Source organism: Pinus tabuliformis, chromosome J (assembly GCF_031772625.1).
Source record: "Pinus tabuliformis cultivar Carrire ecotype Pingquan chromosome J, CPIR1, whole genome shotgun sequence".
Classification (NCBI taxonomy): domain Eukaryota; kingdom Viridiplantae; phylum Streptophyta; class Pinopsida; order Pinales; family Pinaceae; genus Pinus; species Pinus tabuliformis.
The window spans coordinates 1,067,441,310-1,067,513,398 of record NC_142295.1 but is presented as its reverse complement, the minus strand read 5'-3'; the positions used below and the strand labels follow the sequence as shown (position 1 = coordinate 1,067,513,398).

The following is a 72,089-nucleotide window of genomic DNA, read 5'->3' as shown; positions in this document are numbered from 1 at the left end:
CTTGAGGGCGTATCATCAAGAAAATAAATTTCCCAGTTTTGGAAATGAGCTTACTACATTGTTTTGCAGTAACCAAAGAGATTGTGGTAGGCAGTGCTACCTCTGGTATCCTATACAACTTATTTCCCAAAGTAACAATAACAGCACGGGGCCTTATTTCATACATAGCATGTCACTTCCACAAGTATGGTTGTCCTAATAATACATCACAAACATCAAGGGGAGAAACATCACACAATACCTCATCCGTGAAGGGCTTGATGTTGTATGGAAGGTGACACTTCTGGCTCACACGAAGATCCCGTCCTTGGTGAAGCCACCCGATGGTGTACGGTTGTGGATGTGTTGTGGTCGGTAAGCCTAGCCGCTTCACAACCTCTGCCAAAATGAGGTTTTTTTGGCTCCCGTTGTTGACAATGAACTATAGCAGGGATCCCTTTACCCACATCTGAGAGTGGAAGAGACACCCCTCCTCCTTTGGATCTTTGGGTTCCTCCTTCTGGATCTTCGTGGTGGCAATGGTGGCGTTGGGCTCCGCATCGATAATCTGCTTCCCTTTTTCATTCCCCTTGTTGGGTTCTGACTCAGAGTCGGAACATGCATCTGATTCTGAAATATTTAGCTCATCCACCGGTGACTGCTTGGCCCGACACTCACTTGTGTTGTGAGTGGAGCTCTTATGGAACTCACACCACTTTCTTGTGTCCTTTTTCGGCTTCACGGCATTGTTCTTTGCTTCCAGCTTTGGTGGGTTTTCTTGGACCACCCTGCCTTGGCTTTGTCCTTTGTTCTACAGTTTGTGGGCACCTTTTCCTTGCTTCGGATTCACAGATCCAAAGTCTCGCTTCTTCTATTTAAACTTTTGTTCGATCTTGATGGCATATCAGTGTGTTGTGCTGAGCGAGGAGATGTTCAGGAATTCTATTTCTTCTTGGATGTACTTGTGCAGGCAGCTACGATAATTGAGTACCAAATGCTGCTCTGAATCCTTGATACCCAACTTTGTGCGAAGGGTATGGAAAATATTGGTAAATTCCAGCATGTCTTGGTCCCTTCCCTGTCGTAGTGTGGTCCACTTTATGTATTGATCCTCATAGCTTTCGACAGGGTAGTACTACTCCTTGATGGCAGTCCGGAATGAATTCCAAGTGGGTGCAACTGAAAACAGTGAGGCTGTACTTTCATCCTTCTGCTTGCAGTAGGTTTCCCACCAGTCCTTGACGTGGGGGGCGGCTTTGAGAAGAGTGAAAGTAATCTTTTCCCGGCCGGAAAAATCATGAACAAAAAAATACCCTTCTAGCAGATTTAACCATTTATCTACAGTGTCTACATCTATCTGACCCTCAAATATGGGAATGTCAAAGTTAACTTGTACCTTAAAGGGTGTGGCGCTTCCAGAGTAGCTGCTAGAAGTAGATGTGTCACCCCTGGGTAGCCGCTGAAGGATCTGGGCAAAGTTGTCCATCATCGCGTTCCTTTGTCACTCGAGGGCCTCTTCGAGCAAGATTTTGATAGGATCTCATGCCCCCTCATCTTTCTTTTCATCTGCCATGGGAGGTCGTCGAGATTTGCGAGGCTAGTCTTGCAAAGGTTCGACCAGTTCAAACCCTAACTCCTTATATCTCGACCTCGTTGGGGACATGCAAAGAAAGACAGAGAAAGAGCAGACTGCTCTGATACCACTAATCTAGATTTAAATAGGAACACACAAATTACATATATAACCATACATATAGAGATGCAATAGAAATAATACTTCATTTCATTACTGTAAAACATTGAAATATGCTTACAAACATAAATGGAAATAAACTAGCTAGGGCTATGGTAGCTTATGTCTAAGAAGAGATGTGGCGGCTAAATGCCTCTAAACCATGTTACAATGAGGCTTGATGGCCTATTTATTGTTGAAAAACAATGGAAAACCCTAAACATCCAAAAACCTAACCCTAGAAGATGAAACACCAAACTATGGGCCCTGTATGGGTAAATTGGTACATCAACTTCTTGGGGTCGTAACTTTGGCATACGATCTTCGTTTGACGCGCACAATATCTTGTTAGAAAGATCTATCCAAGAACTACAACTTTGGGAAGAACAACATTGGGCCATGGATCCATGTTGCTCCCAGTTTTCCCAAAAAACATCGTTTAGGGCCTCCAAACAGCTCCGGAAGTTCACAACCTGAAAAATTGCTAAAAATAATAAATTGTGCTACAATTAAGGAAACTAAAAATCTAAAAGAAACAATGGTGGGGGTCCAAGTGGACTTGGTGGGTGGCCACCAATATCCACCTAGATCAATGGTGGCTTTGGTGAGAAGTTGCAGTGAGCATACTTATTTGTTTATGACATAAGTGGCCTATTGGTTCTATTATGAAAATGGATGAAAGATGGATCAACAAGGCTGACAAGTGGTAACTTGCAGATCAACAGTAGTAGCTCCTTCTAGTGGGTGCAAGTAAATGTTTAGGGGCAAGAGTCCCTTCCAGTGAGTGCTTGTAAATGATAAGGCACAACAATCCCTCTCAGTATTTACTGATAAACGAGCAGGAGCAAGAGTTCCTTTCAACATAGAATGATAAACGAGCAATGATAACAGTCCCTTTCAGTGAATACTGATAAATCAGTAGGGATATAAGTTCGTTTCAGTAGCAGCTAATAAACCTACAAGTAGTAGCCTGTGGGGAAATGATGTAATCAAGTTGAAGCTTCTAATAAATTGAAGATTGATGTCTTGTGTATATATTGTTCATGTGCTTGATGATGGTTATGTTATGATTGAGTTGTGTTGTTGATCCGTGAACAATTGCTAAAGTGATTAAAAATTATAATTTGTGAAAATTTGTATAATTTGGCCACACAATTGATTCACCCCCCCTCTTAGTAGTGTATTGGTTTCCATTGTTCCTAACATATACAATATAAAGATATTGCTTAAAAGACACAACATAGTTTAATATATTGAGCTTTATATATACAACCTGTTTCATCTTTTTACAATAGGATATATATATGTAGTGGCTCACCCAACCACTCGTAACCTTTATCCATTTTCCAATAACCCCTTTTAACAGTCTTCTCATACTTGAATTTTGTTCCATTTTAATGCAGAGTTTTCTGTCTCCACTGTCCAACGTTTCTATCCTTGCACTCTTGGTCCCTTCAACGAACAATTCTCGGCTCATTGTTTTTGAACACATCCCCAATGTGCTTTTGGTTCCAACCATCTATGCTAATGACCAATTTTTATTTTTACTGTTTGGACTTCCCTTCTCTACTTCCTAGTCCCTTGGGCAATCTGGTCACCCCCTTATATGCTTCCTCGCATAAGAGGGGTATCACAACCAAGGCATGTCGCTACCTCAATACCATCAAACTGGTCATCACATGCTTATAGAAATCAGTTAGCACCCTTGGTGCTAATGTCCTACAATTGCCCTGTTCCTAAAACCTTTGGCTTTTGCACATTGTTTTCATTCCATGAGCAGTCACATGTCTAATTTTGCATCATAGGCATACCAGTTCCATGAGATTCACATAAAGAAAAATGTAATGAATGTAATTTATACCTTATCAGCAGTTTATCTTTGCAATGAGCTTGAAATTTTCCATAATTCCTATAGAAAATCCAAGCTAGTTTAAAAGTCAAACCATCATAAGCTGAAACATATCATCTGGTTAGCTCAAAAATCCATATATCATACTGTTGAATCACGTTCATAATTTAAAGATTTAGAGGATCAATAAAGCATTAGTACTTATCTTGATTTAATGACTTCTTCTTTTCTTGCACACACATGATGTTGATTTCCTATCCTGGAAAGCACCCAGATGGTAGCATGTCCTCCATGGCCAAATTGTTGATACAAAGTGGTTGCTCCAAGGCTTTAGGTACCCTACAGACTATCTACTGAGGTTCCAACTTAGCATTTATGCTGCTCCACGGCTCCAGGTAGCCTCTAGTCTAAATTCCCAAGTACCCACCCCACAGTCATGTTACTCCAAGGTTCCAGGTAACCACCCCACAATCATGCTTAATAATCCCATTCATGACTATGGGAACTAACAAACTAAGTAGTGTTATGTCGACAAAATTATTGGGAATCTAGAGGCTATCCCACCTCCACCAAGAAAAAATACATAGCATGCAAGCCCCAAACAAGTAACATACACATATACATATACACATGAAACCATGTCGTATACACATAACATGATGCCACGTACACATAGCACAATACATCTACATATGGAATAATACAACATATACTTATACACATGCACAATACATACATATAGACATGACCCAACACATTACACCTTGTAACATAGAATCCAAAGATCACGCCATCTCTATTTAGGTGAACCAAGCCATACTTCCTTTCTTGTTTTTCCATGTTCACAGTGCAAAATTCCTATACATATTCTTCTTTTCATGCCATCCGTAAACAATCATATTTCCTTTCAAATAATCCCTGAAAATCTTGTCATACATACTGACATTTTCATGCATATATCTATACATATATCATCATGTTGCAATAAATAAGTACATGTGCAATAAATTCATGGTTAAGAGGACTCCTTTTACCATTTTGTTGTCCATCCTTTTCATGGACTCCACTATCCTATTTGATTGTCACATTGTTGTCATGTGGTAATTTTTCTAATCACTTATGTTTTCATTGTACTTATTATCATGTTCATACTAAGTATGTGATTTATGCATTGCCCCTTTCTCGAGGGCCAGTGGCTTCCCTTCCACCTCAACCAATTTGCTTCAAAGTCCCAAAGTATGTTATTTAATGGTCAATTATGAAATCAATAAACAATGCAAGAGGCAACAATAAAAGTGACATCATATTTTTTTTATCCATAATCACAATCATAAAAGAAATTGCAGTCAAAATAGCATGGCCATGCATATTCAACAATCATTAAACCACCAGTCACAAGGTCAAAGTTTAAAGGCATAACATAACAATATAAAAAATTAGTCCAAAAATTTACTCCATATCCTAAGTCCAACACTCATGGTATTGTCAACCATCAACCATGCATATACATATATAACAAAATCAATTTCCCTTCCTTTTTAGCCTGTGGGGATAGTCTCGTTTTATGTGCTCTTCCCCACAAGACCAACATTGAATAAGTTTTCTTTCCTTCTTAGCCTCATGAGGTCTTTTTCTTCCATCATCACTTCCCTTATCTAAGGGTTGAACCTGGCATGTCAATTCCTGCAAGTGTTCCTGCAATTCCTGATTCCAATCTGCCAGTTCTTGTTGTTACCGATCGAGTTTCTTTATCTCTGCCTTGCAAACCCTAAGCTCAGGTTCCAATTCCCTGAGCTAAAGCTTCAAGCATTCTATTCATCCCATTTGCTACCACACACACTCTACTATTAGTTCGTAAATTGTAAAAAAAATACATATATCAGTGGTCCTCTTATCCAATGAATTCACACATGTTGTCATGTAGCCATTCACATGTTATTAGGATTTTTATCAGTTATATGTCACAATCAAATCAACATCTACATGATATTACTTTCAATTTCAGCAACACATATGAACATTAGCCATATTTATCATCCTGCAGTTACAATTTTTAGTATTCAATAAAAAACCCTTATTTACAGAGTTTATGAAAGTCAACTTTTTTCCCAAGGCTATTATCATCATTAAAATTAGCAACTTAGAAGGATTTGGCCTATATATTAGGGCAATCAGACATGGTACCTACAACCTCCTACCACATTAGTATTCATCAATTCTTACATCTTTCCATGAAATATCAATTTAGCACATAAGCTTGCATGCTTGAAGGTTTGTCCAGTTAATCTTGATAACAAAGAAAAATCATCTTAAACATAACTTAATAGACTAAAATGAGAAACCCCTTTCCTTTTATTCTTATCTCAATTTCATCTTAATAAAAAAAATGTTTATAAATAACTCTTCGAGGGCCATTAATTCTCACAAACATTCATTATAAGAACCATTTCCAAGAGAATGAAGAATTGGTGTACTAAAATTGAGCTATTTATGTTGATATTTGGGGACATTGATCAACTTTTTACCATTGCCAATTATTAATGGGTTGTTTTCCTATCTCTTAGGGATTCAGTTGAAATGAGAAACATAATTTTGAATGCTTGAAATTACCTTATCTTGGTTAGATTCTAGGGCTTATATTATAGGTTAATCAAGAAGAGGTCGCTCCATGTGAGTATTCCTCTTCCCACTTTTCTAGATTATTTTTTTAGTCCTTTTTTAATGTATTTAGGCACAGGTGATAACATTAAGATTTTGCAAGAATATGAGCTCCAATGCATGTAATTATTGTGGTATGATGTTGACGTCAGGGAAGGATTTCATTCTAGTAATCCTCATCGTTATCATTTTGGCTTTTTAAGGGCAACGCATTCCTCCCCCCCTCCCGCCTTTTTTTGTAATACATCCACAAGTTGTTGTTGATTTGCACTAGTATTGTAACATAGGGGTGGAAAGTGGCATCTTTATTGTCTAAATTGGACAAACTATCATGTATGGTGATCCCAGAAATTTTCATGAATGCTTTCAAACAAAAAACCCCATTATATAGGAGCTTTTACTGACGCATATTTGCATGTGAAATCATGAGCAATGCAAAATTATTAAAAAATACATAAACAAAGCATCAACATGAAACAAGAAGCAATAATCACGAAGCACACATAACTCAATGATATGTTAACGAAGTTCGTCCAATGTAGACTACGTATTCGGGCCCAATGTCAAGAGTGGGGAGGTCGCTTCATTAATTGCTGCAAGATGATGATGAATACATGATGTGTTCTTTGTCAATACAAGGAAGAACTCCCTTAACTAGAGTGGCATGTATCTCCACAAGACATTCTCTTATAATAACCCTCACTCATAAAATCTCTCCTCTAGCATGACAAAGGAACAATCTTTCACATAAAGTGGCCTACAATGATCCTCTCACAAAGTGACATACATGGATCTCAAATTCAAATCATCATCTTAGAAAAAATCAAATGAAGACATGGAAATAATGCATCTTATACCTCCAAGTTTGGGGACAACCTAAAAATCAACTACTCGGATGAAGAAACTTCCTACGCCATCACATTCCTTGGGAAAAACCGTGAAGTATGACTGTAAACTTGACCCCTTTCTGACTCTATCAAATATGGTCTCCCCAGGAATCTCAAAGATTCCTCAAAGATTCTCTTTTGTGGGCTGACTCAAATTCAACTGCTCAGATGAAGAAACTGATCACACCATTGCGTTCCTTATGAAAAAATAGTTCAAATGAGTATAAACTCGACATATTTCTAACACCTTCAAAAATTTTCCGTAGAGAATCTTAAAGATTCCTCATAGAGAATATTCTTTGAAATATTCCCTAACATATTCTCTAACAATATTCTTATAATCTTCTTGAGATTCATGTCTTCATTGTCATGCATGTGCCCTCATCTCTCATATATTCTCCATGGTCCCCTTTGAACCATTTGAATGACATTTTATAACAAAGTGTGAGGGTGAATAAAACAAAATGTGTAGTTGGCATAATGGTTGGCATAGTCATATTAAGTTACTTGTTGTTGGAGAGGTTTTGGGTTCAAAACCCATGGACTCCCAATTTTCCTTTAATATGGTTTTAAATCCCAATTTTTGTTTTAATATATTTTTCAAACCATATAATATATGGTATATGTATGACCATATTGTAACGACTCCCAAAACCATGACAATAAGACAAAAATGTAGGTTGCACCATGCCAAGGCCACTTAGACCTAATTTGAGGTGCCATGTGCCACCATGTGATTGGGCCATGTGGCAGGCTCTCATTGGTCCACACCATATGCCACTTCTATCACCTACATGCCATGTGTCAACTTGTGGTGCTGCCACATCATCTACTTGTGGATCCACCTGGTTTGATGATTAGGCTACCACATTAGCTCTGTGGATCCCACTAGGCTTGTTGAATTTGGTTCCACGTGTCATAATGTTGACTTTGACTTTTTCCAAGTTTCACTGAAACTTTGATTGAGCATAAATTTCGCATACGAACTTGGATCGAGGTGTCATTTGTGCAATTGGAATCAAGAAGAATATCTCTATGCTCTAGTATTGTTTTCAAATAAATCCAAAGACTTTGATTTTTTATCCTTTCTGGAGCCACTTGGATCATTCCTCCCCACTAAGGAGATTTTGGTCCTCCAAAAGCATAAACACAATCTGCAATCTGATGTACTCCCTCATCTGCAAAACAAGTGCCCTAAGAGGCCACACTTTTACAATCATTTCACAACATGTGATTTAAAAAATGCAACCATGAAAAGATACTATCTTTAATAAAACCATCTCTCACTCAATAAAGTGAATGGATCTTCATTTTGGAGTTGCTTCGCTTATCGAGAAACTTCACTAGCTAGTTCCTTTGTAGGTTCTTTGTCCTTCTTGAGATACTATTTTGGATGGAACCTCCAACATTTGGCTCTCTAATTTCCACCTATGTTGCAATGACTTCAAAAAAAATTCTTCCTCCTGACCTGCTCACATCTTGTCCTCTTTCTTGCTGCCATTCTTTTCTAACACTCGACAACAACATGGTTATAAAATCCAAAAAACCAGATGGTTTTCTATGTCATAATTGTTGCTCATCATTAAAAATCCACTTGTAATCAAAAGGAACATTGGAAAATCAAGAATTTTTATACCTTGCTTCGTTGTCCCTAGTACATGCCTGGTAATGAGAGCTTGCCTTAGCTCTTTCTCTGCAATGTGCACTATCATGGGAATATTGTGATTTGTTCCCATCATTCTCTTTCCTTAACGATTTTGGCAATGGCTTGGATTCATTTCCTAAGGAACCCCTTGCTTCTGCTACCTTTGATCATTCTCCTTCAATCTACCCCAATCTTAAAATGGGTACCTCAAGGCTTCCAACAAAAATAACATCATGTGAAAATGAAACTGAAAAAATACCAAAACTGTTTACCTCAGCCATCGATTCTGAAGCAAGTGATGATGGCTTTGCAAAGCCTTCGTTGCACTTCAACTTTTCCAAGGCCTCTTTCATGGATCGTAATTGAAGCTGCAATGTTTTCTTCTCCTCTTCAACTTCTTGTAGAAGTCTCCTCAATTCAACATTCTCTTCTTGAAGGCTCTCATTTATCTCTTCATTTGAATGATGAGAAGAAGATGAAGAAGTATATTCACTCAAAGATGGAGATGGAGCATCGTCCTCTGCTCTCTCTTTCTCTAGTTCCTCTTTTTCCATTTTTTCCTCATAATATGCATACATTATATCTACCATACGTGCCATCTTGTAGAAACCCTCGTAGAGATATATGTGATTCTCCATTTCCCTTCTTGTTGCATGCTCAATTCACAATCTCTAGGATAAAGGTCAGATCGCTCTGATACCACTTGATTCGGGAAATTTTCATGAATTCTTTCAAGCAAAAATCCCTATTATACAAGACCTTTTACTGACGCATATTTTCATGTGAAATCATGAGAAATGCAAAATTCTTAAACAATACTTTAGCAAACCATCAACATGAAACAAGAAGCAATAATCATGAAGCACACATAACTCATTGATATGATACATAGTACATCGAGTGTGTACTACGTCTACGGGCCAAGTGTTAAGAGTGGTGAGGCCACTTCATTAATTGTTGCAAGATGATGATGAATACATGATGTGCTATTTGTTAGTACAAGGAATAACTCCCTTAATAGAGTGACATGTCTCTCCATGAGATGTTCTCCTATAAGAATTCTCACTCATAAAATCTCTCCTCTAGCATGACAAAGGAACAATATCTCACATAAAGTGGCATATAAAAATCCTCTCACAAAGTGGCATACATGGATTTCAAATGAAAATCATCATCTCAACAAAAATCAAATGAAGACATGGCAACAATGCATCTTATAAGACCTCAAAACCGTTCCATCGCATTCCTTGCTAAAAACCATGAAATATGATTGTAAACTCAACCCCTTTCTAACTCGGTCAAATCTGCTCTCCCCAGGAATCTCAAAGATTCCTCAAAGATTCTATTTTGCAGGTGACTAAAATTCGGTTGCTCTTGCAAAAACTAGTTCAAATGAGTATACACTCGACATATTTCTGACACCTTCAAAATTCTACTCAGAGGGAATCTTAAAGATTCCTCATAGAGAATATTCTTTGAAATATTCTCTAACGTATGCTCTAAAAATATTCATAGAATCTTCTTGAGATTCGTGTCTTCATTCAAGCCTGCCTGTGCCCTCATCTCTCATGTATTCTCCATGGTCACTTTCAACCATTTGAATGACATTTTATAACAAAGTGTGAGGGTGAATAAGACAAAGTGTGTGGTTGGCATAATGGTCAGCATAGTCATATTAAGTTGTTGTTGGAGAGGTTTTGAGTTCAAAACCAGTGGACTCCAATTTTTTCTTTAATATGGTTTTAAAGCCCAATTTTTGTTTTAATATAGTTTTCAAACCATATAATATATGGTATAAGTATGACCACATTGTAACTACTCCCCAAACCATGAGAATAAGACAAAAATAAAGGTTGCACCATGACAAGGCCACTTGGGCCTAATTTGAGGTACCATGTGGCACCATGTGATTGGGCCATGTGGCAGGATCTCATTGGTCCACATGATATGCCACTTTTATCACCTACATGCCATGTCTTGACTTGTGGTGCTGCCACATCATCTGCTTGTGGGTCCACTTGGTTTGATGATTGCGATGCCACATTAGCTCTGTGGATCCCACTAGGTCTGCTGATTTGATGACACATGTAATCTCTACGACCTGCCACATGGCAAAATGTTGACTTTGACTTTGACTTTTTCTGAGTTTCACTAAAACTTTGACTGAGCATAACTTTCGCATACGAACTCAAATTGAGGCGATGTTTACACCGTTGGAATTAGGAAGACAAGCTCTATGCTCTGGTATTATTTTCAAAGAAATCCAAAGGATTTTATTTTTGAGCCTTTCTGGAGCCACCTGGATCATATGGGATGTTCAGATGGGAGCTCTACTCTGCAACAAAGGGTTATGGATGTAGTTGAAGAAACTACTTTTAGTTGCAACTAATGAAAACTATGATCATGTATGTTTGAAGAAGGATGAAGCTCTTAGATGGATCTCTCCTTTTAACCCTACAATCCTAGGAAGCATTTTTGTGCAACCGATTTTTGTATCATAATGGTCATAAAGAGTATTACAATGAAAACATTATGGAATTATATATTAAAAAAAATGTCTTTATCGACAATGCCCATGTTGATTTGGAATACTTAAACTACAAGTGATAAACACATGAAGTCATGTTAATTTTGCATCATGGGTTGACCTACAAATGAGTATGGTTCAAATGCTTGAGGATGAAGTCATTGTAGGAGCAATACTATATGTGTCCCTCATAAAAGTTGAGCTTCAATAAGTCATCTATTTACTGCATCCCGCCTCTTGGATAAGATGGTTCTAGATATGAAGCATGTTATCTAACAAATATGTATGTCTTCTCCTGGAAAGAATTCTTATTATTTGATCTATTTCCTGTTTGCAGTGTGAAACTCTAGGTTAGGTTATTATTTGGTTGCATTAGCAATGTTGGATGAGCAATTGAAAATATAGTAAGCAATATCCCATTACGTCATGCGGGTCTTATATATATATATATATATATATATACATATCAAAATGATTTTATGTAAAATGATAATGGACCTTTGATTATTGAGGTTAATAACAGGGTGTGTACAACCTACATATGTTTTCGTAATTGTTGCAGCACTAGACATGCCACAACTAACCTTGTAGGCCAATGGTAGCAAAGGAATCCATGAATTGAGAGTTTTGGTAATAGCACGGATACTCAATACTATTAAATAACATAACAAATAAAAGAATTATTTGATGGTTCAAAGTTTGCATCAGTTGGTGTCCATATTTTCATTTATTTGATGTGAATTTTGATCCTAGATATAATATTGTGAAAGAGAAAATTAAAATTGTAAGAGATCATTTATTTGGATTGTAGCAATTCCATTTGCTTGCATAGTAGAAAAGATCCAACTTTGTGAATCCAAGAAAATATGGGAAATTCTCTATTTTGTCTATTATTTTCATAATATATGGACAAATCTTGTTGTATTAGGTTTCAATCAATGCACAATCATCATTGGTAAATATGTTTTAGAAATCTAGATTGCACAGTGTGTTTGTTATGGCTCATTATCTTTCTACGGAACATTTAGTTGTGTGTGGCAAGGTTCTATTCACAGTTTTGGTTTAATCATAGCAATACTACAAATCCAAGAAGAAACACAATTTGTTTTCATCAAAACCTAGATTTAAGAGTTGTGAGTATTTCACTCCACCTTCTAAGTCAATAATCAAGAAAAATTACGGATAAATCTTGGAATGGAATGAGGGTCAAATAACAATAAGCATGCCCAAATTGCCATCATTTGTGAGGATGTTGAAAAATGTCCACAAGGTGTTATCCCATCATTTTAAGGCTTTCATGAAGTGGTTGGCACTAAAATATAACACAAAGGATCTTGATTGTGAGTAGTGATCTTAGCATCCAACACAAGGTTATACCTCTCCCATGAAACAAAAACAGTGGAACATAAGTTGTTCCATTTTAGGAATATATTTTTTTCTACTCAATGCACATAGTGGTTTGAAAACTCAATTTATCTTTAACCTAAAGATAATATCCATTATAGGCATATGTATGTTACTAGGTTAGATTTGACTTTTCTTTCACATGATTGAGAGATACATCCTTTGAGGTAGAGTCTGAGTGTTGAGATCATATATTTAGAGGCATTGCTACACTTGTGGCAATAACTCACCTTTTAGGGATATCTTCTACATATTTATATGAAAAAATTTCATTAATAATACCTTTGGCACATTTTCACACTCGTCAAGCCAACAATTTCCTATTTGAAGCACAAAGAAGACATCACAACACATGAGCACATCCTTTTTTTGATTGGGAAACACAGATGGGATGGAGATTGTTTGTTTCTTCATGGATACCCCAACACAAATAGTGAAATCTTGATGGAAGATATTGGATAGCCAAAAGATATCAAGCCCTAAATCATGAGCTGATTTATTTTCCAGGATATAAGTTTTGATGGAGAGAAGCACAAAAAGGGCATCAAACTTATTGTAAGTTGTATAAAACTTTGTTGATAGAAGTTATGATAGGCCATTTTCATGGCAGCTAAAGAGGATAAATGTGGGAGGAAGTAGATCAAACTTTGGAAGGGCATGTTTTAGTGTGTGAAGGTCATTTGAATATTGAGGATAGTCTACCCTATTCATGTGTCAAAAGTGATGACTACATCAGCCCTATCCAACACTAGATGGAGCAAGCATGTAGTAGAATACGTTTACCTTTGGATGTGTCTTCATCCTTGTTGTGCTAGAGCCCATTAGGCCCAAGTATTGAAACTGGGATATATAATACCACTTGTAACACACCCCCTTGTCTAATTGGAGGTGATCACTAGGTTACCTGACTCTTAGGTTAGAGTAATAAGAATGGGTATGCATTTTCTCTTTTTTTTCTTTTTTCTTTTAGTAGTCATAGGCTTTCCATGCCAGCTGTATGGTTCCATATTGAACTATACAGGTTTTGAATTTATTATAGTTCGACAAGGAACCAACCATTACCATTTCAAAGCCTTCAACTAGGAAGGTACAACCCAAAACTGGTTGGACCATCCAGTTTTTTTGAAATCATTCTAGTTCTAATAACATTGGATGCAACTCACAATAAGAAATAAAAACCACATATATTCACACCAAATATGAAATTTTCTAAAATGAGTAGGAACAACCAATACGAAGAACATTAGAAGTCCAACCACATCATATCCTAACTACATTGTACATAAAAGGCACCAATACCATCCTAAGTGATTCTAGAATCCAAATAGAAAACACAAAGGGCTACAATCTTGAGGTCAACATTTATTATTATAAATATTGAAGCATGGTCTTATAGGAAAACATTAGATTCTTGGGAGAAAACCATCATAGTATGGAACCTTAGTCTTATATTGGCCTGTGACATTAAATTCCCTATGGATGGATGGTGGGAAAGGAGGAAGATAATATCTTCAACATTGTCTAGTTCTGAGACACTTATAAACCTGTTTTTGTTGTAGTGTTGGGCTACACTAAAATTTTCTTATTTAATGGCCACAACTAGACTGTGTATTTCAAACATTTAATATATTGTGATTACTACATTTTGTTGAAGAATGCCATGTTGTTCAAATGAAAGACTTGTGAAAACCTCTGTTAAGCATCCAAACTCAATGGATTTGCATTGAGGTTGATAATTGGTTGAAGAATTTAGAGTAGGGTGATGATGATTATGACACTCCATGTTGTAAGACAAAGGTGAGGTAGAGACTTTCTTCTATTAAGAGTCCAAGAGTATGATAGATTCATATTATTCTTCCTACAATGCCAACCACCACTTCCAACGTGTATTGAAAAGGGGAGGTAAAGTTCCCATTACTGACATAACTGAAAGGAAATTCAAACAATGTTAAGAAATTAGACAAAGAAGCTTCAAAATTGAAATGAGAGCCAAATATATGGGAGGAGAGTGATGCATAGATTAAAATGGAGAAGAATATCAACAACATATTTAAATGTATGCTACACATAACAATAAGCATAATGAGCATACCTACACGTATCATGCAGACACTTATATGAATATTTATCGGTTGAGACTTAACAATAAGTAAGGGGTACAGAGGGATTAGAAGACCTTAGACCATACACATGCCTGCACATCTGAGGCTTACGCTGGTTGATAATCAACCAAAGCCTAGTTTTCAAAGCTAGACTTCATAAACCAAGGATATCAATGATATGTGATATGTACATTATTTGCAAGGATAAAATAATCAAACACGTGTTTGTGAAGAATCAAAATGGATTCATCAATATGAAACCCCCTTGATCAAGGCTTTAATCTATAAGTGAGAAATATTTGGAAAATTATCGATGGTTAGACAATAGGGTCTACGTTTCCTTGGAGGAAACCGTGCAATCTAACCCTGATGAATCAGTAGTTGAAAAACACTCTAGATCATCAAGCTTAATTCAATCAATATGTGTCAAATAGAAGCTTCGGCAAGATAAACTTATTTGTTTGGAATTTCCTTACAAGTCTATTGGATTTTCATGTATCCAAACAACCGAATTTCCTACCAAACTCGACTCAGTTTGAAATTTCACCTTAAGCTTTTGCACAAGTAAGATGCAACTTGCACATTCCAGTGATCACAAACAACATGCATCTCTACAAAACCTGAGTCCAAATATTATGATTGGCACAACCAAGATGCAACTTTCACATTCCATTGAACCCAAACAACATGCATATTTACAAGATCTGAAAGAATATTATTATTATTGTCATGTGCCAATTTAATGTTATATAATTGAGAAATTTCAGTTTTGGAAGTTATTAATAGCACCAAAAAACCAATGTGTCAAATTTCGAGGGAATTCTCTGTCCATATTTCTAACACCCAAGTGATACATGAGATTTATGTGGAAAGTCCATATTTGTTGTGGCCAATTTCCACTGTGATTCAAATCATACCTCTAGATCTAATTTTGCCTCAGATGGTCTCGGGTTCGAGACTTGCGGAGGAGAACGATGGGATGAAATTCTAGTGAATTGGCTATGGACTATACATCTAGAAATATTTTAAAGGGTAGATCAAATTATGAATAATTAGCAGTGAGGTATGTATTCTCGGAAATGGAAGACGTGCCTATGCGGATGTCCGGAAGGGTGGTTGGGGTCAACTAAAGGAAGCTAAGTGAATGAGAGTGGAGAAATCCATGGAGTAGAATGGGAGGCAAGAAAAACAAGCAAAGGTTACCCTACTAACATCATGAAAAATAGAATCATATCATGATCTGAGGGTTATTACCTGTGGTTCAAGTTCCATTAAAAGGCAAGGTTCCATATAATGCAAATTGGGTTCAATATCTAAGAGAGTTTGTAGATAAGATAGCTTGCCCATGATGCTTACTCTAGGATTCCAAACACACCAATATGCATTCATACACAGTATACACAACCCTACAACCACAACACATCATACATATGCAACCACAATTAATAATATGACCAACCATCTCAGTTAAACCAGAATAGGCAAGAAGGTCACAATATAAATTATTGTTCTAGGGACTTATCTCAAATGAGAAAGGGAAACTAAGTCAAAGACAAAATATCTCCACCCAACCTTAGGCAGACTATCAATAAACCTCTCATGCAACTTCCACCCCTGATCTAGACTTCAAGGCATAAGGGGACCATTTTTAGACGAAAGTCCAAGCTATACAATGTTGCAAGATGGCTACCAGAAAATACTCTGTGTGTGCACTCATACAATTTTTTTGACGGCGTAACCTTCACAACCGTGTTCGACTATCTTCCCTACCAATGAACATTTCGTTCCAAATTTTTTTATCTAGACCAGTCTTCCCTCCCCAATCTATTTCTCGGTGGTTGTTTTCCAGTTTGGCCTTATTTCCATTGACTAATCAACATAACTCCAGTTGTCCTTCTTCCTTTGATTTTTGTGGTGGTTGGATTAGTCATCATTGTTCAGTCTTGTAGGCCAATGATCCCCATGCCATTTGGCCTTTTTCCCCTTACTTTCCATCTGTCTAAGGCAACATGTCCATGTTAGCCCTGGAATCAATTATCTCTTTTACTTGACCCAAATTTAATTTATTTAATTTATAATAAACAAAAAATATAATTTTGGCTGTCACAACTATTACTATGAGAGAAGATAAGAAATGTGGCTTTGGCCCTAGAAAGCTAAAAAATAATTTGAATTTATAACAAAAAATATTGTTTATTTTTAAAATTTCTGGTATTGTTATTGTTTAAGTATATTTTAATGTTTATAAATTTTAGATTAACTACTGCAATTAAGAATTTTTCATTTTTCATGATATACTTTACTTGGCATGAGTGTTCATTTACCCATAATATAGACAATGTGTTTATCAACCTCCATTTCAAGGACAAAAAAAAAAAAAATAACACTTAATTATATAAAAATGTCGTTTTATTTTTTTTAAATAATTATATTATATTAATATGTTTATAAACATTCATTTTCAAGGATAAATAAAACATTTAATTATATAAACAATTTTTTGCTAGGGTTTCCTCCAAAAAACCCTGAAAATCTTCTTTTCATTCTCTGAGCATGGCAGAATGGATGTGGTCCTTACAGGCTCTGACAGCAGGGATGGGAATTGACATGGGGGTGGGGGGGGCATGGGGGGGGGCGGTATCCCCTCCTACAAAAAAATTACAGCAGGAGAATCTTGTGCACAAGGAGAAACTACAGCACACAGTGGCACAAGCGGTGGAGCCAACGGAACCCCAATGTTGGGGGCTCAATGGCAGAACCGATTCAGGGGACAATGTATGCCCAGAGCTGTTAAGAAACCCAAATTTGTAATCCCGAACAACAAACTGGAAACATACCAGAAGTTTATGAAAGATCATGCCTTGATCTACAAGTTCATTGGGATATGACCTTCTGAGCGGGATCTGGTGAAATAGATACAATTAAAATGGCAGCCTAAAGGACACATAGATCTGAAGTTGGGTGCTCGATCGTTCTTTACAGTGATCTTCACCAGTCTAGAAGACAAGAGCGGATCTTTGAGAATGGCCCATATTTCTACTACAATGTCGGACTCTTCATGTGACATTGGGAGGAATGATATAATCCATACAAAGAGAAACAGATGGTTGCCCAGGTCTGGGTTAGATTGTTTGGACTCCTGGTAGATTTTTTGGATCTATAGATATTGGAAGGTATAGGAAATTCTATTGGGAGCTTTGTGAAAGTGGTGGATTCAACCAGGATAGGAAGGTATACCTCCTACACACGAATATTCATATACATGAACATTACAGAACCCCTGCCGAAATTCATAGAGCTGGAGTATCATGATGAGGTATGGCAGCAAGCCCTGGACTATGAACATATTCCCCTTCGTTGCAAACGATGTCATGAATATGGACACATGTATAAGTCATTCCCTCTAAATCAAAGTGATGTGGTAGACTCCCTAGAAGCCAAAGATAATGTGAAAGGGAAGGAGGACAACGACGAATTTCAAGAGGTCCAAAAGAAGAAACGGAGCGCGAAAACCCCAGTAACAACGATGCATCAGCATCTAAAGAAAGGATCGAATCAAAGCAACCACTTTGAAGTCCTGACAGAGGAAGAGGAGAGAATTAATGAATCTAGGAGCCTGAGCCATTTGGATAACTCTCAGAAACAACCAAAGGGCTGACAAAAACCTAAAAGAAAAGTGGAAGAGGAACCCCAAGAGAAAGAAATCCAAGCAATGCAAGCAGACTATGAAAATATGGAAATAGATGGCTCAAAAGAAGAACTTAGCATAGAGGAACAAGTGATGAGAAGACTATTGAATAAATGGAAGCACCTAGATGAGAGATTCATTCCCGAAGAGCAGAAACAACTATATCGTGAAACATTTTAGCGATTCAAAGCCAACAGGGACCCCTAACACAAAATCCACTGAATCATCTGGGATCCCAGCAAGGACAGGGGATGAAACTAATTACAGTAGGGAAAGGAGGAAAGAAATGAGGTCGCAATAATTTATAAGAATCCATACAGATGGTGGGGGATATGTTAGTTAACTCGGGAAGGGTGGTACCGCTATCAATAGTTTTCCACCATATTAACAAACCTTCTCAATGATCATTACATCCTGGAATGTTCGAGGCCTCAACAATCGAGGCAAGCAAAGGTATTTGAAATATAGGATCCACAAAGATCATCCGAGTATAATGATTATTCAAGAAACAAAAATCTCTGAAAGTAGACTGAAAGAGATTGTAAAAAGTTTGAAACTTCAATACAAAGTGGTGGCTCAGGATTCCAATGGGAGTGTGTATAGGCTTGCTATCCTATGGAACCCGATGGAGGTGATATTTGATGAGTGGGTCAGCTTGCCTAGGATTCTATCAGGAAATTTTCGACACATTGGATCCAGAGACTGGGCTCTGTTGACTGGGGTTTATGGGCCTCACATTCCAAGAGAAAGAGGGGTTTACCTCCAAAATCTAGGAAAACTAAAAAAGTTATATGAGGAATTATGGATTTTGGGCGGCAATTTTAATGTTATTGTGTTGCTCGAGGAAAAAAAGGGAGGGCTTCGGAGGATGGATGCCAATATGGACGCATTTTGAGACATAATAGAGGGACTGCATCTAGTGGATATCCCTACAATCAATGAAGTTTTCAGTTGCAACAATAGAAGGGGTGGCGCTCACCATGTAGAATCAAGATTGGACTGATTCCTGGTGTTTGAACAGGTAATAAGCAAAGACATCTTTTTAGAAGCCTCTATCCTACCAAGCATGGGGATGGATCATTGGTTGTTCAAGATGGAGTTGGACCTAAAATTAGGACCAAAAAACTGACCTTTCCGCTTTGAAACTTTTTGGTAACATGATCCATTATTTATGCAGAAAGTAGAAGGCTGGTGGAATGGAAGCACTGTGTAGGGTCGCAATCATATGCATACATTTCAACTCAAGCTAAAAGACCTCAAGCTCCAAATTAAGAAATGGAACCAGGAAGAGTTTGGGAACATCTAGAAAGAGCAAAAAAAGCTCCAATATTGCATGCAAGAAGTTCAACAAAGAATCATTCTAGAAGGCAGATCAGAAAGTTTGGTTGAGACTAAAGGTCGTATGTTGAATCAACTAGAAGAAAGAAGGAAACAAGAACAAATCTTATGGAAACAAAAATATCTAATCTGATGAGTTTGCAAGGGAGAACACAATAAAAGGTTTTTCCATAAGGCAATGATCCATCATAGACAACATAACTTCATCTTCTCCCTCAAGGATGGGGTAGGGAATCAACTGGTTCAACATGAAGAGATGGAAGATCTAGTGGTCAATCATTTCCAAAACCTTCTCTTGGGACCAAACCAGGATAGATCGAATGCCATTGCATGAGTCATACGAAACATCCCTCGGCTAATCTCCTAGGATCAGAACACGACCCTGATGTGGGTGGTGACTCTGGAGGAAATAGAGGAGGTTGTCAAAGGAATGACCAAGAATAAAGCTCCTGGACCAGATGGGTTCATGGTAGAATTCTATCAAGCAACATGAAACTTTATTGGAAAGAATATACTTGAAGTGTTGGAGGAATCAAGGAGGAATAAGAAGGTATGTCTGAGTCTTAATTCCAATTTTATTGCTTTAATCCCTAAAACTGCAAAATCAGAGGACCCCCAGGGTTTTAGACCATTTATTTATGTAATGTTATCTATAAAATTATTTCTATGGTCATTTTCAAATGCTTGAAGCCCCTTCTTCTAGCCTTGATCTCACTGGAGAAATTGGGTTTTGTGGAAGGCTGTCAAATCCTGGATGGCATCATTACCTCTCAAGAAATTGTTCATTCTCTAAAGAAACTCAAATATCCTAGTATGATGATTAAGTTGGACCTATCCAAAGCCTATGACCGCCTTAGTTGGTCCTTCCTAACAAGTGTTTTGAAGTCATTTGGTTTCGATCAGTGATGGGTGAATTGGGTCTTCTCTCTAGTGTCAACCCCAGTGTGTTCTATCATGCTTAATGGATCCCCATCCCAAACCTTTAACCCTACTCGAGGCCTTAGACAAGATAACCCATATTCTTCGTTCCTCTTTATCCTAGTTGCTGAGGGATTGGGAAGATTCTTGAAATCGACGGTTTGTTCCTCCCAACTTAAGGGTCTTCGATCTTGGGGCACTGATTTACCCATCACTCGTCAACAATTTATGGATGACATCATGCTATTTTTCCAAGTATCCTTGAGGGAAGCCAGGAAAATCAAAGAAATTCTTCAGGAGTTTATGACAGCCTCGGGTACTTTGATTAACAATGAGAAATCAAATATATTAATTTTTGATACCCCTAGAATGATCCAAACTTTCCTAGCCCGCCTATTGGGGTTTGGTATAGGTACATTACTTATGAAGTATCTAGGAATGCCTTTATCTTATAACTCTTTAAAGACCTCCTGCTGGCAAGACCTCCTTGTTAAAATTCAATCAAAACTTAGTGGATGGGCGTTCCGGGCTCTCAATTTGGCCGATAGAAATGTTCTTCTCAAAGTTGTCCTTCAATCCATCTTGATTTACCAGCTATCAGAAATAGTTGCCCAAAAAACCTCTTGTTTAGCCATGGTAGATATTTTTAAGAAATTTCTATGGCAAGGGACTCAAAAATTAAAGAAATGGGCCCTAGTATCTTGGAACACTCTTACCCTTCCTAAGATGGCTGGAGGATTAAGTCTCAGAGACCCTTACACCTTAAACCAAGTTATGGGAGCTAAGTTATGGTGGAGATGGTTAAAAGGAGGACCTGATTTATGGAAGAAAATATGGACCCGAAAATATGGTATGTTGATCCAACCTGAAGATATCCTTAGATATAGGGATCCCCCTCAAGGATCTACAATCTGGAACTTGGAAGCAAAGAAAAGGGATCTAATAAATCAACATTTTTTCTGGGAAATATGAAATGGCCGCACAACTCTATTCTAGCAGGACTCTTGGCAACAAAGAGAAAAATTGTTCAGTCGACCAGATCTTGGAGACATTTTCCTTTATACAACTAGTAGGAATTTCTATACGGTGGACCACTTTTGGAAAACCTCTCCACAAAGCTCTGGATGGTGAAAATGGAAAGAGGTTGGGGATTGGCCAAATCCCCCTCCCTCAGAACAATGGAAAATCATGGATCAGGAGCTCTAATCAAGGAAAATAACTTACCAAGAGGGTGAAGATATTCTACGATGGGGATATTCGACTAGGGGCACATTTAGCATTAAGGAAGCATACAAGCTTAGAGTGGAAGAACCCCAAAACCACTAGTGTCCTTTATGGAGAAGAACTGGATGAGTAAATTTTGTCCAAATTTTTTTCAATTTCTATGGTTGGTATGCCATGGGAGAATCCTGACTTGGGACCAGCTTCAGAAGCAAGGTTTTCAGGTCCCTTCCTATTGCGTTCTATGCAGTCAGCACAATGAACACCTGTAACATTTGTTAAACACTTGTCCTTTTACAATCCAAAAATGGAACCAACTTGGGAACTTGTTCGGACACTTGGATAGAGACCCCCAGAGCATCAAAGAATCCATAATCCAATGGATTATAAAAATAAAACTAGACTTGTCTTCGCTGCAAACTTTGGTTATGCTAGTAACAACGAGGCAGAGTTCACTTCAATTAAACAGGGCCTGCTCATTGCTCAAAGAATAGGGTTTAAAAGGCTAGTGATTGAAGGTGATTCACGGTTGGTGGTGGACATAATCAAGAAGCTAATTCAGGGATTTCACTGGGAAACATTGAGTCACAGTTCGCACATAGATCATCTAGTGCAGGAGGTTGGAGAGATCCTTCCCTCATTCAACTATCTCCTAACCTCTCATGTCAGACGAGAAGGAAATAAAGTTGTCGACTTCTTGGAAAATTGGAGTTGTGCACATCCAAGGAAATCTTTAGAAATGGTATGGCCACCAAACTCTATGGAGGATGATCTGGTTCCCCTCTAAGGTATTCTTGAGAAAGATAAAAAAACATATTCAACAACAAGAGGTGAGCAGGAATCACCTTCCTCGATCGAGGTGCGAGCTGGCCCCATTGGGCTTGTCCTGGCCCAACGATTAATGTGACTCCTGCAGATTGCTTCAGCCACTCTCTGTGTGCATGTAGCACTTGGAGAGGTGGTGGTGCACATGTGGTTTTTAATGCCCCAGTTCGAAGGTGGCAGAGGTATAAGGACAGTTGGAACAATGAGAATTATCTTTGGCTTGTTGAGCAAGGTAGTTTGTGAACTTATGTTCCTGTGGATTTGGTTTGAGAGGGTGATTCTGGGCAATTAGTGGTCGCCATCTTCTCCAAGTTCTAGCAACGTTTACTAGTATGTTTCTGGCCTTAATTTAGCACCTTTTGTTTGTATGGAGCAGTCTATTCGACCTTTGACCGATGAGATGCATGGGTCTGTGTTTTGGGGGGATGGGAATTGGAATTGTTTGAGGCATGGCCTCACTGGGTTTCTGGTTGGGGTTGAGTCCATCGTCATGTTCATCTCGGTGTCTGTTGAGTATAGAATTTGGTTGTCTCAGATCGGTGCTTGCATGGTCTGGGTGGTAAACGGTTTTGGATAGAGAGGTTCCCCATGCTCGAGCCAGAAAGAGTCAGAACGGGTTTGGTTCTGTGAAGAATTTTGTTTGGTTCTAGGGTATTTAGGATTTGAGCGAGCTCGAATTCAAGTCGTGGATGCATGTAACTACAACTATGTCCTCTGTTGGCAGAGGGGTGAAGGTAGAAGAACCCTGGTGGTCTGTTTCCGGGTCAGTCTAGTCTTGTGGAATCGAGTCTCTTGGGTTGGGAATCCCTGTTTAGCTAAGGGTCAATTCTGATTTCGGAGTTGTTTGTGGCTTCATGTCTGTCACCATAAGCTGGCTTCTGAGCATGGGGGTTTGATTTCTGTGGCCCGGGTTCTCTGTATGAAGTCTTGTCAGACGGGGTTTGGTGGGTTGTGGGCTCCGTGTAGCTACTAGCTCGAATTTCTTTTTAATTCCTTGTACATTGTTCGGTTGGTGAAGCTGATAAGCTATGGGACGTGCTGGTATAATTCTGAGATCCCGAACATGAATGGCATGGCCAGTCCATTCAGGCCCTGCAATGGGAAAAGGAAGATGAATGAAAATAGTGGCACCCTTATCCTGTGTTGGCAGTTAGTCGATAGCAAAATTTGGAGTAGGTTCCTTACTTGGTTGGTTTCGTTTGAATTTGATTTAACAGGTCTACAGAGTGGGTGTGACCCTTAGCAGTGCCGAGCACCCAAGATGCGACTCTGTTCCAGTCGGTACCCATAGTTTCGAAAAGAGAAGCATTTGTCAGGCAACAAGAAAAGCATGGCCTGGGAAACTAGTACAAGAAAGAATGGTCGTGGGGGCTGAGGCCAGGGAAAACAGAGGAAGGCCTCTTCATCACTGAAAATTCAACCCAGCTCTTCTGGTGGTGCTGCTCGGGCGGGTTGTGGGCGCAAGTTGGCCTCTCTCATAATTCAGGAAGCACCTCAAGCATACCATGCTAGCAGCTCCAACCCGGTCAAGCAATTGATTGCAAATTGGGAGACTGAGATCCAATAGACCGAGGAGGATTTCAAATTGGATATGGATGAGTGGAAAGCAGTGATCTTGGACCCAGGCCACACTCATGATAGATCATCTCAATAGAAGCAGACAATCCATTTGTTCTGGATGATGAAGAGAATTCTAGTGAAATCTCTAGAGCATTTTCTTCCTGACATGCATGTGGCCCCCCGAGGTCATTTGGATTACACTAAAGGATTTCAAAAAATTCAATTTCAATTACAGCAGCTGAGCGTTCGGCTTAGCCGAATTGAGCAGCATATCCCTTGCATGCCCCACACGAAGTTGTTGGGTTCCACTGTGAAGGATCCCGCTTTGGTGGATTTAGCTGATGATGAGTAGCGATATTGCATCCTTGTTTTTCATTTTGCATGATCGAGTCCCAAAGTTTCAGGCTTACTAGCAGTTATGTTTATATTTATTTAGAAAATAGGAAGCACAAAGACTATCACGTTTATATAGCGTGGCTGGTTAGACTTATCAATTTTTGTTTATAGATGGTATATTTTGTGGATAGGTGGCCAACAGATCTGGTTTCCCTCTTGGCAGGTTGAGGCCACCTAAGTCTTAGACATATGGATTTAACCTGCTTTATTTATGAAAATTAATGGAAAGGTACCACCAAGCTTACAAAAAAAAATTATATAAAAAACGTTGATTTTGTTTTAATAATTAATTCTAACAATATAAACATAAGGTTATATAACTAAGTAAAAATATTTGCAAATGAGTTGTTAAGGCATTCCTAGATGTTAAGTCACCGGTTCAATTCCCGAACCTTTTTAGGCGTTATTCTTGGACATGACCATAATATAAGTCTCACCAATGCCCAACTTAAGCTCTTCAAATTTAAATATCCTCTTAAATTCTAACTTTTCAAAAATTTTAGATTTTTTTTAATTTTGCAAAAATTTACAATAACCATTACAAAATATCTCATATAAGTTTTAAATAATTACTTAAAAATAAAACAAATATTCAAACTTGTAATTATGTAAAACAAACCTAAAATACAATAATTTATTTTGATGAGTAAATGAATTTAATCAATTTAAATATGTGATGATTTTTCTGGCACGAGGAATCTGGTAGATTCTTTTGGAAACCCATGTTACACTTGTCAAGTTTCATAATTTTAAGTGCTTTGTGGGTTTTTGGTGGTGGTGAATCCATTTCTTTTTTTTCACAAGGAAAAAAACACTAGCACTTCTATTAAAAAAAGGCAATTCAAGTACATATATTATACCTAGAATGTCCATATGTCAAAAAGAAGAAGCAAAATATCTACAGAAGGACAGCAAAAATTAGATGAGTCTGTAGTCTAAAAACAAGCCATGTATATATAGATTTAGTCCAAGGAATCTCTGACCACAATCCATTTTTACCATTAAAAAATATTCAAAAGTTCTCAATTTCAAATTATTTGAAAAAATAGTCTTTCCAACAAAATTTTCACCTACTTAAACAATTCCAATAAAAAATTATAATTCATAATGTGATTAATCAGAAAAACAATCTCATTATCAATTTATAATTCAATTAATCACCCTCCTTTTTTATTATATCTTTATCTTGCAAATGTTGAGATTTAACTTTCCACGTAGATAAACGCTCACGTGCTTTTTCCACCTAGCATCACCAATTTAATTTTTAATAATAAACAACAAAGAAATTTAATAAAATATTAACATATTAATGAAAAAAATACTGATTACTCACCTCTGTCCTCCAATTTGTTCTATAAGTGATGACCATTAAAATTATTGTTTGCAAACATGTTCCGCCTAACATCCCAAGCCATATTCCCTGTTATTAAAATGACAAACATCGAAAAAGTCGTAATGATGAAACAAATTTCGATTGTATATTTAATATTAAAATAAAAATAAAAATGATAATAATAATAATAATTGATCTTAAAATTACGATTAAATTATATATCAGATGAGTATGTAGAATTTGTAGTTTACTTTAAATAAATAATATATAATAATTTTTTATGTAAATTAATTTATGTTTATTTTAATTTTGTATTTATAGAATATAAAAAATAATTAAAATTTTTTAATTAATTTTTTTGTTTATTAAAGTAGATTTATATTAAATATGTATATAATAGAAGTGTTTTAAGTTCGATATTTGAACTTTTTTGTAGTGCTTTGTTTTTTTTCAATGGTTACAATCTCAAGATGACTTATGTCTCCATTTTCTCTCAATATTGAAGCTTTTAACAATTTGGTGGTTAATGGGCCAAAATATCAAAAGGAAAAGCTCTCTCGCTTTGTCAAGAAGCTCGCTAAAATTCCCAAAGTCAAGATCTTCTCCTCCTAGTTGCAATCTCGGGTCCTACAATTGGTTGAACGCGGCCTAGTAGGCCAGTTCATAGGGATCTGGCCATCTTTGCGCTCTGTGAAATTATAGGCAGAAAAAAGATGGAAACCCATTATCAAGGGTTCAATGACATCTTCCTTCTATGGGAAGGGTTTTTTTCACCTTGTTTTTTGAAAATAAGGCAGACCGAGGAAGCAAAACTTTCTTTTATGGGATCCCAAGCGTTGTACTTGGATCAATGGATCCTTGATTTCAATCTTAAAAGAGATGTGCCTTTGGTTGTCCCGATGTGGGTGAAGCTTCCATTCCTCCCTCTCCACTCTTGGAATGAAGTAGTTTTCAAAAGTATTGGAAATTCCCTGGGTAAATACATTAATCATGCCTAGCCACAAGAGGGTCTGTTTGCCTATTCAAGAATTTGTGTGGAAGTAGATCTAGATAAGGGGCTTCCGACGACCATCAATATGAATCTGGATAACTATTCTCGAATCTGGGAAGTGGACTATGATCATCTTCCCTTGAAGTGAAAAAATTTCCATGAGTATGACCACTTTGCTAAAAGTTGTGAGAATAAATAGGAGGAACAACAAAAATAAATGAAAGAGGAAGGTTAATGGTAACAACTAAAGAGAAGAAGAGGTTTTCCAAGACAAGCTAATAATTAGCCTAGATAGCCTAATCCAAATGGGAATAAAGGGAAAGGCCCAACTTCCCTAAAAAAATTAGGACCGACATAGGGAGAAGGATCTAGCAAGACCAATGGGAAGAGAGACATCCATAATAGCTATGAAGCTTTGAATCTGATTAATGAGGGAGGAGAAATCCAGTTGAACAATCCTCTTATTTCCTAAAAAATGAGTCTAATCCCACTTCAAATTTTAGGGTCGTCTCGAATACTCAGAATGTGTTGCCTCTAGAGGATGTCCCAGGCCCTATATATAGGAAATTGAAGACTCTTCTTCAGAGGAGGAAGAATATTACTCACCCTGGATCATCAAAATTGACCCTTCCTTTGCCAAGAAGGAAAAGGAGCAAGAGTGGCTCCATCGCAAGGTAGCTAGGAAGACTGATTAGGAGGGAAGAACAAAAAAAGTAGAGAAACATAAAGAATTGGGAATTTAGTCAACATTGGATCCAAGGTTCATCTAAGGAGGCATAAATACAAGCAAAACAAGAAACTCAACCCTTCATAGGGGGGAAACTAAAACACATAGTAAATTAAGAAGATTATCTACTAGAATTGCAAGGGTTAGGGTCTAAGAAAAGGATGTCATAAGTAAAATTGCTATTAAAAGAGAAAAGCCCCCAATTCTCTTGCTCTGGGAGACTAAGATGGGGGAACAAGAAATCCTTCAGCATCAATACAAATTATGGAATGGTAGTGGTATTTTATCAATGAAATCAAGAAGAATGTCCAACCAAATTTATACCCTTTGGGCTTTGTCTTCAATCAAACTATTGGACCAACATGCCTCTCCACATTGGCTAGTAGGGAAATTTGTACATTTACCCTCTCAAAAGCTATGAATTGTTGTTTATATATATATATATATATATATATATATATATATAGATATATGCAATATGCATATTCATTTCACGGAAAATATTGTGTGTTGGTCATCCCTTATGGATTTGGGAGACTGGTTTTTGGCTAACACAATATATTTGGGAGTGACTTTAATATGACCCTTTTATTCTTGGAAAAAAAGGGAGATAAGCCCATGGGGCATAGAATAGACAGTGATGGGGTGCACTATTAAGGATCTTTGTGATGTGAAGGTCATTGGTTTTGAAACTCAATGGGAAAAAATCCAATCATGTTAAGGGCTGGTGTAACCCACGTTGGGTGTGATCCTTGATTGATTTTGACGGATTAGATGCCCCTAGATCGTGGTTTCTCAAGCCAAAGGTTAAGCATACAGTCATCTTAGGACTCACACAACTTAGCAAACAAAAATAAGGAAGAGATAAAGTCAGAGATTAGATCCAAGAAAATATGGAAGATTTAAATAGGAAGCTAAATCTCCTTGATATAAATTCTTTAAATAAGTTCACTTTGAGCAATAAGCAATCAATCCTTGGTCACATTGTTGCTTGTCTTGATCATTTTTTTATTGTTGATTCCTTCTTGGAGAAAGACTTATTGTTCTCTTTCAAAATTCTCCCATGATGCAACTTACCTATCTTGTTAGAAATATAGGACAAAGGTAATTATGGTCCTCTCCCCTTCAAGTTATTCCTTATTTGGATTGGATCAAAGGGTTTCTATGATTTGAACAAACAAGTTTGGAGGCAATGGATTACAAGAATTCCAATTCACATTTGTGAGAAAAAAAGTTAAAATTTCAAAGAGGCCATAAAGACATGGGCTAAAAGACAAAAGGAAATTAGGCAAGCTTTGATTACCCAACTACAAATTAATCTAGAATCTCTTCAAAGATTTATGGAGCATGGATTAATTACTCAAGAAATTCTTATGAAAGAAAATAGAAAATTTGAAGCCTCTCACTCTACTTTGAAAGAAGATGAGGAATTTTGGAGGCTCAAATATCGTGACCTCTCGCTTCAGGAAGGAAATATAAATTCTAAAGTATTTCATAATTAAGCTCAAAATTGAACTTTGAAGAACAAAATCAAAGAGATCACAATGAGAGGGAATAAAATCAATGATTTTGGACTAATCCAAGTTGAGGAAATTTAGCATTTTCATGAGTTCTATAGCGTGATGGACCTCACAAGTGCAGAATTAAAGGAGATTATGTTGGATAATGTTTTAGAAATAATTTCGTAAGAAGATAACAATTCCTTACAGAAGGATATTACAAAGGAGGAGATCAAGAGTATACCTTTTTCTTTCAATCAAAATAAATCTCCGAGACTTAATGGCCTCTCAACCTATTTTTAGTGAAAGAGACTAATCCATCATCATTTGTATAGTTCGGGCCTATTTTACTCTACAGTGTATCTTACAAAGTCATTTCCAAGATCTTGGTTGTAAGGCTCAAACTTCTCCTTCCAAAAATTATTTCAGAAAACAGAGGATTTGTCTTTTAAAGAAAAAACTTTGACAATATTATTTTGGTTCAAGAATCAATACAATCCATCCATAAAAGGGGTGATAAACGAAAGTATCAAGTTAGATATTGTAAATTCCTTTGATAAAATGCACCATAGCTTTCTCTTTAAGGTATTCTCAAAATTTGGTTTTGATATCAAATTTATTCACTGGATATCTCTGTGCATTTAAGCTTCCTTGGATCTTGCCATTGGTTAATGGAAAATCTTCTAGATTTTTCAAACTTTCAAGGGGCCTCCACCAAGGCTGCCCTATCTCCCATTTTTTATATATCATAGTTGCAAATTATCTAATTCCGAGATTGGATTTTGAGAGAAGAAGTGAAAGGCTTCTAGGAATTCAATTTGCAAGGGAAATTAAGATTATAAATTCCTCACAATTTGTAGATGACACCTTATGTATGGGATGAGATTTTACCATTATGACCAGAAGGTTTAAGTCAGTCTTAGACCATTTTTTGGAGGCCTCAAGGGGCATGATAAACTCTAGGAAATCACATATCTATTCTTTGAATATTAGTGCTAGAAAATAAATGCAAATTGCAAGGTTCTAGGATTTCAACATATGGAAACTCAGAAAGTGTTTAAATATCTTGGCATCCTTATATGCCTAAAATGACACTATGTGTAGACTTTGGCGAGTATAGTTTCAAAATTCAAATCAAATTTTTCTCAATGGGGAGCATGTTGGTTAAATTTTATTAATCGTATAGTCTTGGTTAAGGTTGTTCTTTCAACACTACCCCTCTATCAGTGTGTTGCGCTCTTGGATCCTCAAAATATCATCTCTTCAGTGGCTGATTTTTTTTTGAAATCCCTATGGGAAGGAGGTATAACCAATAGTAAAATGTTTCATCTAGTAAAATGGGCCACTGTTCGACACCCTAAGCACACAAGGGGCTCAATATTAGAGATCTAGTGCTCATGAATAAAGAAATTGGAGCTAAAATTGTTCATGTTTTCTCTCCCTGAAATATGAATGGTGGAAGGTGGTGTTATGCTCAAAATACCTCCCATTATAAATTAGGATTTTTTTGGAATCTTGATAATGGAGAAAGTATTAATATATGGGAAGAAAGGATTATGAACAATTCTCCTTTAGAAAAGGATAGAGACTCGATGTCACTCAAGAATGTATTTGTTCCAAATTGGAAATTCTCCTTCGCCGATATCTCTTCTTGGGATGGTAGAGGAAAGTGGTGTGGCAAAAAATTTGATTTTATACCCCCCAACCTGGTCCATGTTGCCCATAAACTTTGTAATGCTCTCGCTAGATGTTCCCATTGGAGTCATGATGTTCCTAACAAACAAGGATGGGATAATTTGGTGTATACAGTTTGGGATTTTCTTTTTTCACATGGTTCTCCTCCAAAATCATGTTGTTGTGAAAAAAATTGGCATCCTAATAGCCTTCCCAAGATTAATTTCTTTTGTTGGTTATTGGTGCATAAGTAGATTTTGACCACAGAAAATCTTCAGAAAAAGGGAATCCATGGCCCTTCTCGATGCCAATTATGCAAGAACAGTGAAGAATATATCCAACACATTTTTTTGGAGTGCTCCTATATAAAAATTGTATGGATTACAATTATCACCCATTTGAAAAACTAACTGATATGGCCATGTTCGCTCTAATATCTCTTTTCTTCCTGGCAATTTCAATACTCAGGTCGATTCATTCAAAATCAATTTTTTTTAACAAGTTTAGGAAGCCTAACACAAGTTCATTTGTTGGAAATTTTGATTAGCAAGGAACGAAATTATTTTTAACAATACTCAAGTGCTTCCTCAATTGACAACAATTAAAGCTTTGCATTTGTGCTCCTGATTCTGGTTCCAAAGCCCTTGTAAAGTAGCCTCTCCTCAACTTTTGGATCCCTTGGAATTTGTTTGGCTTTCAAAGCTCTCCCTTCCAAAGGAAATCAATTTTGCCCCAAGGCTGCTACAAAATGTATCACAAACAAATGGAAATTTTGCCTCTCTTGGGAAGCCTTCAAGGATTGGAAGGCACATCTCTCAAGCTTTGTCCTTAGCTTTGACGATGCCTCAAAAATGAATCTAACAGTGGCAAGAGGGGGAGGGGTACTCTATGGCCCCAATGGAACTAAAGTATTGAAGTAGTTATGGGGATTAGGAAAGATGACAAATAATCATGAAGAAGCCTATGGTCTTCTACAAGGCCTCCTTATAGCTAAAGAAAATAATGTCCCCTCTCTTCTAATTATTCAACACATGGTAAAAGGATCCTTTCCAAGGGATAAGATATTGGAAAATCTATTAAATCACATTACAAAGGTCACAAAAAAATCCCTTCAATTAATTATTTCCATGTTTACATGAGAAAAATAAAGAAGCAAATGAATGTGTCAATGAAGGTTGCATCCTAAAGTTTGGAGAATTAAACTTAGATGACCAATTAACGTCGTCCTTTGTTCCTTAAGTTTCAATTCCATTGAATACCTTATTAAGAATTATTAAAAAAGGAGGATGAAATATGACATTAGGTTGAGGAACTGAGCTTGTTGGTAACATATTGGTTATGAACATGAATGATTCTACTAGCTCAAGTGGTCTGACTATAAATAATTCCCTAGATCTAAATAAACTTATGGATTTGGGAAATAAACCTATGGATCTGCGAAAGTACAATGTAATGAAAGATTTAATTCTCAAATAAGTTGGATGTTTTTGAATTTTTTCTTTATTTTGGGATCCTTTTGGAATGTTTTCACATCCAAATACATGTTCTTTGTCTCTCAATTTAGCGTCCCTCAACAAAGGATAATTTTGATACAAATTATACTAGGTATCCCTGAAATATATGACAAAATTGAATTATAACCCTAATGTAAAGTTATGAAATTAGCAAAGAATTTAAAATCAATTCAATTATCATCATTATTGCTAAAATCATAATAATAAATTTTAATATTATATAGATATATTTAAATTAATTATAATATTATTTAACTTAACAAAATTCAAAAATTAAAATTTATAGAAATTGCTATTATTATTTTCAAAAATATAAATATAAAATACTGAAAATATAAATATAAAATATAAATATCATTATTACTCAAAAAAAGAAAAAGAAAAAGAAAGTATGATACTTAATAAAATTTAAAATTATATTATTATTTTTCATAAATATAAATCTAAAACAAAAAATTGTGTTTGGTAAATTAAAAAATAAATCTAAACTAAGAAGTAAATTAAAAAATAGGGACAAGGCAAGAGAATTCTCATTAGGGCACTGAAAGTGAGCGTTTTATTGAGGAAGAATGGCTCACCCATTTCACTAACTTCTATCTTGGTTCCAATGGCTAATTGAATTAGCCATGACTTGCTATGCTTACACTTCTTTAAAGCACAAACCAATGGCTAATTGAACTAGCCATGACTTGCTATGCTTACACGTCTTTAAAGAACATTTTGAAACCACTTTAAGAACCTAAACTAATTATTTTTTAAAATATAAAAGAATAAATGAGAAAATTCTTTCCTTTTTAATTTTATAATATTTATTTTTTTAAATGAATAATAATATATTTATTATATCAAAAATAAATATGTAAAAATAAATTTATATATATATATATATATATATATTTGAAATATGATTAACAGTTTGAGTGGGCCTAATGGTTAAGAGCATGTGTTTCCTCCTAAGAGATCACAGGTTCAAAACCATAGGGGGTAGAGTATGTATGCCTTCGTAACCAAAGGGGGTAGAGTATGTATGCCTTGCCAGACTTTAGTAGTCAAATCATTGAGCGGAGGTGGGTCCCTTGTCCCACAAGCAAGGGGGTCTCATACACCAAATGGATATTATTATTATTATTATTATTATTATTATTATTATTAACAAAAGATATTTTAAATTAAAAAAATTATTATTATTATTAAATTTTTATTTATAATTTTAATATTTTATTTTTTTAAATTAATTTATTTAATATGGTAAATATAAATGTTCACTGGCTATGATTAGGTGCTAAGATATTCTTTATGTGAAGTCACTCGTTCAATTTCCTGCCTAGATCAAGATGTGATATATTCAACATGAAAATGTAGCTCTACCAAGTTTAAAAAATTATATATATTATAAATATAAATATTTAAAATCTATTTAATTATTAAACTTACCTTCACTCCAAATCCAAATTTAAAACCCAATAAAAGACCTGTAGGAATCCCAACAATATAGTAGCAACCCACATTAATGTAAGCCACAAGAGCTTGCCATCCGCAACCAACAGCTACACCTGCATGATAAGCCAAGAAACATACATCATAAAGCTTCAAATATTTTGAAATTTAATTGACAGAAGTGATATTAATGGTATAATGGTATGTTTATTGATTTTAAAATATTTTCAAAATTTATAATTCAAATAAAATGATCAATATTTTATCAAGATGTTTTTTTCCTTTTTTATTATACACAGGAACACTTATCATAAATTAGTTGTCAAATGAATAGTGGAAACAATAATTGTCATCCTCAAATACTGATTAATCCATCATACAATCAAAATCAAACCACTTATAATTATCAGTAAAAACAACAAAATTTATATTAAAAAAAATAAACTTTTAAAACATACTCCAAGCCCTTATATTGTTTTATAATAAAACAAGCCTTTTATATATAAATAATTCCCATTATAAATTAAATTATGTGGAGTAATTTTCAAACATAAAAGCATCCAAAACTGCCCAACCTTGTAATTTTCTCAAAATTTAATAAAAAATATATATATTTGAATAAAATTTAATTGACCTGAAAGCACGGGTTGTATGCCATTGAGAATAACTGAGACAGCCAGAAAAGGGCAAAGTTCTGCCACAGCATCCGAGACTTCCTCCCCTTCTGTAAATGCATAGCTAATGATGTTCCGTAGCAAGAGAATGGCAATGGCGAAAATAGTCGAGATGATGAAAGAGATTGTCGTCACCACTATCACTGAAAATGCCGCTGCTCTGGGATTTCCTGCGCCGAGCTCATTGCTTACTCTAACACTGGACAAAACAAAATGGCAAGTATATTCGCCCAAAAAATCTTTAACAGATGCAAAAAGACTGTATTCAACATAAAATTTATGTGAAGAGGAGAAGATTGAATCATGGATCACTGACCTTGCTGCTGCGTTGAAGCCGACTGAGATCATGAACAACAATCCCAATACTGTCATACTGTACACAAAAATTTAAAGCTTTAAACAGTGAGAGGAAATTTAAAGCTTTAAACAGTAAAAAGAAAGAAAATGATGTAATGATAAAGTTATTAAAGATCCAATATATATATACTGCTTTTTCTTCTGTAAAAAAAAAGTTATTAAAGATCGGTAAAGAGAATCGTGTCTGTAGATTGATCTGCACCAATTTGGTAAAAGCAATTTTGTTTTAAAATATAGAAAGAAATTTAACTAAAAAGGAAGAATACCAGATAGATAGTGAGTCCAATGCAATTTCTGGATTCTCCAGAAGACCGGCCAACAGAACCAATATCTGGAGATACCAGGTCTCCAAACTAATGTCATAGAAAACTAGTCGGTCAGTAAAATGTGAACTCAAAATAGGAATCAAGAAAATATTTAAAATGCTAGCAATGGCGTAATTCATGAACCTAAATCAATAAAACCAGTAAATTTTAACCGTGAATTCAAAAGCTGAAATCAAGAAATGTTGAAAATAGCATAATTCACAAAACCTAATCAAGAAAACCAAGAAATGTTGAAAATAACATAATTCACAACCCTGTTCAAGAAAACCAAAAAAAGTGATCAATGAATGGACTCATGCTAACATAAGTAGGAAGGTGGAGTGTAAATCTTACCATAACATGATGGCCGAAGCGATAGAAAGCTTCAAGAACGACGGCAGGCCGGAGAAGGCCTGAAGTGAGAAGCCTGTCCATGTGTGCTTGCATTTTGGGGTTTTTAGGATATATACAAACTGAGCAATGACGACGATCCACCACGACAGACTCAGCACAAACGCCGCCCCGAAGATTCCCCAGCCGAGTTTGTAAATGGCGAGCCAGCTGAGCAACAGGTGGACGAATATCGTGCAGAATGATATGAAGGCGCTGGGCATGACGATGCTCTGAGCCTGCAGGAACTTCTGGATCGGAAAATTGGCGGCATATGCGTATATCTGGGGAATTAGGCCGTAGACGAATATAGCGGCCGCGGTGGCTATTTCCTCCGACTCCCGCAAGAGCAATAGTAGGGACTTGGAGAAGACGTAGATGAGTGTGAGAGGTATGGCCGTCGCCATGAGAAGGACGGTGGATCGTTGCAGGTAAATGCCGAGCATGTCGTAGTTCTTCGCTCCGTAGGCCTGCCCGCACAGGGTTTCCACCGCGCTTCCCATTCCCAACTGTAGATCGCAATTTCATTTAAAATTTATCACAAATCGTGTTTAATTGCAGTGGGAGTGATTGTTTTGGTACGCAATTTCATTTAAAATTTATCACAAATCGTTTTTAATTGCAGTGGGAGTGATTGTTTTAGTTAGCAATTTCATTTAAAATTTATCACAAATCGTTTTTAATTGCAGTGGGAGTGATTGTTCGAGTTTGAATCGTGAAATTTGTATAATTAAAGAGTTTAATTTTATTTTTTTTAAATATTATGTTACCCGTGAATTCGTAATTGTTTGGATTAATTTAAGGGAGATTTAGGTTAACTCTCACGGATAAAGGTAGTCTATTTATCGAGCTCCGATATCATAGCACGACACTATACTCAATGAGATTTGAACTCGGAACCGATATCATAGCAGGACACTATACTCAATGAGATTTAAACCAAATGATCCTCGATATCATCGCAGGACTCAATGAGATTTGAACCCGATGATCCTCGATATCATAGCAGGACACCATATTCAATGATATTTGAATCGATATCATAGCAGGACACCATATTCAATGATATTTGAACTCGATATAATAGCAGACACTATAGTCAATGAGATTTGAACGGCTCTCCTGGGTTTTACCGAGCTTTTTTTGTTTTTTTAATCATAGGATCTCCTGGGTTTCACCGAACTTTTTTTGTTTTTTTAATCACAGAGTGAATCCGTAATTGTTTGGACTAATCTAAGGGAGACCTAGGATACTCAATGAGTTTTGAACCCGATAAGGACACTATACTCAATGAGATTTGAACCACGGTCACTCAGTGTTTTTTGTTTTTTTAATCACATGATCTCTTGGGTTTCACCCAGTGTTTTTTGTTTTTTTTAATCAGAGGGTGAATCGGTAATTGTTTGGACTAATCTAATCTAAGGGAGACCCATGATCAACCCTCACGGATAAAGGGAGTCTACTCCTTTCTACTCCTCGATATCATAGTAGGACACTATACTCAATGAGATTTGAACCTCGGTCTAGTGGGTTTCACCCAGCAAGACTTATGGTTAAACCACAATCCGTACAAAAAGGTCAGAACTCTATTTTTTTTAGATATTGTCTAATTATTTTAAATTTTATAATTTTTAGTAAAAATTTAATAAAATATTTTTTAGTTAAAATATTTTTTTAATGTTTAAATAAATTTAGTAAAAAACATCTGAAAACTCAAATTATGTAGATTTTATTGTTCAAATTTGTAATTCCAATCCATTTTTATCAAATTTTAACAAAATTCAACCGAAAACTATTCTAAAACTTTAAAACATAAAAAAAATAAAAATAAAAATAAATATATATATATATATATATATATAAACTATAATATTGAAATCAAAACTTCACAAAATCAATATATAAAACTATTAATATTACAAATTATCTTCATTAATTTATTTATTAACTATTTTAATTTATAATATATATTATAAATTATAGAGCATTATTATATTTTCCGAGCATTTCTCCAAAATTTCAGTTATATTCAAATTCATAAAGTGTAGCCAACATTATAATGCTCATGAATCCAATCGGTTATTTGTAATGGGGTCAAATAGACTCTAACTACGAAAATTCGTAAATGAAATTCTAATCGTTACAAATTCAATTTCAAAAATATATATCAGATTTTGCAATTCTGTCGATTGGAAGTGTTACTAATCTTTTCCTTAATTATCTTTTGTTTAATGTTGGTATTTTTATAAGGATGGTCATTAGTATTTATTGTGATTGATATGGTTTATTAAATTTTAAAAATAAGAATTAAGAAGAGTCGAGTTTTTTTGGTAGAAATTATATAAGAGAAAATAATTTAAAAAATAAGAAATTTTTTAATTTTTATACTTTAAAATTATTAAGAGAAACATTTCATGATCAACGAATAATTTAAAAAATAAGAAATTTTTTAATTTTTATACTTTAAAATTATTAAGAGAAACATTTCATGATCAACGTTAGTATGATTTTGCAAATTTAAAAAAAATCAAGTTGATAACTTGATAAATATTTTAAAATTTAGATGGAATGTGAATATAAGATGGACAATTTAAGAGAAAGTGACACTTTCATCCCATGGCATTTTGGAAATTGACCAAATCCCACTTTCACTATGAAACTCATGAGAATTTGTTTTTATTTTAGCAATGTTTATTTTCTTCTTAAACTTAATTAAGATAAGAAGATATTTTTTATTTTGTAAATTAAGATTGATCACTTACTTATAATATCTTAGTTTCCTCTTTCTCTCTAATTCTTATGACCCCACAATTTCTCCTTTAATTTGGATGTAATTTAATATATTTAATATTATCCTTATTTTACAAAATGTTCTCGTCTTTATCCCCTAATGCTATCCTTATAAGCAAAATTAGAAAACCTCTTGACTTTTATATTATTGAACATTTCCATAAGATATCTATGTATAACCATGTTTGAAATGGGGACAAGTTTGCTTCAATAAAGACGATAGGATAGGAAGTATTGCATTTAATCTTAATATTTTAGTTTATAAATTGATTTTGGATCTATTACATATTCCTCCATGACTCTATGGAGATACTGGAACCCAAACCTCACATCCATATAAAATAACACTAGTTACTAGAGTCTGAAAGAGGAGTTCTTTTGTTTTCTTAATCTCATATCCAAAGATCTCTTGACTTACAATTGTTCTAAGACACATAATAAACTTTCCATTCTCTATTTATCATTTTTTCAATGCTATTATTCCAATTGAGTTTGTCATGGATATTATTTCGAAAATATTTGTATCAACTTTTTCCAAATAGTTATTGTCATTTATCAAAATATCATATGTGATCTTTGTATATTTAATTATCATGGATTTAGTCTTGTAAATATTAATAGTCATACCTATGTTAAAGCAGAAATTTTAGAGGATTATTTTTTCTTTCCAAAGAATATAAAATATCCTTGTTATGACTATACAAATGAGAGTGAGCCAATACAACCTGCATTTTCTAAACATTCTTATAACTTATCCATGTTTATAATAAAAATAAAATTAAAAATACTAGAAATTCAAATAATGCAATATTTATATAAATCCATAGATAACATTTTTTATTATTTACATTTCAATAATCTAAATAAATTTTAAAATTTCATTTTACCATTATATATAAATGTTGAAATTGTAAATTGACATTTATCCCATTTTCTCACTGGAATGAAGAACATTCTGAGAATCCCCCCGATGGAGGTGATTGGACGGTGGTGAAAGTGGCACTAGAGCGGCCCTCAGGACCTGCTTCAACTCCACGTGCTTCATAACTTCACACTCATGTAAACTCAGTGCATTCAATACACAGGTACGTGGGAGGCTCCTACCGTGTTTATAATTGCACGCTGGTTGAGGAGGAAGTTTAGTGTGGAAGCTTGGGAGATGAGTTTTGGTAAGTAGGGAGTGTGGGTTTGTATCCATGGTGGCTCCCTAGGGTTTCAAACTTGGCTGAGAGTTGTTGTGGGGGATCAAGGCCCTATGATGTGGTCTAGTGTTCATTGCTTGCTTTGCCCTTAGGACCCAGGGACACGAACAGTCAAAGAGCTGAGCCGCTACCAAGCTCTGGCATGTCGCTGGTTCGAGTAGAAGGAATTTGTCTCGTTGGGCCTTCTTGCCTACGTGTGGGATAAGGAGTGTGAGTCTCTTCGTCTCTCTGTATGGTGGTTAGTCCATAACTTTTCCCATCTGGTGGTGCTCAGGCGACAATTAGTGGGTTCTGAGTGGTTGCTCTTTGGAATTGCTTGGTGTAAGGCTGCCCTTGGGGTGATTGGTGCATCTACTATGTGCAACTATGGATTGAATTGTGCCTGGGGTGTCTGCAGTGGAAGAGGTGAAGGCCATCTTGTGTGGACCGTGAATTTTTTGTCTTGTTCCTATCAAAGGGTGGTGAGCGGTGTGTGGGTTAAGGAATTTGAGCCTCCCAGTTCTATAGTGTGGTTTGCTAAGAACCTCGCCCATTTGGTGGTGCTCGGGTGTGAATTTGTGGGATCCGTGTGGTTTTCCTTTGGAATTATGTGGTGTAAATTCGACCTCGGTGTGACTGGGGCACATAATTTGTGCCTTTATGGGTTGAAGTGTGCTAGTGGTGGTTGCTGTAGAGGAGATGCAAGCTACCCGGAGTGGTTAGTGGCTTCTTTATCCCGACCTTGCAGGAGGGTGGTGACCGTCCGGTGCAACAGTCTCCTCGGGGGTGGTTCAACAACCCAGGTATCGATTATTGTTATTACAAGTGTCCTTCTTTTCGGGGAGCCTTCCCCTTCTCTCTGGTTAATTTTCCTCTTCTCTCAATGCCTCGTCAATGGGGTCGGCCCCACCGTGAGGGTGGGTAGCAGCAGCCGGAGAGGTCTCCTGAGCCTAGACATAGTGCATCCTCGGCCAATTTTGGTAGCCGGGACACTGAGGAAACAAAGATTGTATCTCTAGTTCGTTCGCATGGCCAAGTGGTAGCTTCAATCACTCTGGAATCTCTTACAGTATAGCTTCATCAAATCCAAATCAATATAGATACCCTCTGAGATCACAGATATGAAGACAAGAATGAGACTATGGCCTATTTCCAGGTCATCCAGTATAGCCAGAATGAGATATTGGAGCAATTGGACAGTCTCCGACATCAGCATCACCGTACAAACGACCACCTTCGCAGTTTGGGAGCGAGGGTGGAGCATATTGACTTCCATATCCATGATCATGTCGGTTTTTTCGCTGCTCCTCATATACTTCCTCCTCACCCACCACCCTGATATGCAACTGTGAATTATGGTTTTCTTTTTTTTTATGTCAGTTATGTCTAGACTTGAACGTCCTTCAGAAATAATGTATATTAGTTATCTTTTTAGTATGTCTCAATCTCACTCTCAAAAAATTTAATCAAAATGAGAAAGAAAAAACTGTCATAATAATTTTTATAAGCTGTATTTTATTAAAAATCTAATGAAAACATTCTTAACCGATAAAAAAATAATAAAAAAATAAAAACATTCTAAGAATCATTTATCCCATGCCCTAAATCCCATAGTCCAGGTTAACGGGGATTAAATGTATCCATTAACATATACCTGTAAGGATGTTGATAAATTAAATTGAATGTAATTGGTTGAATATATGAGCAATATACGACGAATATATACCAAATTTTAGCTTGCTAACCATTTAATTTAATTTTAGCTTGTCTTTGTGTGTATTAAATAGATTTGTCCAAAACTACATAAATATGTAAAGTTTTGGGTAGAGAACCTGTCAGTTTGAAAAGTTTAATGTTTCAAGTACATCTAACGCCTGGCCTGTTTTTGAAAAGGTCGATTACTCTTTCTTACCTGTAAGAGATTAATCAATTGTTGTAATATATATATATATATATATATATATATATTTGACAAAGTATTTATTTGTTTATCAATAAATATCTTAAAAATCAATTGAAATTTAAGTTAACTCACTCCTATGAAATTGGATACATCAATGTGATGAATATCAAAGTAAAATTACCCATTCGGTACCTAAACTTTGTATAAGTGAAAATACACTATATTAATTTAAAAGAATTATGAATTTAAATATATTACATTAAATTTAATATTTAAAAATAATCTTTTTATATAAATAATTTATTATTTTATATATAGATATAAATAAGATATTATTATAAATTAAATAAAATAAATAATTCATATTTTTATATCAATATTTTATATTGAATATTTTTAATAAAGAGTATTTTTAAATTTGGTACACTTACAAAATGTAAATTAAATATAAAAGTTCTATGTTCAAATTTATAAAATAATTATTTTACCCTAGAGTAAGAGGAATCTTTATATAAATAATTTATGTTCAAATTTATAAAATAATTATTTTTCACTCGAGTACGAGGAAGGTTGAGTAACCTATTCTCCTTCTATTACAAAGACAAAAATAAATTTTAAATTATATATATTTAAAAATAATAATTTTTATTAAGTAATGCATAAAATATATAATAAATCTTCCTAAAATAAAATTACAATTAAATTGAAAATAAGTATAATATAATAAGAGAATCATTTAAAATAAATATAACATATGATGCAATGAGAGGATAATTCAAAATAAAAATTTAATATAATAAAAAAATCATCCCCAATGTATGTTTCTAAAAGAAAAACTCTTTATAAAAAACTTATTATAAGTTATGTGAAGATTTTAAGAATAATGTTAAGATAGTTAAAAATAAAAATTTAATATAATAAAAAAATCATCCAATATTATATTAATATAGCATATGATATAATGAGAGGATAATTCAAAATAAAAATTTAATATAATAAAAAAATCATCCCCAATGTATGTTTCTAAAAGAAAAAACTCTTTATAAAAAGCTGATTATAAGTTATGTGAAGATTTTAAGAATAATGTTAAGATAGTTAAAATTAATATAAATGATAATTTAATTTAATAAAGAAAATAAATTTAAATTTTTATTGAAAATTTTAAAATTTATTTTTATATTTAAAAATAGTTAAATTTGAATTAAATTAATATGTTTAATTTAAAAAATATGATTAAATTAAATTAATTAAATAGTAATAATATTTAATATAGTTTAACATAAATTTTTTATTATATTGCTATTGAAGATGAAAAATATTTTCACTAGTATCAAAGAGATCTAGAACAGTCAGTGAAGGAGCGCACTGTTAAGGTGCTCCGTATGCAAAGGTCACCAGTTCTAATCTCGCGGATATCAAAAACCCAGCATGGTTTCTGCTGGTGTGGCTCTGGCCGGGTGCGATCCCCGGATGACTTTGATGGCTTAGATGCCCCTGAGTCGTGGCCTCTCAGCCACAAGGTAAGCCTGATTTTCAGGATTCACCCACTTATCAACCAAAAAAAAGAAAAATATTTTCACTAGTATGCTTATATTGTCAAAATTATAGTGAGCTCGGGAGGCTTCTCTCCAAGCTTTTTGAGCATAGGAATAAAATCTTAAATCAAAATAAATAATTTGTTTCTTTAGGTCTGATAGACCAATGTTTGGTCTCAGCAGACGTTAACCATCATCATCATTAAATTTAAATTTCAAAATATATGTTATTATACTTATTCTCCTAATTTTAACTCATTAAAATTATGTTTATGTAAACTCTTCTCTTAAATCTTTTCAAGTATATATATATATATATATATATTCTTAAAATTGGATAAATCAATTTTTTTTGTCTCTAAATTTTCATCATTATCATCACTAATCACCAATCTTATTTGATGAATATTAATATTTAAAAAGAATAATAACAGTGGATATAAGTATTTCGGATTAATCACATTATTAGGATTTGGTTGACGTTTTCAACCCACTAATGTGTTTCATCCTCCAAATCCTAAGAATGTGATTAATCCGAAAGACTTATATCTACATTATGGATCACAAAAGTCTTAGATCTAACATATAATAATATTGTTAATGAGTTGTCTCTAGTGCGACTTTTTGGAAGCTTCTCCAGTGGATTTTTCTGGTCTAATTTCTCTAAAATCCGGCAAGAATTAATTGAAATCACAAGCTTGATGGGTAACCCCTACACAATAGAAAGGCCTTAGAGGTTTTTGAGGGTGCTAAATCCATGTATACAATCAAAAAACTAGTTTAAATAACATACATCAAAATTTCACCTCACCAAACACTCCAAAAAATTACACTAAAAACAACTCATATTTTTAATACATAATACTTTTACAATTTTATATTATAAACCTTTTATTATATATTTATAAAAATATTATATTTCTATACAAAATAGTGTTTTTTTTAATAATTATCATTGATTTTATATTATTTTTATAAATACAATTTCAATTTTTTAATATTTTTATATATCTATCCATATTTTTAAAAGGGTCATGAGATCTGTCTGGATTGAAAGATATAACCTCTTACAAAGAAACAACATTTATAGAACTTTACCCAAATAATGAAATGTAGACTGAACTACAAAAACCATTGCTCAAAAAATGCAAGACAATAATAGGGTGATCAGGATATACCATGAGCCCATAAGCAAAGATCTGGATGCCCCTGTTCCCAAGAGATGCAGCAGCCAGCTCCAGGTTTCCCAGATGACCAGAGAAGATTTGTGTAGCCATGCTGATTATATAGTTCACCATGTACACTACCACGGCCGGCAGGGCAAGGCGGCACAGCACCTTTAATTCCAGCAACACAGCGTCTGTCATCATCTTCATCCATGGCTGCTGCTCTGCATTGCACAGGATCACTTCCAGACGATTTATATCATCAATAACATGGGTGCTACTGCTCCCCCCATGATGATCCAGCAGATGCTCCTCCACTTCACGACGCGCCATTCACAGAGCCCTTCTCGCTGGGATAATTGCTCGCCAATTCCTCACTAACTGATATCCAATATAGCAGGCCAAATTCTGTGCAGAGGGAACAAATTCAGATTATTAAATTGAAGGGAGGACCATGCAAAGAGAATAAATCAAAGTTGAAAGCGAAGTGCAGAGAGTTGAAGCGAATAATATATGAAGAGGGTAGGGCCGAATTCTTAATGGCCTATTGACGGACGCAAGCTCACCTTGAAATGACATTAATGGAGATCGCTCTCTGCCCGTCATTTTTTTTTGTCGTCGTCTACCGCGCCACAAAATGACATTAATGGAGGTCGCTCTCTGCCCGTCATTTTTTTGGTCGTCGTCTACCGCGCTACAAATTTGGGCATACGGCAGATTTCGCCGGAATTCCGTAAATAAAAATTCAAAAAATTAGAATACTGGCGGTTGTAGTGTTTGATTAGTTGGTTAGGGGAGAAATAGATGAACACCATTAAGAACTTACCCAAAATTTTGAAGTGCGATAGCTGTAAGTTTAAATTTTGAAAAATTCTATGGAATCTGGTCATAATTTTGTTTTCCATTATTTTTAGAGTAATTTATAAGCTTTTTAAGCATAATTTTTTTTTTCTTCGGTACATCACTCACGGACATGACATTTATAGTCAAGGTCACTTTCACAGTGACAAATATACGATCTGCCAATGGGCATTAACTGAGCCGGGGCTGTGTATGTTCACCTTTAGATAATGTGTCAATGGGTATTAAATGAGCGGGGCTGTATATGTTCACTTTTAGATAATGCGAAAATCTAACTGTGGGTATATACAGATTAATATACAATCTGCCAATGGACATTAAATGAGCGGGGTTGTATATGTTCACCCTTAGATAACCAACCTGCTAAAATCCAAGTGTGGGCAAATACAGACGGAGTCGTGAGGCCGAGGAATTGCCAGGACAGCCAAAAGTGGTCAGAATCCGGGCAAAAAAATTTCAAAAAATCTTGTAGAGGTAGTGTTTGAATCATGTTTTTGATTGTGGAAATGAATTCAGCGCGATCAAAAACGTCTAAGACACCTAAAATTTTGAAGTTTAACAACTATAACTTGGATTTACAAAAATCCTTGCCGGATTTTCCCAAAAGTGGTCAGAATCCGGGCAAAAAAATTTCAAAAAATCTTGTAGAGGTAGTGTTTGAATCATGTTTTTGATTGTGGAAATGAATTCAACGCCATCAAAAACGTCTAAGACACCTAAAATTTTGAAGTTTAACAACTATAACTTGGATTTACAAAAATCCTTGCCGGATTTTCTCTAAATATGACCAAAATTTCCATAACTTTCCAGGGAACTCCTCTGCCTCGTTAGACTACGCCTATACGGACTACTTATTTTGACTAATATATGATACGCCAATAAACATTAAATGAGCAGAGGTTGTATATGTTCACCGTTAAATCACTGACATGCCAAAATCTAACTGTAAATATATACATACTAATATACACTCTGCGAATACTCACACATGTAATAGTAAAACACCTAAAAAGAGTGAACTCGCACACCCGGTTACTCTTCTGCAAGTCAATACCTAGGTCATCAATAATTATAAAAAGCCAAACATTCTTTTAAAAGAAATTGGTAGTGTTTGGATATACATGTGAGTTGTTAAGGTATTTTTAAATATTAAATTATTATTTTTAATTTAGATGTTATTTTTGGACATAATTATGACCCAGATGTAGCTTTACTTTTGTTACACTTTAAAAACAATCAAAAGTTAAATTTTCATAATTTTTTAATTTAAATATTTATTTTATAATTATTATTATATATCCATCTTAAATATAGATCTAACATGAGTTTAGAGGATCAAATTTTTTCAAATGTAAACTTTCTTAGAGTACAGAAATATAATGTAATTTTTCACTATTTAAATTGTACCATTGATACTATATAGAATATATATGAGCTAAAATAAATGTTGAACCATAAAAACTTATTTTTTTTATGATATATACATAATTTTTTTTAAATGATACATAATTGACATTAAAATATTTAAGTATATGTCGGTATTAATTCATATTAACATATTCTATTTTAACAATTTTTTCCTATATATAGATATATATGAAATTGATTATTGACAAAAATTAGTTAACATAGATTTTTAAATGATTTATTAAATCACCCAAACATTTTAGTCACGTATCTTTTTTTACTTTTAATTATTTTATAGCATATTCATTTTTTTTATTATTATAGCTAACATTTTTTTCTATTTAGAGCATTTTGTTTAAAGGGCACGTGTGATGGACTCACGGATCCATCTTAAATAAGGATGTAAGATACACCAAGAGAGAAAAAATTTCTTCGAGTGTAAATTTCTTTAAAATCCAAATACATTGTGTAATTTGTCATCGTTTAAATTGTATTTTTGAATGCTATATAATACATTGTGTAATTTTTCATCGTTTAAATTTTATTTTTGAATGCTATTTAAAATATATATGGTGTGAAATAAATATTCTAACCCAAAAAAAAATTAAAAAAATAAAAATAAAAATAAAAAATATATATATATATAATAATAATAATAATTTTATTTTTTTCATGATATATACATAATTTATTTATTATAGCGAACATTATTTTTCTATTTAAAACATAATTTATTTTTATTTTTATTTTAAAGAAGTGCATTTTAATTAGATAAATATATAAATAAACAAACTTATACACCTCTTCGTACTAAATTATAAAATGAACTTCTTAACTTAATAAATCTTTAGACTCAATAAAAAAATGTATAAAATAAAATTTAATTTAGAATGAATCTCTTAACTCAATAAACCTTTAAACTCATAAAAATCTGTATAAAATAAAATTTAATTTTTCGTTATTTCACCAGAATTTTGTTACATAAAAACATAAAGGTGTCAGGAATATCAAAGTCCGAGAATTTTTTAGCTCGAATATTGCTTTTTATATTTATAAACATCTGGATAAAGGGGAGTTTAATTTTTCTGAAGTTTTTGGTTTTTTCACTAAAGTTTTGTTATGTAAAAGCATAAAGGTGTCAGGAATATCAATTCCGAGAATTATTTAGTTTCGAATATTTTTTTTATTATTATTTATAAAGATATGGACAAACGGGATTCTAATTTGTCTCAAGTTTTGGGTTTTTACACTACAGTTTTGTTACATTAAAACATAAGGGTGTCAGGAATATCAAAGTCCGAGAATTTTTTAGTTCGAATATTTTTTTATTATTATATTTATAAAGATCTCGACAAAAGGGAATTTATTTTTTATTGAGTTTTTTGGTTTTTTGATTGGAGTTTTGTTACGTAAAAACATAAAGCTCTCAGGAATATCAAAGTCCCAGAATTTTTTAGTCGAATATCTTTTTATATTTATAAAGATCCGGAAAAAGCTAAGTTTAACTTTTCTAAATTCTGGGTTTTGTTAGGGTGGATTTCCGTTATATAATTTTTTGGGAGACTGTCGTTTTTATTATTTTAGATTTATAAAGAGATTCAAAATTTTAATAAAAAAATTTAAAGTAAGTACAAAAATATAAAAAAAATTCATGCAAATTGTGTTTATTTATTAAAATTATTTATGGATATATATGAGAGAGAGACTTTTGGGTTTTTGGGTGTTTTTTCATTTTTTATTATTTACAAATATTTATCTAATCTCAATGATTAGGTGTCAACATTTCCCCCTTAAAGGATGTTAGTGAGTCCAAGCATCGTTCTGAATCTTTCGAACTTTTCTATTCTAAACGCTTTGGTGAAGATGTCTGCAATCTACTCATTAGTGGAACAATGGCGTAGATGGATTGTCTTGGCCTCAACATGATGTCGAATCAGATGGTATTTTGTATTGATATGCTTCGTTCGATCATGGAACTTTGGGTTCTTGGCCAATTTTATTGCAGCGTAGTTATCAATCATGAGTGGAGTTGAATGTACTTGTTTTACCTGCAAATCTTCCAAAATTTTCTTGAGCCACACAATTTCTTTTGCTGCCTCAACTGTTGCCACATATTTTGCCTTTGTTGTGGAATCTGTTGGAACTGATTGTTTGTGTGATCTGCAGGAGACAACTCCTAATCCAAGACTCATAGCATAACCTGAAGTAGATACCACAATTTCTTTGTCTCCATCGAAGTTTGAATTAGAGTATCCAATCAAGTTGAAGTCACCCACCAGTGTGTACTTGAGTCCAATGCCTTGGGTTCCCTTCAAGTACGTTATAACTCTTTTTGCAGCAGACCAACGTCCCTCACAAGGCTTTTGCATAAACCTAGAGAGGATTCCAACAACAAATCAAATATTTGGTCTAGTAGTAGTTAGGTAATTGATGCTTCCTACAAGTTGTCTATACCTTGTTGCATCCTCAAATTCTTTTCCTTCAATGGATGTGAGCTTTAAGTTCTGTTCCATTGGAGTAATCAAAGGATTGCACTCAGCCATGTCAAACCTGTTTAACAGATCTCCAATGTATTTCTTTTGAGAGAGGAGTATATACTTTGGATGTTGAGTTACTTCAATACCGAGATAGTAGTGAACATAGCCCAAGTCAGTCATTTCAAAACCTTTCCTCAATTCCTTCTTTATGGATGCAATGTAGCTCTCATTGTCATCAAAAGATCATCTACATATACCACAAGATATACAATTGTTTTGCTAAATTTCTTCACAAACAGAGTTGCATCATCAAGATCATAATGTTTGAAGTTGAGTTTCAGAAGATGCTCAGTTAACTTTTAATACCAGGCTCGCGATGCTTGCTTGAGGCCATACAAGGATTTCACAAGTTTGCATAATTTATGTTCATGTCCCTTCACAACAAATCCTTCTAGATGGGACATAAAAACGTTTTCTTTCAGACCTCCATTCAAGAAAGCAATTTTTACATCCATTTGATGGACTTTCCAAGCATTCTGAGCTACCAAGGCAAAGAGTGTACGGATGGTAGCCCATTTTGCTATGGGGACAAAAGTCTCTTCATAATCAACCCCTTCCTTCTGTGCAAAACCTTTTGCCATGAGCCTGGCTTTGTGCCTGTCAAGTGAGTCATCAACTTTATACGTGTTCTTGTAGACCCACTTGCAGCCAATTGGTTTAGTTCCCAATGGAGGTTCAACCAGCTTCCAAGTGTTATTCTTTATCAAAGCATCATACTCCTTTTGCATCGCTTCTTTCCATTCATCATGAGAAGAGACTTCTTTGAAGGAATTTGGTTCAAAATATATAAACAAATTCAGTTCACAATCATAAGAAACGTCCATATCAACAGGTGAATCAGAATCATCTACATCACCTCCATTTTTCCTGGTTGAATTTCTTGTTCCTGATTTTCCAACCGAGTCATTAGGATGAACAATTTCAAGTATATTTATAAGCCATTTTGGGGGACCTTTCTGAGATGGTCTAGGATGCTAAGTTGAATGAGTTGGGACTGAATCAAGATTGAGTCTCCCAATTATGTTAAACACATCACTCAAAGTATCATCAATGGCTGGAACTTCATGTGGGGGAGAGAGTGCTTCAGAAGAAGATTCCACAGATTGATCTAGTATATGAATCCCCCCTTCAAGATGTGGAATATGATCATCAAATTCTTGGAACGATTTTGCATGTCTGAATCTATCCAAGCGATCAAGCTACTGCTCAACAACATTGTCAGCTTTGGAAGTTTCAAGAATATTACATCTTTAGATACAACAAATTTCTTATTAACTTCATCATAGAGACGATATGCTTTGGAGGTATTTGAATACCCCAAGAAGATACACTTACGACTCCTTGCACCAAGTTTGTTTCTTTGTACCTTTGACATCAAGGCATAACAGGTGGAACCAAAGACCCTGGGATGCTTTACCGAAGGAATGTGTTCATACCACATTTCATAAGGAGTATTGTTTCTAATAGCATTAGATGGACATTTATTCTTTACATATACAACACATAGAACCGCATCAGCCCAAAACATCAATTTTACATTCTTGAAAAACATCATGGAATGTACCATATTTAATATTGTCCTATTCATTCTCTCAACTACTCCGTTCTGTTGGGGATTATAAGGCACAATTGTTTGATGTTTGATCCCATGTTGGTGAAGATAGTTTTCAAATTCATTTGAAGTGTACTATTTTCCATTATCAGTGCGAATGGAGCTAATATGAGATTGTGCATCATTTTTTATCCATGTATGGAAGTTCTTGAATGTTTGAAAAACATTTTATTTGTTCTTCAATAAATAAACCCAACACATTCTGGTGTAGTCATCAATAAATGTCATCATATATTTATTTCCATTTACAGAAGGAACATGCATTGGACCACATAAATCTGAATGAATGAGTTCAAGTTTTCTATGTGCTCTAGAATATGAATCATGAAAAGATTGTTTGCTATGCTTTCCTAGAATACAAGCATCACATTGCTTAAGTTTCCTAGGAATTGTAGGCAAACCAGTAACACCATTTTTCTTCAACAAGCAAAGGTTGTCATAGTTCAAGTGTCCAAATCTAGCATGCCATAAAAGACTTGATGGAAATGTACCTTCATCATAATGAGAACTGTATGAGAAATTTTGTGCACAAGCAGAGGTACCTTGCAGCTTCAGAAGTATTTCTTCTTCTATCCCCGTCATGACAAGTGAGTGATCTGATGCTTTTCTGACCTCAACCTTGCCATCAAACATATGAATGGAGTGTCCTTGCTGGCGGATGTGGACCAAGGACAACAAGTTTCTCCTCAGTTGTGGGAGATATAAAACATCATGCAGAAGAAATTCTGGAAGACCAAGCAATTTGAGCCTGATTGTGCCAAGCCCTCATGGCTTGAATTTTGATTTGTCCGCAAAGTATACTACTTCATCAACGTTATCAGTAAATTCTTCAAAATAATCTCTTCTAAAAGTCATGAGGCAAGTTGCTCCTGAATCAAGCAACCAATCATTTTTCCAAGAAGCAAATGAAGCATTAAACAATTCTTCATTTACTCCAATATTACAATGTGACACAACATAGTGAGCGGCTTTAGGTGCTTTATCTTTCTCTTTGTCATTGGATTTACCTTTGGCTTGCTTTCTTTCCTGCTCTATTTTGTCCCAAGGCAACTTGCATGTGGATGCATCTCTATTGCAACGTATGCAATGAAGATCAAACTTTTCTCCTTGAGAGTGTCTGCCCCCCTGCGTCTGAAATTTCTTCTTCCTCTTCCTCTTCGACCACCTCTTCCTCTAAAATAATCTTGAGCGTGATCCTTCTCTCTATGTGCAAGACATACAAATTCTTCAGAAGATGGAGGAGCTGTCTTTTTTCCAAAAGCCTTCTCTCTCTTAGCAAACTTTTTCACAAGGGAGTCGAAGGTAATCTCTTTGAGGTTTCCATTTTCTTGCAATGATATAAGATAATTTTAATAAGTGGGATAAAGTGCCTTGACAAAAGCTATAAGAGGAATGTCTAGTTTAACATTAGTGACTTTGATATCATGCATAATAAATCTTACTTCTGATGCCAAAGCAAGAGGATCATCATTTTTTAATTTAAGACTAAACAATTTAATCATCAATTGGACAACTTCAAATTCAGAGTGAGTCATAGAGTTCCTTCAACTTCTGTAAGGCTTCAAAAGCGTTTGAAAATGGTGAAATATGTCGATTCACCTCTTCATTTACAGATGTTCTTGTTTTCCCAAATGGTGAATTTCTTATCTGAGGTAGGCTTTGAAGGCTCATTATCTCCTTCTCCTACACAAAATCCTTTCCACAGCTCATTGAAAATGAGAGTGTGCTTTATCTTTCGCGACCATTCTGGATAGTTCTCTTTCCCATACAAAACTACTCCAACTATAGAGATCAATGAATGCATTTAAAAAATAATTTGCTGCCAATATATAAGAATTGTACTTATGGTCGAAAAAAATGCAGTTCTGGTGGCAAGAATGCACTTTTGATGTAAAAAAATGCAATATGATATTTATGGGATAGAGGTAATATTTGGGGTAGTTGTTATAAGGGGGAGGTTATATGTGGTAGAGGGAGTATTAGGGGGGAGTATTAACTGGGAAGGTATTAACGGGGGAGGTATTAACTAGTGTGTAACCAACATATGGGTGAAACATTAATCAACGTATGGGAGAGGTGAGATACCATGTGTGGTATTCAACGAGAGGCAGTGCGCAGTTGGGAGAGGGCCGAGAGGCCGAGGCTTGAGGGAGAGGTATTAACGAGAGGCAATATGTAGTTGGGAGAGGGCTGAGAGGTGAAGGCTCGAGGGAGAGGACCAAGAGTGGTATTAATTGGAGTAGGATGAACCAACGCGAAACAAACACGCGAAAGTTTGTTTGGGGAGTGATGTTGTGATATGCGAAGGGAGAAGATTGGAGCATATGACCGAGGAGGGCGAATACACAGTCACGCTGAGAGTCGAATATGACATAGGATATTATATATGGAACGGTATTTAGGTCTGGTGGAGCGATGTGATACTACACCACAATACCCCAACATGGGGATTGTCGAGTGGTATAACCTCGGGAGTCGAATACACAGTTATAGTCTTAAAAAATTGAGGATTACGCATACCAGATTAGCAATATTGCAGCATTCAACGGAGGTAATAACAATGCATTGTCCTTTCATACTTGGGCGCACATCGTGGCATCTCATTCGAGAGCGATTCTAAAATGAAAGGCGCAATTGAACGCAAGTTGCTCCTCAATAATTGTTGTTCTTTCTCGAATTCCGGAGACACCACTTGGTTGGGCCTGCGTAGTGGGAGATGTGAACAGAGAGGAGCAGATACAGTATTAACCAACGTGATTGTAGAGGAAACCGGAGTGGAATATGCATTCAATACTAATGCAGGACAGAGAATATAACAGAGGTGTCAGTTTTGCAAAATAGGCAGAACATAGGCAGAAGGGAGTTACAAGGCACAAAAGAAGCCAAAAATGGGGTTGGCTCTGATACCATGTCAGACCAGGGGTAACTCCTCAATGCAAATTGTGTTTATTCATTAAGATTACTCATAGTTATATACAGGAGAGAGACTCTTAGGCTTCACCTCCCGATGGCTCTTCATTTTCCATTATTTACTATTTATATTATTTACAAATATTCAACCAATCCCAATAATTAAATATCAACAAATTTAAATTATACTAATATTATTTTAAAATAGTTATTTCCATCTATTAAAAATGCTAAGAAAAAAATTAAATATTTATAAATAATATTAAAAATAAATAGTTAAGAAACCTTCATTGGAAATGATGTGCCATTGAATTATGTTTAGAAGTGCACATCACATGACCCAAAAAAAAAGTAAAAAGGCGGGGAATCACTTTTAAAATATCGTGAACATCTCATACTTTTAAAGTGGAATCAAATAATTATGATACACATCACTTTTGCAGTGCCTTGTGTAACACTAGTTAAGTCCAATAAAGCTGCACTTGAACCCAATCCAGTTCATATATATATATACTCTTTTCCTGTGGAAAATAAATAAATCAATTAATGAGTCCTTTAATATTTTTTTTTAATGATGTGGTGTATTTTTTTGATAAGATGTGAGCGTATTACATTGCTATGCTTTATCGATCATAACAATCAACACATGCTCTTACTTGGCTATTACAACTTCCGTACATATAACAAATATATTTTGGTATATGGTTTAATTTATTTATTATTATTATTTATTTAATATTTAATTGATTTTATAGTTTAAGTTTTTGTTACGAAGTATTATATAAATTATATAAAAAATTCATGGGTGAAATAAAATATAAATTATTTAATTGATTTTATAGATATAGATTAATATGATGACGGGGTATTTAGAAAGATGGTAAGTGGATGTTGATGTGTTTTTAAGTGTTTATTTAATGGGTTGTTGATAAAGTTAGACATAGGTTGAAGCGTGATTTATATAGTTGAGTATTATTGATTGATATTGCTTAAATGATAAAATTCACTTTTTAAACCATGGTCATGATAAAAGAAGATATATAAATATGAATTTAAAAAATAAAAATTAATATATAAAATATTTTCTATATGTTTCTAACTCTTTAATTTTAATCACAACCAACCATACCTTCTTTGTTTTTGCATTGCACTAGCATATTAAAGTTTGACTTTAATCATAATCAACCATTGTATAATAGACCATATGTACCTTCTTTGTTTTTGCACTAGCTTATTCAAAATTTGTTGAGACAAACTACCTTGTAGAATATCAATCAATAAATCATTACAAAACAAAAAACAACTTAATATAGATGATTTGGGTCATGAAGTATTGCTACTAGTATATTGGTTTGCAAACAAACTTCAAAGTGAGTAAAATGTTGCAATCATAGGTATTATAATTGAGTACAAACTATAATAATATTATAATTAATAGTTAATTTTATCTTAATTAAGGTTTTCTTATTATTTTGAAAAAAAAAAAGTTTAGAAATAATTAAAATTTTTAAATAAAAAATATTTTACATATATATATCAAAAACACAATCTTTATGGACAATTTATATTACTAGGTATGGAAAATATCAATTCTCCAAAAAATTATAACATATGAATCTTAAAAAACACAATCCTCATAGACAATTTATATTACTAAAGTACCAAAAATTAATTCTCAAACTGTTACATGATTAGTGATTATTATGTTTATAAAAAGTTAATGAAGGCTAACTCATGAGAAAAGAGTACTAGCAATGATGAAGGATTATTGTGAAATATTTTATATTTATTTATTTATTGTCATTTTTATCGTGGTAATGATTAATATTTTATATTAAAAATAGTTTAAAGTTAATGAAGGCTAACTCATGAGAAAAAAGTATTAGTAATGATGAAGGATTATTGTGAAAGATTATATATATATATATATATATATATATATATATATATATATATATATATATATATGTGGGGTAATGATTAAGATTTTATATTAAAAATAGTTATAATTGAATTGTATATCTAGGTTTATAAAATGGTAATAATTTGGTAAAACATTACTTATGAATTTTCTTTTATATATAATCCATCTAAAGAAGAGTTGAAATTGATCATTCAATACTACTTTGAAGTGGCTCCACAAGTGTATTAGCTCACATACTAACTTAATAGCAACACAAAATAACAAAACATGCTCTAGATTTGAAACAGAAGTCTAGAAATTGAAATTCCTAGAGCAATTCTTAACATTTAGGACAACTTGTTTTTGCATCTTTAATTGTCAATGCCATGGTGTGAGTGTTGCCAGTGTTAATCCCAAATGGAGCTCCAATAGAAGTGGCAAGTGGTTTAAAGAGGGTCCTAGATGGTGTTCAAGGAAGATAAAAGTAAGATAGTTAGAGGAGGCAAAATCCATAGAAATGCCAAAAGAGTTAGGAAGAGGAGACACCATGATGTCAAGAGGAGATTGAAATGGGATGCACCCAACCAAATGTTGCAGTGACATTAAAGTGGATGATATATGCAATTTTTTTATTTATTATAAATTGTAATGAGGGTATGGGATTCTACATCCACCTCTCTCATATTAAGAATGTACTCCCTTGCTTCAATAGTGCATTGGTTCCGAGCCGTATTATTTTCCCAAAAATACTACTCAAACCCTCATTTTCAATGATTCCACTAGAGAGTCTAATAGGTGACATTATCATTCATTTCCACTACATCCTTCTCAAATTATTTTAATCCCTTTTGTAGGTCTTTAAAACTAAAAAGAATGCTCTAGTAGTTGCAACAATGAAAACATAAGGGGATTCATTAATTAGGGAATATTATATGATGTGAATTCATATTAGGGGGTTTAAAATTAAAGATATTAGAAGTAATATATCAGTATAGTTGATATACAAAGAATCTAAAAGGAGATATTATAAATGCCGCAAGAAATGGCTACATAGGATATCTAGTGAAATTAGGATTTTTTTAAATTGGAAAGATGTATTGGGCAGGAAATTCATCAAAATGATTTTAGTAAGTATTATTTAATATCTAGTGAATTAAGAGTATTCTTTATTCTCCCATGAACACCCACTATGTCATAGGTTTACTAAGTGAAGAGCTTGTGAGTAACAATGTATTATTATCGATGGTTGTACCCTCATGAAGACTCAAATTACTTAAAATCAAGGAGTGTAGAATTGGAGAAGATTCGAAACTCTTACTTTGCTTATAACCAATAACCTTTTCACAAGACAAGACCAATATTATAACATCAACCAACCAACACATCCCACACACATGAGCTACCTCATCCATTGTATAATTCATAACTATGTAGAAGTATGTGGAATGGATAAGAGAAATGACAGGTTAATGCCATTTGTTTCACCCCACACAAACTTTAAGACAAGAATTCCACCATATAATGATGGATGGTCTCACAAAAATAATCAATTAAATTTGCATGATATCAACTAATCACATGGCTGCCTATGAAACCCATATCTCACTTCCCCTCTAATCCCAAGACTCCAAAGAGTTAGGATAACATAATGTATAAGGCTTACACAGAGGATGAAATATTAAAATTTTACTTTTGGCCCCCTAAACCTCCCTTTCAATCCTCTCTTGTGGAACCATAGACCCCATGTATCTTTCTATCCTTTGTTTGTAGCTAATGATACCCTTTTATTGCCCATGTACAATATTTACATATTACTTCATTTTTCGTCTCTCAACCTTTCATCATATACATATATACATACATTGCTAACTCAAGAATTAAAATCAAGATGTTTTAATACTAAGCACCAATGCTTGAATTGATGTGAGGCACTAGATGAATATGAAAAATGCATTTTCAATTTGCTTTTATTTACTTTGACGATGGTTTTCTTCAATCAAATATTTTATAACAAAATATTTTAACCTACCTCGATGTTTGTTATGGGGCCATATACTAGTATTACTCTTAAAGATTATATGCACCAATGTGATAAGACAAATGAACCACATTGGTAAAATGTTTTTGCTAAGAATCTCACCCACTTGCCTTTCATAGAAACCTCTAGTATAAATGGAGAAGAAGAAAAAAATCAAGGATTTTTCATAAAATCCTCAATTATGTGGTGTTTTCCTTGTAATGAAATATCTCTCACCATTTTAGTGATCTCCTTTTCTAATCCTTTTCTAAAAGTTTAACGTCTCTTGTAGTGACATCCTACCTATGAGATAGATTCAACGTTAGTATCATTTATATCCCTAATTGCAATTAATCTTAGATAGTAAACCATCATGTCATTTTATTTGTAGTAGCATATTCAAATCGATGTGCCAAACTACCTTATGGAATATGATCAACAAATTACAAAGCAATGATTCGGACTAGAAAAATACCTAACAAATATAATTTGGGCCATATTGTGAATTTACTTAAAAGTATCACGACTTCAATATTTGTTTATTTATAGCCCCATGGTGAGCAAAATTTTGCAATCAAACTATGTAATCTAAAATTGATGCTAATGTCATTAGTAATGACTAAATTTATTTTAATTTAAACAACTATTATTATTTTAGATCCAATATATTATTAATGCATAAATTAAAAGGTTTACAAGGTAGTAGATAATACAAGAAAATAAAATTTGACTAATCCACATGACTAAATAGAGTATAAGAGGAATCTAAATACGGACCTATTACCCACCACCTGTGGGAAGTATATATAGGAGAAAACAAAATCTCCTAGATGGTCCTTAGCCAGTAGCCAGCAACCCCTTGGATCTGCCAGATAGCTCAATGTGCCATTGTCTCTGCCACTTGAGCTGGCCATGTGGTCCCTTGACCACTTGTCATGAATGTATGTTTGAAGGTGGGCATATCGACCCCAAATGTATGGCTTTTCATTGGTAAAGTTGAGTAATTTTCCTTACTTGTCATGGGAACTTTTGAACATGGATTGGTGGGGGGATTCAGCGGAAAGAGTGGGTTAGGCTTATATTCTTGTCTCCACTACCCAATTTCATGGTTACCCTTGTATCCTAGTTCGTGGGATCTTCGTTAGTGACCATTTGGATTTTGGGTTAGCACTAGATGGGAAATCCCGATTTTGGTTGTGTGGTCCTGATTCTTGATACCACCTACATCACTCCCCTTCCACTCATTTTAGCCCTATTCATTTATTTTACCATCCGGGTCCACATAGGGTTAGCCTCCCCTCCCCTTGTCCACACCTTAGGTCAGGCCTGGAATGATGCCCCATAGGTTGAAGCAACTAAAAAGAAAAGAAAAAGCATAATTTGGCCACTCTCAATGGGAAATGTACCAAAAAATGCAAAAGATGGCTAGGGTATATAAATTTAACATGTGGGCAAAACCCAAACCTGAGCCCTGCCCCTTATCCATGGACATCACCCTGGTTCTTGTGGGCCCTAGATGAGCCCCCTCTATCATTAAGGAAACCATGATTGTCCCAACCCCTGGTGGGCGATGAACTGCCCCACATTAAGGGGGTATTTGATGCTACATATTACACATCATGCTCTCATCCCATGGAGCCCGGAGCAGTTATGAAGAAAAAACAATAAAAGGAAAAAGGCATATGAAGAAGGGTGGAAAAACAAAGGTCGGGGTAACTCATGTACAACGATTTTCTCCCTCCTACACTCATATACCCAGGTGTGGGATTCCCTTATTTTAGATACCTTGGTTCCTTAACATGTGGTATGGGTATTTTCCTTAATCCCCACTCTGTTCCATCATTATATCACTTGCCACCTACCATTCAAGGGATGTACCATGGACATGTCACCCCCTCTAGAGGTTGAAACCACCTAATAGGGTCCTTGGTTAACCCCCTATTGAGCGTTGAGAGCCATGGGCCTCCACCATAGCTGAGATTACTTCATGTATCCCTAGAAATGTTCGTTGATTGCTCCTATTCCACCTTTTGGATGAGGATGATGGACCTGCTTCACCATGCCCAACCAGCTCCACAGATGCACCATACACTCGGAAGATGTTCCGGGATCCAGAGGATTGTTCCCCACTACAGAGGCATGGCTTATGTCATCATTCTAGCCATTACAGATGGTCTACAAGAGCTTCTGATCCATTTGGAGATCCATGAGGGTGACCTTGTGCCCCCACACCCAATTGGGAGCACCACATAATTTTTCTTGGAAAACAAGGGGCCAACCCCTTGTCCACTATGATGGGTGTCCATTTCTACACCATGTCACCCTTTGGACTTCATTAGGCACCCTCAAAGGCCCAACGACTCACTTTGTTGATCATTCAACCCTCTTGAGAGGCTTATTCATGTATTATTAAGCTATTTGGTGGGATTGTCACCAAAATTTTGTTATTATGCACATTCTAAGGGATAAATTAGGCCTAATTAGCTAAATCGAATTCACAAGAAAGTGTATAAATAGAAGTGTGATGGAGTCATTTGATCATCATCACTTGGATTGGATCATTCTCTCTTGTGATATTTTCGCTATTCTTTTTGGAGGATGAAATTGGGTGGATGGATGAATTTTGGTCTTTGGATATCTTCATTTTTATCTTGGAGCTTCTATATTGGCATATGATGATGATTGGATATACTTGTTCTCACATGTAAGTTCTCTTTAAATGCTATTTTTTCATTTTCTTATGTCACATGCATGTTGTTGGGGATTTTCGTTATACTAGGACGAAATTTGCTGCTCTTCTTGTATGAAATGGTGTAAATTTTCCTTTTTATAGTGTTGCATCATGTCATGGACCATGTTTGAATAAGTGAATATTTCTAGAGATATTTCCTTGAAATTTTATCTTGATAAGTCCTCACATATTACATATTGAAGTATAAAGACCTTGAAGCAATTGTCCCATGCCCTGCCTTCTTGACCAAGTGAAATAATCCCAAGAATTGGAATCTCCTTGAATCCATTTCTCCCAAAGGATTAGGAACTGGTCCTCCATAGGTGATCACCAAAAACATATTCTTTATCACCTCTCTCTCACCTTCTTCTAGGCCTAACCTCAATAGGGGAATTGGGGCATCACATTTCTCACAAGTTACCCATCAAAAAATTTCGATCTCCTAGCAAATATTGTGCTGTTGTGTTTCCTAGGATCCCTCCAAATTTGAATCTATTTTGATGGTGGGATCTTGAGATATTACAAGACCTAGCTCCGATATTGATTCTTTCCCTTTGCTTCCTTTGGCTAGTGACTTCATTGGGATTATTGCATCAAATTCAAAGAAAATTTCTCCTTTAATCCCTTTCTCCCCCTCAATTAGGTCAATCACACCCTTGGTTGATTAATTCTATCCCCTTGACCTGATTCTATGACCACTGGGTCCTGTGTGGTCCCTCAACCTTTTGAAGGTAATTCCATGAAGACCACTTGGAATCCAAGTTTTCACAAGGATTTTAGGGTCTAGGAATCTCCTTGACAAGTCATATACTAAAACCCTGGCCTTTGAAATTCTCCCAAGCCCTTCCTAGAGAGCCTTTCATCTTTCTTTCCAAGCAAGCAAGCCATATATTTGAGCCTCTCTTGTGAATAGGCTTCTAGGATCCCCTTTCATCCTATCATTGATCCATTCATCATCATGATCCTTATTATACCAAATCTCCTCCCATCGGTGAAAGTTCGAAAAGAGCAGGGAGCCTTAGTTGAGGTGATAGTGGGCTATGGCTCCATTGTTGCCCTTGAACTAGTAGTTGTCCTATAGGACCCCCTCCTAGGACCCCTCTTAGTTTGAGCGGTAATAGGACCAAGAAACACAATCCTCGTGGATTATTTATACTACTAAGTACCCCATATCAATTCTAAAACTCTCACATTTGAACTTACTTCGTAAGGATGATGGCAAGTTTCATGAAGCTTAGGATTACCTTTCTAAACAATAACTATGCTCTTCAAATGTTGTATATTTTGATGGGACTTTTCTGTGAGGTTTTTTCCTACAAAACTCCCAATTTTGTAGAATAGTGGTATGTATTGGATATCAATTTTGGTTTTCTCCTGGTCACGAGACTCAAGATTGAAATTTTTTGAATAAGAACAATTGTACTTCCTAATGTATTTATCGTGACCAGGTGTGAATTTATACTATATATATATATATATATATATATCACATGTGAAAGCTCTTATGATGTTTATAAGGAAAGTTGGACTGACTCAGAAGAAAGGAGTATTAGGAAATGTCATTAAAAGTAAAGGCAGGAAACTATGGTGAGGGATCTTATTTAGTCAATTTATTTTCATGGTAAAATATTTGAGAGTATAGTTAAGATTTTATATTAAAATAATCATAATTAAATTATAGTTGGGATTTTTAAAATGATAGGTAGGGTTAGGTAAACCTTACCCAAGCATATTCCCTTACATATCCCAATGAAAAGGAAGACACAACTATTTTCTTAGTAATAAAGTGACCGCATAGGTATATTTTGTTGCATATATACCTAATAAAAACATAAAATGATTGAACATGTTTTAAAGATAAAAGTAAAAAATACCAAGGGCCCACCACATCATTGAATCTTTCATTTCTAGTGCCATAATGTTAGTGTTGCTAGCATTAATCCTAAAGAGGGTTCCAACAAAGGTGAGGAGTAACATTCAAAGAGGGTCCCACATGTTGCTAACCACCATTCGTATTGTGGTTCATGGATTTTCTAGGTAATCCAAAAGTGGAAGAATCTACATAAATATCCAAAGAGATAGGAGGAGGAGACATTGACATTTTAGGAGGAAGGTTGAGATATATCTCCATGCTCCTTACCAAACACTACACTAACCCAATGGTGCAAGTCATCTTCATTTACTTTCCTCTATAAACTATTATGAGGGCATGAATTTCACCTCCCACTTTCAAACAATTGACATGGTCACCTATTCAAATATCACATTAGTCCTAAACCTTATTGTTCTCTTGATGTTGCCACAAAAACCTTTCTTTCTAATAATTACATTATAGATCCAAATAAGTAACATTACCATTTTTTTGTTACCATTTGTTTCTGCTATATATTTTCCATATTTCTTTATTCCTTTCAATAGGTTTTTATGATCACAAAGAATGTTATAATAATTGTAACAATGACAATGTGGAATGATTACACTCTCATGGAGACTCAAATTGCCTACAATTAGGGAGTGCAAAAGTCACATAGGGTTAGCCTCCCCCTCTCGTTGTTCACACCTTGGGTCAGACCTAGAATGATGCCCCAAAGGTTGATGTAGCTAAAAAGAAAAAGAAAAAAAATTTGGCCACTCTCAATAGGAAATGTACCACAAGATGAAAAATATGGCCAGGACATACAAATTTAGCATGTGGGAAAAATCCAAACATCAGCTCTACCCCTTATCCATGGTCACCACCCTAGTTACTATGGGCCCTAGATGAGCCCCCTCTATCATTAAGGAACCCATGATTGTCCCAAACCTTGGTGGGCGATGAAATGCCCCACCTTAAGGGGGTATTCACTGCTACATATTACACAACATTCTCTCATCCCTTGGAGCCCTCGGTAGTTATGAAGAAAAAACAATAAAAGGAAAAATGCATAAGAAGAAGGGTGGAAAAACAAAGGCCGAGGTAACTCAAGTAACACGATTTTCTCCCTCCTAGACTCATACTCGGGTGTGGGATTCCCTTATTTTAGCTACCCTGGCACCTTAGCATGCGGTCTGGGTGTTTTCCTTAATCACCACTTTGTTCCATCATTATATCACTTGCCACCTAACATTTGAGGGATGTACCATGGATATGTCACCCCCTCTAGAGGTTGAAATCACCTAATAGGGTCCTTGGCTAACTCCCTATTGAACTTGGAGACACTTGTACATACCAAAGGCCACTATGGAAGGGCATGCCACCATGAAGTGCCCCATTGATTCCATCACTTGTGAGCTCTTTTACATTATTATTCTAATGATTTTCTATATTGGAGGGAAAGGGGACACATTGGATCTTATGCAAGATTGCAAGTGGATTACCATTTGGGGCTTGGTCTCCCTATACGGGGTCCTAGCCCTCCAGGGGGCCACATTGGCACTTGTAGGGTGAGCATTGAGAGCCATGGCCCTCCACTATAGCCGAGATTACTTCATGGATCCCCAACAACATCCGTTGATTTCTCTTATTCCACCATTTGAATGAGGATGATGCACCTACTTCGCCATGCCCAATCGACTCCATAGATGCACTATACACTCAACAGATGTTCCAGGATCTAGAGGATTTTTCCCTGCTGCAGAGGCAAGGCTTATGTCATTATTCTAACACATATAAATGGTCTAGAGGAACTTCTGTTCCATTTATAGACCCATGAGGATGACCTTGCGCCCCCACACCCATTTGGGAGCACCACAAGTTTTTTCTTGGACAAAAAGGGGCCAACCCTTTGTCCACTATGATGGGAGTCCATTTCTACATCATGGCACCCTTTGGACTTCATTATTCCTCCTCAAAGGACCAACGACTCACTTTGTTGATCATTTGATCCTCTTGAGAGGCATATTCATGTATTATTGAGCTATTTGGTGGGTTTGTCACCAAAAGTTTTGTTATTATGCACATTATTTTATTCTAGGAGCTAAATTAGGCATAATTAGCTAAATAAAATTCATTAGGAAGTGTATAAATAGAAGTGTGATGGAATCATTTGATCATCATCACTTGGATTGGCTCATTCTCTCTCGTGATATTTTCGCTATTCTTTTTGGAGGACGAAATTGGATGGATGGATGAATTTTGATGCTTGGATCTCTTCATTTTTGTCTTGGACCTTCTATATTGACATAGTATGATGACTAGATATACTTGTTCTTACATGTAAGTGCTCTTTAAATGCTATTTTTCCATTTTCTTAAGTCACATGCATGTTGCTGGGGATTTTTGATATATTAGGCTGAAATTTGCTGCTCTTCTTGTATGAAATGGAGGAAATTTTTCTTTTTATAGCGTTGCATCATGTAATGGGCCATTTTTGAATAAGTGAATATTCCTAGAGATATTTCATTGATATTTATCTTGATAAGTCATCACATATTTCATATTGAAGTATAAAGACCTTGAAGCAATTGTCCCATGCTCTAATTGCCATGCGAAATTGTTTTAGAGGCACCCTTGACCAAGTGAAATTATCCCAAGTATTGGAATCTCCTTGACTCCATTTCTCCCAAAGGATTAGGCATTGGTCCTCCATAAACGATCACCAAAAACATATTCTTTATCACCTCTCTCTCCTTCTTCTTGACCTAGCATCCATTGGGGACATAGGGCATCACATTTCTCACAAGTTACCCATCATAAAATTTTGATCTCCTAGCCTCTACTATGATGTTGTCTCTTAGGAGCCCTCCAAATTTGAAGCCATTCTAATGGTGGGATCTTGAGATATTTCAAGCCCTAGCTCCAATATTGGTTCTTGCCCTTTGTTTCTTTTGGCTAGTGACCTCATTGGGATTATTTCATCAAATTGAAATAAAATTTCTCCTTTAATCCCTTTCTCCCCCTCAATTAGGTCAAGCACACCCTTGGTTGATCAATTCTATCCCCTTGACCTAATTCAGGGTCCACTTGGTCCTGTGTGCTCCCACAACCTTTTGAAATAATTCCATGAATACCACTAGGAATCCAAGTTTTCACAAGGATTTTAGGGTTTAGGAATCTCCATGAAAAGTTATATACTCAAACCCTAGCCTTTGAAATTATCCTAAGCCCTTCCTATAGAGCCTTTCATCTTGCTTTCCAAGCAAGCAAGCCATATATTTGAGCCTCTCTTATGAATAGGCTTCTAGGATCACCTTTCATCCTATGATTGATACATTCATCTTCGTTATCCTTATTAACTAGGTCTCCTCCCATTGGTGAAAGTCCATAAAGAGTAGGGAGCCTTAGCTGAGGCGATAGTGGTCTATCACTCCATTGTTGCCCTTGACCTAGTAGTTTTCCTATAGGACCCCTGCTAGTTTGAGCGGTAACAAGACCAAGAAACACAATCCTCATGGATGATTTGTACTACTAATTACCTCATATTAATTCAAAAAATATCACATTTGAACTTACTCTGTAAGGATGATGGAAAGTTTCATGAAGCTTAGGTTCACCTTTCTAAACAATAACTATGCTCTTCAAATATTGTATTTTGATGGGATTTTTCTGTGAGGGTTTTGCCTACAAAAATCCCAATTTTGTAGAATAGTGATATGTATTGGATATCAATTTTGATTTTCTCCTAGTCACGAGAAACAAGATTGAAATTTTTTTAATAAGAATAATTGTACTTCCTAATGTATTTATCGTGACCCGGTGTGGATTTATAAAATATACTCATTTAAGTTATATATATATATATATATAGATGTCAAATGTGAAAGCTCTTATGATGTTTATAAGGAAAGTTGGACTGACTCATAAGAAAGGACTATTAGGAAATGTCATTAAAAGGAAAGGCATAGAACTATGATGAAGGATATTATTAAGTCAATTTATTTTCATGGTAAAATATTTATAAAAATCTGGACAAAAGGGAATTTATTTATTTTTTATTGAAATAAAAAATCTGTATAAAATAAAATAAAATAAAATAAAATTTAATTTTTGGTTATTTCACCAGAGTTTTGTTACTTGAAAGAATTTTTTAGTTCGAATATTGCTTTTTATATTTATAAACATCTGGACAAAGGGCAGTTTAATTTTTCTGATGTTTTTGGTTTTTTCACTAGAGTTTTGTTAGGTAAAAGCATAAAGGTGTCAGGAATATCAATTCCGAGAATTATTTAGTTTCGAATATTTTTTTTATTTATAAAGATCTGGACAAATGGTAGTTTAATTTGTCTCAAGTTTTGGGTTTTTTCACTACAGTTTTGTTACATTAAAACATAAGGGTGTCAGGAATATCAAAGTCCGAGAATTTTTTAGTTCGAATATTTTATTATTATTATATTTATAAAGATTTCGACAAAAGGGAATTTATTTAATCTTTATTGAATTTTTTGGCTTTTTGATTGGAGTTTTGTACGTAAAAACATAAAGCTCTCAGGGATATCAAAGTCCCAGAAATTTTTAGTCGAATATTTTTTTATATTTATAAAGATCTGGACAAAGGGGAGTTTAATTTTTCTGAAGCTTTTGGTTTTTTCATGGGAGTTTTGTTACAAAGCTAAGTTTAACTTTTCTAAATTTTGGGTTTTGTTAAGGTGGGTTTCTGTTATATAATTTTTGGGAGTGTTATTTTTATTATTTTAAATTTATAAAGAGATTGAAAATTTTAAAATATTTAAATATATTTTTTAAAATAAGTATTAAAATATAAAATATTTTGTCAGCTTACGAGGTAATTTTTTAATGTAAATTGGTTTATTTATTAATATTATTTATGGCTATAGATATAAGGGAGAGATTTTTGGGTTTTATCTCCTGATGTCTTTTTATTTTCTATTATTTACTATTTATATTATTTACAAATGTTTACCCAATCCCAATGATTAGGTGTCAACATCCCCCTCTTTAATCTGAAAGGATGTTGGTGAGTCCAAGCATGAACTTTTCTCTTCTAAGCGCTTTGGTGAAGATGTCTACAATCTGCTCATTAGTGGAACAATGGCGTAGATGGATTGTCTTGGCCTCAACATGATGTCGAATCAGATGGTATTTTGTATTGATGTGCTTTGTTCGATCATGGAACTTTGGCTTTTTGGCCAACTTTATTGCAGAGGTGTTGTCAATCATTAGTGGAGTTGAATGTACTTGTTTTACTTGCAAATCTTCCAAAATTTTCCTGAGTGTCACACATCCACATTGTAATACCCCTGGCTCCTTGAAAGGATTTACTGTGGTTATTAATTTGGTTTATGTTTCACTGCATTTACTTTCTGTTATGTATTATCAAGGCTGGAAAGCTAGATATTAAATTGTTACCTAATTGTAAGTCATTAGAAATGGAAACATGATTAATTAAAAGAAATTGTTTACTACAATTACAAGAAACAGCTAACAAGAAACAGTTATGCCCCTGCCCCTGGAAAAGGGAAATATAGGGCAAAAAGAGGGAGCAAAAAAACTATCCTAGAGCTGGAAAAAGGAAACTAGTGAGAAGTTGCTCAGGAACAATCAATGAAGTGCAGGACTTGAGGCTGGACAGTGGAGTCCAGAGGTCCAAGGCACTAACTGTAACTAGAAATTATTCCAATAGAGAAAGTGCTTCGGGGAGAACCTGGACGTAATTGCCAGGTTCGTGGCTGGGAGGAGAGACTTTATGGAATTATTGGAAACTACAGGTGGAATAGATAAGTATTGCAGTTAGTTTCTTTCTAGAGTTAATGATAACATGTAGAGATTAACATTTAATGACATAGTAAAATTGTTATGTTTGAACTGTCATAGAATAAATTCTGGAATGACAAACTATATTTAGAAGTCGTAAGGAAAAGTGTAATTATAGGAAATAGAAACAACTTTTCTTTAATCATATGGTAGACAGTGTATTCTAATAACCATAGAATTACTATATAACACATCAAAAAGGAAAGAGAATGCTCATTTAGTAATTATGGTACACTATCCATTATAAGCAAAGTTAAACTGGTAAGATATAGAAATAAATTATTTACAAAGTACTGTATCCGAGACAGATATAAAAATAAATTATTTACAAAGTACTGTATCCGAGAATCCGTAGAATAACCTCAGTAGTTTTACATACTCTATACAAATGACTACAATAGAAAGATAGTAAATATACAGCTACTGGAACACAGATTCAGATACATACATTATGTAACTATTAATCGCAGATTTAAAATATAAAGACAACAAGATTCATAGAACTATTTGAATGCAGGTGCAACATCATATCTTGACTATGCAATCACGAAATTTCGATAGAGTAATTGTTTAACCTAGCATTATCTTGAATGAAAGCTAAACCTAATTCTAATCATCCTAGTTAATACTTACATGAAGAAGAGAAGGGTCCTCTCAGCTAGGATTGCAACTACGACGACCAATAACTTAATTCATTGCCATTTCCAAACATATGAATAGATAGGATAAAGTCCTGTAAACGTTAATGCATAATTTAAGCATTTTAAATAACATAACATAAGCTGGTTCACTTAAGTGGTTGTTTGACAAAATAATCCTCCACAGAAAAGAACTTAAACTCTCTGTCGACTACAGAATGGGAGTATTCTCCCTAAAAACTACCAAGAGAGCCTACATAGAGTTCCCTTAACTATTCATGCGTGTTTAAATAATTACATAATCAACAGAACAAAAAAACTTGAACCAGTTCGATGTGGAGTCTCTATCTTTGACCATGTGAGAAATGTTCCATAACTTAATTCATGTTAGAGGTAAGATTCCAACCTGGAAGAGCCAACAATGTCGCTGTGAGCAATTTAAGTTCTGATGAGGGACGAACTTCACCAACTCTAATACCATTAAGCGCGGTGTATTTACGTGTCAGGGCAACCGAAACATTAAATTAGAAAAACTTATGGGAAAATTCAAACAGACCTGGTAAATAGACATAGGGGAAGATTTTGTTCCCTGGAAGTGGTTGATTCCTGTGGGAGGTGGCTTCCCTGTCCACAGTGAGCAAACAACATGAGAAATGTTAAGCAAACCAAAGGATTTAAGCCATTCAAGTTCGGAAGCATTCATAAGTTACCTTCCATAGCTAAGTCTTGGAATCGATTGTCAGCCGGAGTGATGGAAGTGCCATGGGGATTTCCTGTGCAGCGGAGACAAAGTGTTAACGCGGTGCCAAAACCACAGTCCAACTTTACAGTAAATACCGGCATACAATCTAGGAAGACCACATAACAACGGCCTGATGGGTTTACCTGGCCCTGTGTTGGAAACGACTATCGCCTTCGTCATTTTTAGAGGATACATAGACAGTACAGAACCCTGATCAAGACATCGAACCCTCGCAGAACAGCAAACCCTCACAGAACGAAAAACCCTCGCGGAGCAACAAGAAACCACAGGAGCAGTGGAAACAATGAACCACATGGAGGTCGAGGACAAGCAGTTAGTTAGGGGTTGAAACCCTAAGTGTTCTCCAACGTCAGATCGCATGAGCTTGATCAACAACATCAGCACCAAACAGATGGCGTGAGCAACATGATCCATTTGGCCAGCGCACACAACCTTCCTCCATGTCTCCCTGCCACATGGCTCCAGGTACAGAGGATAGCAGGTCCACCCAGGAGTAACGACGGGGAAATCACATGGTGGATCATTCGCACTTTAACCCAATCCTTTCAACTTTAATATAATTTGTGTGGTTCATTAGATCCGGTGCATGTCAAGTCTACGAACTTATGAATTAAAACAATCAAATTAATGTGATTGCACATAATGAACCAATTACCAAAGTCCCGGATGGGCATTTTTATCAAGTAATTAATTTTTTTTTATGTACGTAAGTGGTAAGTTAACTTTACATGTTACAAGTGGCATCAAAGCTCAAGATCGTACACTGAGACTCTTTGGGATAGATAATTATATGAATATGCATGGAATAATATTTTTCTTTTCTCTTAAAAATCTAACTAAATAAAACTCATATGTGAACACAGAGAAAGAGACAGTCTCCATACAAAAGACAGAATGCAGAGAAGTTTAGGACCGCCCAATACTTCGGAACCAACTTATGTAAATGACAACCCTGACATTTGGATAAAGCTAGGAGAGGAGACTCGTAAGGCTAATGCAGTTTTACTAGAGATTGTTCAGTAGTTACGTGCTGAGATGACCAATTTAAGAACAAATAATGAATGACTACACCTAGAACAGGAAATGATCCTCATAAGTCTATCTAATTGACAGAATCAAAGACACCCACATCCCAATGTTGAGGACAGAGAAAAGACCCCAACAGCCCAGCATGGTGAGGAGAATGCCGAGTTAGCCGAGAGACACAGGGAGGACGATGAAGAATGCTCAGATAATGTATCCAACCAGCACAAAGAAAAAAGACAAAATTCAGAACTACAAGGAGAATTCAAAAATATTAAACCATCACTTTTTGAAGGGGAATCTGAAGAAGCAGCGGAGGCTTGGTTAATCAATATGGGTAAGTATTTTCATATTTACGAATGCACAGAAAGGTTGAAGGCACGGTTGGTAGCCTACCAGTTGAGAGGGAAGGCAATGCTATGGTGGGAAGAGATCAAAACAGTAAGAAAAAATGACGAGGAACAAGTGACATGGAATGAATTCCAAAAACATTTTAAAGATAAATATCTAACTCAGCGTTACTATGATGAAAAAGAAAAATAATTTCATGAATTAAGACTGGGGGCCTTAACTATGGACGAGTATGTAACTCGATTCACCTCCCTTCTGTGCTATGTGCCTTATATGTAGGAAGAGAAATCCAAGATTCAACGTTTCATCAGTAGCTTACCCAATTTCATGAAGGAGAAACTTGAGTTTGACTACCCCAAAACAATGGATGATGTAGTGCGGAATGCCCGCATATGTTACCAACAAATGAAACAAAAAAATGAAGGGTCTAGAGGAGGGAAGATTAAGAAGAGAAAGAATCTGATTTCAAGTAAACACCCAAAATTTGCTAATAACATAAATTTACAGCAAAAGTCTCTCCATAAATTTCTGGCAAGGAACCAACCAAAGGTTGTCTATTTTGAAAATCGGCAGTTAGAAGGAGTTAATAAATTCACAATGAACAACAATCAAGATTGCCGCTACAATGTTGGGGATGCAGAGAATCCCATTACTAAAAAAATTGTCTGCACAAGGCAAGGATAGAACAACTTGCAAACCTGCAGGAAGCATCTACTGTTGGAGAAGTGGCAAAAATATACCCAGAATTAATGCTTCCTTGGATGATCATCAAGCAGAATTTTAGCGCACCATGATTGAATGTGAAGGTACGATTGCTAAGCAACCTGTTTCAGTTTGATTTGATCCCGATGCTAGTTTAGGTTACGTTAGTCCTAAAGTGGTAGAAAAGTGTCAACTTCAGACCAGTAAATTCCCAAAATCTTGGCTAGTTCAGCTAGCCACTGGGGCAAAAAGAAAGGTAGTTGCCAAAACATATCAGTGCCCCATAATCATTTCCGGACAACCCATTCACGTAAACCTCAACATTCTTCCTTTGGGCTCATATGATGTTTTAATCAGAATGGACTGGTTGGAAAAATGTTGGTCTTTGGTTGATTGCAAGCAGAAAACCATTAGTTTTATTTCAGAATTAGGACAAAGGAGGGAACTGCAAGGAATTAAGTCTAACACCAAACTGTGCCCCATTATTGCCAGTCAGCTAGGAAGGTGTATTAGGAAGGGTTGTCAAATATATGTGGTTCAAGTGGGATTTACCAACTCCAAGAATAAAATGACATCCTTGGAAAATATTCCTGTCATTCAGGAATTTGCTTATGTATTTCTCGAATCTATCCTTGGTTTACCACCCAAGCGGGATATTGACTTCACCATTGAACTTATCTTGGGTTCATCTCTGGTGTCTAAAGCCCCTTACCACATGAGCATACCTGAGTTGACAAAA

The 72,089-nt window shown here is 35.1% G+C and overlaps 1 protein-coding gene across 1 annotated transcript; it reads right to left on the bottom strand.

Moving 5' to 3' along the window:
* Positions 1–25,738: 25,738 nt before the first annotated feature.
* On the bottom strand, positions 25,739–44,675 carry LOC149230643 (protein DETOXIFICATION 40-like). Its single transcript, XM_089379029.1, has 8 exons — positions 44,218–44,675; positions 35,595–36,139; positions 35,202–35,288; positions 34,895–34,951; positions 34,539–34,777; positions 33,902–34,020; positions 26,063–26,149; positions 25,739–25,972 (listed from the first exon to the last, which is right to left on the bottom strand). Exons 1-8 carry the CDS (start codon positions 44,536–44,538, stop codon positions 25,883–25,885), a joined length of 1,545 nt encoding a protein of 514 aa, XP_089235155.1. The 5' UTR covers positions 44,539–44,675; the 3' UTR covers positions 25,739–25,882.
* Between the last annotated feature and the right edge of the window lie 27,414 nt (positions 44,676–72,089).

What these genes read in the sequence shown, in the direction of transcription:
- LOC149230643 (XM_089379029.1), bottom strand. Translation starts at nt 44,538, where the DNA reads ATGGCGCGTCGTGAAGTGGAGGAGCATCTGCTGGATCATCATGGGGGG. An exon ending in AATTTGGATTTGGAGTGAAG is followed by an intron (nt 26,150 to 33,901) that starts GTAAGTTTAATA and finishes TTTTAATAACAG; the next exon opens with GGAATATGGCTTGGGATGTT. An exon ending in GAACAAATTGGAGGACAGAG is followed by an intron (nt 25,973 to 26,062) that starts GTGAGTAATCAG and finishes TGGTGATGCTAG; the next exon opens with GTGGAAAAAGCACGTGAGCG.